The sequence below is a fragment of the Bufo gargarizans genome, chromosome 3 (genome assembly GCF_014858855.1).
Source record: "Bufo gargarizans isolate SCDJY-AF-19 chromosome 3, ASM1485885v1, whole genome shotgun sequence".
NCBI lineage: Eukaryota > Metazoa > Chordata > Amphibia > Anura > Bufonidae > Bufo > Bufo gargarizans.
In genome coordinates, this window is record NC_058082.1 from 313,354,734 (window position 1) to 313,426,822 (window position 72,089).

A 72,089-nucleotide genomic window follows, 5' to 3' on the forward strand; every position below is an offset into this window, starting at 1 on the left:
CGACCCAAATCACATCTCAATCCGCCGTTAAATGACAACTCGCCATTGGATACATTCCTAACGGTGGTCACAGACCAGTTATCGACCCTGGAAGGGACGAGAGTTTGTCTGAACAATCCGCGGTCGGATGAAATGGAAGCTCTCCTGTCGCTTGAACAGGACACCTCCATAGTCATTAAGCCGTCTGATGGGCGGCAATATTCTGGTTATGGATGGTGACCAATACCTGGATATGTGTAACAGAATATTGGATGATCGAGCTTGCTATAGGGTGATCCAGTCTAATCCCCATCAGACCTTTTGTGCCAAGTTACAAGACATCCTGCGGGAAGGCCTTGAACAGCGTTTAATCAATCAGAATGAGTTCAACTTTATGTGCCCACGCTTTCCACAACATGCTTGCTTCTATAGCTTGCCCAAGGTGCACAAGGGCCTAGACCTGCTAAAGGGCTGGCCCATTGTGTCAGGCACAGGTTGTTTCACACATCCATCTAGTGTGTATGTGGACTTTATTCTAAGGCCCTTCGTCTCGGCATTGCCATCATACGTCCGCAACTCTATGGACATCCTCAAAAAGGTTGATGGTCTACAGGTGGACGCGGGCATACTATTGGCAAGCCTTGACGTCTAGGTCCTATATAGCTCTATACCTCACCAACAGGGCTGTCATGCTGTGGGTCAATTCCTGCAGGAACGGGGGATCCAGCTTCATGCACATAATGCATTTACTGTCCGACTCCTACGTTTTATTCTTGAGCAGAACATCATCTTCGAGCACCGGGTGTACCATCAGATGAGGGGCGTGGCGATGGGGAGCCCCTGTGCCCCGTCCTATGCCAACCTCTACCTAGGTTGGTCAGAGAGTGATGTTGTCTTTGAGGAAGGAATGGCGATGTGGGCATCACACATCCTGCTCTGGGCCTGTTTCATTTATGATGTTCTCATCTTATGGAATGGGTCACAGGAGGACTTCCTCAATTTCGTGTCTGCCCTCAACCACAACACCATGGGGCTTTTCTTTACCTCGGAAATAGACCCCTTCTGCATCACCTTCTTGGACCTAAGCATCACACATCATGCGGATGGTAATATCAGTACCAACTTGTTTCGTAAGGAAACGGCCACAAAAAGTCTCCTGCATTGGGACAGTTGTCACCCCCATCCATTAAAGAGGGGAATACCGAAGGGTCAATACCTTTGCGTGCGCAGGAAGTGTTCTAATCTCTCGGCCTTCAAAAAGACAGCGGTAGATCTAAAGCAGAGGTTCCAGCGGCGTGGTTACCCTGAGGCAGTACTTAGGGATGCGTACCATCAGTCCCTGGGAGTGGATCGGGTATCCTTACTCAATCCACGAGTCAGGACCGATACGGATGACAACATCCGGATTGTGGCCAATTTTGAAATGGCACACTGGGAGGTCAGGGACATTTTGACCAGATACTGGGGTATTTTGAAACTGGACCCCGATGTTGGTCATTTAGTGAGGTCTACTCCCATTATTACATTCCGACGGGAGCGCAGTCTAAAGGATAGGTTGAATCAAAAAACGCAATCAGTGACGTGGCTTAAATCCAAGGCAAGGGGCAAAATTCCTTTGTGGGAATTGCATTGCCTGTGGAGTAATTAGAACGAGTAATTATTTCTCCAGTACGGTAACCAGTTGCTCATATACCATCAGAGCATTTATTAATTGCCGGACAGTGGGGGTCGTCTACTTGGCCACATGTCGTTGTGGCATGCAATATGTGGGCGAAACCAAGCGGGAGTTCTGTCGCCGTATAGGTGAACACTTGAACGACATCCGAAACAAATCTGACACTCCTATAGCTAGACATGTGGAGTTGAAACATCCGGGGGAACTCAAGCCTATGATGTTCCAGGGTATTGAATCAATCAGTTTGTCCCCGCGAGGTGGTGACATCAACACCAAATCAAATTACTGCAAAGGGAAGCGCAGTGGACATTCAGGCTTCAGACGCTCCGCCCGAAGGGATTGAACGAATATATATTGTTCACATCGTTCTTGTAATCTGCCCACATATTTCTAGCTTAGGTAAACCCCTTGGCCAACTTAATTACCACATGATCTAGGCATATTGTGGCGATCTTTGTATGAGTGGCATCTGGGTGCCGATTAATGTGGACAATAATCTGATTATCCACAGTGATTTCAGTGGTGAGGTTTCGCTGTGGGCTATGTGGTGTGTGACTCCTTTGATCTCTTATACACTGCTGCTGTCGTCTCCATATTCCAACAGCTGATATTGACCGCATTGTCTCCCTGACTGTGTCGACACCTTGGCAATCCGGCCAATGAGGTATGCGGGGGGATGTCCCCTCCGACCTTCTTCTTCCGATTGGATACCGGCCCGATCAGCCCTACCCTGTGTAGGCGGGGACTTGTTCTTTTAAGTCAGCTGTGCATGCAGCCGTGGACGGCCATACCAATGCCAGAGGCTCCACACCAACAGAGTGTGTGTAGCCAGTCCTCTTATTATTCTCTGTGTATGCTTCTGTTCGGCTCCTGATGATGCTAATATAAGCAGAAACGCGTAGAGCTAGGGAACAGGCAGGGGGATCATGCTGTGGACGGGCATGGGTAAAGCCTATAAGAGTAACTATCTGATAAGTGAGAGGGATACCGTTCCTGTCTTACAGTGTAGTATTAGTCAGCTCCAGCAAACAATGGCTGACCCCAGCCTATCCTCACATAGCTGTAGCTTTTAGGATTTAGGGGAACCACCTACTAATTGACCACTATTGGAGTTGAGGGAGTTAGACTGAGCCATATTTGGACGGGTGTGCTCCACGTGCGATTGACCTGCATGGTGGACTAGTGGGGGCTATTTTTGGTTCCCCATACCTCCTGTACCTCCTCACCAGGGTCACACCTACGTGTGGGGGCAGTCTTTACGCCTACTTCCCCGGTTGAGTGATATAGTTGATATCGGTGGTGGCAGCTCTCCTGCCGTTTACATCGGTACTTTTTCTTTTGTGTTTTTTTTGTACTTTTAATTACATTTCAATAAAGAATTATTATTTTGTTTTAAGCGTTACCCCACACTAACAGTGAATTTCTTTTTAAATCGATATAGCCATGAATTGCATATCCACATACCCCTTTCTTCTGATGCAACTTGGCCACATGTTGAATCAGCTTCAGTGTAGTGGTGGAGTCTGAGAGGGCTAATGGACATGACCGTAGCCTATTTTGCGGTCCGCAAAACATGTATACTGGCGTGTTCATTCCGTATTTTGCGGAACAGAACGTCCTGCCCTCTCAGAACAGTCCTATCCTTGTTCGTATTTTTTTGCAGTTGGAATGGTGTGCTGTCCACATCTTTTGCGGCCCCATCGAAGTGAATGTGTCCGCATCCGACCCACCAAAATTGTGGATCGGATGCGGAAAAAAAATACATTTGTGTGCATGAGACCTTCTAAAAATGGCCAAGCAAGCATCAGTTTTTCTGTTGGATAGTTACGACAAATGAGACTTAACAGGAAAGTTTTATGAAAAAGCCAGGGTGCACGCATAGTGGTAGTACGCTGGGTGGCCAATTACCAAAGGCAAAACTGCACGTTTTACCATGAACTGCTGCTGTTTTGCAGCGCTATTATTGCCTGTGTGGTTTTTCACAGGTGAGACATGTTACAAAACTGTGTTAAATGTAAAAACCATGGTTATTACCTGCATGGCATTAGTTATATGTGAATTCTGCCTGAAGGAAAAAATATCTTTGCAGGTCAAAGCACCAGACCTTCTCAAACAGCTGGTCAGCGGGGGTCCCGGTTGTCGGACGCCCACCAATTAGATGCTAATGACCTATACAGAGGATAGGTCATTATTACAAATAGCCGGATAACTCCTTTAATATCCATTTCTGTTAAGACTCTGACCCTAAAATTGTGCCTTTTTGGTAGCTTTGACATCAGCCCGTAGGGTTAGTGAGCTCCAGGCTATTTCCATTAATCCTCTTTATACTACTATCTTGGAGGACAAGGTTGTCATTCATCCAGACCCAGCCTTCGTTCCTAAGGTGGCTTCTAGTTTCCATAGATCTCAGGAATTTGTTATTCCTACCTTCTGTAGTAAACCTAGATCGCATGAAGAGGTTGAGCTGCATTCCCTAGATGTTAAGCTACTTTCACATCTGAGGCAGTGGTAGCCTTAAGGCTGTTCCTGCAGAGGAACAGCCTGCCGGACTTCACCATATCCAGCAAAGCCGGTTGGGACCTCATTGTCTATAATGGGATCTGGCATGGGTTTGTATGGTTTCTGGCAAGAGCATCGGGTTTTGGACTGTTTTTCTCCAGCTGAAACCCAGCACTCATATCGTAAATCAGCCGGATCCTTTTATAGTCAATGTGGTCTGGCGGTGAATGGCAGTATCCTGCTAGGCCGGATCAGGTGAACTCTGGCAGGCTGTTCATCTGCTAGAACAGTTTTCCAGACACCACCACCACCAAGGATTGGAGAAGATCATCTTCTCTGTTTGTCCATTTTTAGGGTACTAATTAAGGGAAAGTTGCCTCTAAAAATTCCATGGCTAGATGGAGCAAGTTAGAGATTTCTTTGGCCTACTTATCGGCTAACCCTGAGGGCCATTTGGCACATTCTACTTGTGCCCCGGCCACTTCTTGGACTGAGAGCTTTTGCCTCTATTGAGCAGATCTGTAAATCGCCATCATCCTTTTTCAAGCTCTATCAGGTGAATCTTAAAAGGGTTGTTCACATTTTATTTTCCCCTCCCCACGACAGCACCACAGAGAGGATCCGCCGCCAGGGACAGGAAACCTACAGAAATAAAAAGGTGGAGCCTCTCTACCCCTTCAGTGGTTTCCTGTCCCTGGAGTAGGAGACCTACAGTTTTTTTTGCAGGTACCTACCGTTGGTCTTTTTTATTCCTAGGGGATTCCTTGAGGGCTGATGGTTCACTGCCGGGGTCTATCGCGCTGCAGTTGCAGGCTGTCAGGACCCTAGGATCCGGGGGGGCTCCAGGGGCTCCCCTGTATCTCGCAGCAGTTAGTGTGGGCATCTTTTGGAGAAAAGCTTGCCACGTGGAGGCTTCCTATAGCCTCAGTAGGAACGCCGATACCTGGCGGTTGGCGCGTGGGCATCCTTGAGTTCAGGCTCTGCCACCCTGCTGTAAAAATACATCACTTCCGGCGGCGGGCGCAGAGGATGACGCACTTCCGGAAGCACGTGAACGCCCTTCGGTCCCGCGAGATTTGAAAAGGATCATCTTCTAACCGAACACTGAGGTCTTACAGGCGGCTTACCGCGAACGAGGAACGGCTCATCGGGTGAAGCAGTGCATACAGGATATAAAATAAAAATAAAACGTTTAGGCGGACTTCTTAAGCAGGTAACCTTTAAAACAAGGAGAGTGGTTCCTGAACGGTGCAGTTTTTTCCAAGATTACAAGTTTATAGGGGATTCCAGTTATAGATCTGTTTGCCTCACTCCAAAACAAGAAGGTAGACCAGTTTTGTTTCCTAAATCCGAGGGAATTCCCATATGGGGTGGATGCCCTTCTCATAAAATGGAACTTCTCACTAGCATATGCCTTCCCCCCACCTTTCCTGTTACTTCCAGTCGTTTTAAAAAAGATAAGGAGAGACAGAGCGAGGGTAATCTTGATTGCTCAGTTCTGGCCGAAAAGGGCATGGTTTTCTCTGCTCAGGATAATGTCACTTTCAGACCCGTGGATTCTCCCAGAGATTTCCGATCTGCTATCCCAGGGTTCAGTCTTCCATCCAGCAGTAGGGAGTTTACATTTAACTGCATGGAATTTGAGAGGAACATATTGATAAAAAAAAGGGGTTTTCACAGGATCTTATTTCTACACTTCTGAAGAAAACCGGTGACCGTTTCTATTTATGCTAGGACATGGAGAAAATGTATGGAATTTTGTATATTTAACCCTGATAATCTGCCCCATTCAGTTCCTATTTCCTACATTCTGGAATTTCTTCAGAAAGTACTATCCTTAGGATTAGCAAAAAGTACACTAATGGTGCAGGTTTCGGCCCTGTCGGTACTTTTTTTTAAAAAGAATTATGCCTCTGATCCATGGATTCTTAGATTCTTTAAGACAGTGGGTAGAATGACTCCGGTTTGTTTCCAAGAATTCCTTCTTGGGATCTAAAGCTAGTCCTGAAATCATTGTCCCAACAACCTTTCGAGCCTATTGAGTCATCCAATATAAAGCTTCTGTCCTATAAAATGGTTTTACTAATGGCTCTCACTACGGCCAGGAGAGTAAGTGAGTTACATGCCATTTCCAAAAATCCTCCTTTCACTTCAATTCTTCAGGATAGAGTCATTATTCAACCGTACCCAGCATTCTTACCTAAAGTCCCCTCAAAAGTTCATAGATCTCAGGAAATTGTACTTCCTTTCTTTTGTGCTCATCCTAAAAACTGTAAGGAAAGCGAATTTCAAACTCTTGACGTAAGACGATGCTTTGCATTATCTCAAAGCTACGGAAGGGTGGCAAAAGTCTTCCGCCTTGTTTGTTCTATTCTCAGGAGCAAACAAGGGTAAGAAGGCTACCAAAACTACCTTGTCTAGATGGATCAGACTTGGTATAGCTTAGGCTTACTTGGAGGCTGGTCTATCTCCTCCAATTTCGGTTAAGGCTCATTCCACTCGTTCTGTATTCACTTCTTGGGCTGAAGTATCAAACAAATCTGTAAAGCGGCCACTTGGTCGTCTCCCTGTACTTTTTTCCTGCACTATCGTTTGGACCTTCACTCTTCCTCTGACTTATCTTTTGGTAGAAAGGTCTTACAAGCAGTGGTCCCTCCCTAAGGAAGGCTGTTCTCTGTAATTCTCTCTGTGGTGCTGTTGTGGGGGAGGGGAAAAATTATGATTACACTTACCAGTAATTGGATTTTCCAGACCCCACAACAGCACCCTTCCTTATTCCCACCCTGGGTGCTTCTCACTTATTTAAATAAAATAAAAAATCCTCTCTCTGTGTATATCTATATATATAGATATACACACACACAAAACAAAAGAGAGTTGGGCAGCACTGCAATCTCTTAAAGGGAATCTGTCACCTCCTTTTACCATTTTAAGCTGGCACCATTGCTATGTTGACTAAAGTACCTTATGTCCAGGAGTCTTCTTTTTACTTTATTTCGTTTAGTAGTTTTGATGTGAAAGCGATTTTTATGTTATGCTAATTAGGGTCCAAGGTGCCCAGAGGGGCGTTTTTTTCACTCTCTGGTGCCCAGTGACGCCCCCCTGCAGTGCCCAGTGACGCCTCCTGATCATCAAATAACCTCCCACAGCCCGGCAAACTGTTCCGCCCCCTCCCCACGTCATAGTCTACCTTATAGAAATGCCCCGTCCTCCTTCCTGTCTGCAGCCAGAAAACTCGCGCAGGCGCAGTACCGCCTGCGGCCTGCGCGATCATCAACGTCCTGAGGGCAACAGCGCTCAGGTCACATTACTGGGGATGTCCATCACTGTGGTACTGCGCCTGCTCGAGTTTTCTGGCCGCAGACAGGAAGAAGGATGGGGCATTTCTATAAGGTACACTATGACGTGGGGAGGGGGTGGAACCGTTTGCCAGGCTGTGGGAGGTTATTTGATAATCAGGAGGCGTCACTAGGCACTGCAGGGGGGCGTCACTGGGCACCGGAGAGTGAAAAAAACGCCCCTCTGGGCACCTTGGACCCTAATTAGCATAACATAAAAATCGCTTTTACATCAAAACTACTAAACGAAATAAAGTAAAAAGAAGACTCCTGGACATAAGGTACTTTAGTCAACATAGCGATGGTGCCAGCTTAAAATGGTAAAAGGAGGTGACAGATTCCCTTTTAGGTGGAGAGCCAGCGGCTGAGGAGGCGATCCCACTCCAAACGAATAGACTGAAGAAATTCCACGGCACATCCAAGGCGTAAAAATAAATATAAAGGCTTTATTCACCAGAAACGCAACGTTTCGATCCGCTTCCTGGGATCTTTCTCAAGCAGTGACAAAATATGGTAGTGCAATGTGCATATTTATACAGGTTCACATAATCAGTCATTGATTGTCCTAATTAATCCAATAAATTACCCAAAATATTATATATAACATCATGTATCCACATTACATAATCCGTATTGCAATTTACCAAATCAAGTAACCTCAGTGCAGTGATTGGGCATTGTTTACAGGCCAACAGCAATCATAAATTCATATATTCATAAAATACTTAGCGTGATTATAATCTAATACATTTGTGCAATAATCATCTTCAAATACCTTAGTGCAGGTGTATATTAAAACAATCCTAAAGAGGACGGTCCTAGAGAAAGCGGGGGATGTGGTCCACATGGATGTCGGCGTGTTAGTTTCCTTAGTGCGCATGTCAAAGGACCTTTTGAAACTTCTCGATCACGTGATCGCGTATCCAATCATGTGATCGGGACTCTGGTATCGTGGCTTCATTGATGGTCCCGTGAGAATACAAACAGTGATCTGTATTGCGTTCCACCACACCCGAGGCATGAACCGCAAGCTTAACTATAGAGACCCAAGAGCCAATCACGTACTGTCCACATTGTATCCGTGAGTCACGAACTCAGGCTCAAGAAGTGCTCAAGGAAAATAACGTGTAAAATCCTGTGGGTAAAAGTAACTTATACATTCGGAGATCACAAGGGGTCGATATAGTGTATGTGATATCACAGTCCTCATCACAGATCCTATGTATAAAAGTAAATAAATGTTATGGCGGAAGTACCGCAATATAACTTCACATTATTTGTTGAAAGACTGTGTCCGGATTCGGCAGTCGGTATTTCTCCAAACAATGCAATGAATCTGTGCTGGATCAACCAAACAGTATGTTGGTATATTATATACATTATATATCAGTCCCGAGAGTGCTGTACATCACTCATGGCATCAAGACTCCAAAGTGTATGTCATGTGCTAGTAACACACGGTATCACGTCGGACCCCTCCACTGTCAATGGACAGCCATTCCTGGATGTCCAACCAGACAATGTGGAGTAACATCTCCCTGATTACGGGAGCAATGCCACTATATCTCATGTACTGTTAGTCTGGACATGTATCACCACTGTTCGATCCCTGGTTTACCACCGATGTTGTACAAACGTGACCTCTAAAGTTAAATTAGATAGTGTAAATACCCACAGGACATTGGGCGCTAAATTGAGGCCTGGGTCGCAAACTCATCTAGTTAATCTTATCCAGTTACTGTCTAAAACCACATATAGTTAATTCTACTAAAAGAAACAGATCATGATAAACAAACTGCTCAGTTTCATTAGGGCACTAAAATCGAGTGCCTCTCGCTCCACATAACTGATGTAATCATATTTAAATGGGAAAAATGAAATCCCAGATGACCAGCATTCCACCGCTTTCTCTTCACAACATAGCCATCTCCTCCCCATTATCTGCAAGAGATAAAGAGGCACTCGATTTTAGTGCCCTAATGAAAGCTTCTCTCTGCAATCTATATACCCCTGTGTGTGGCTTCTCTCTGCAATCTATATACCCCTGTGTGTGGCTTCTCTCTGCAATCTATATACCCCTGTGTGTGGCTTCTCTCTGCAATCTATATACCCCTGTGTGTTGACCCCTCAGCCTCCTCTAGGGTTGTTTTTTCCTCACTGAAGGTTTCCCCTTTCCTTGCTGCTGTTTTTACAAAGTATATTTTTATACATGTTAAATTAATGTATGTTGTTAAATAAAGACTCTTTCATGTTTATATATACTTGTGTTTGGTGCTAATTTTGGGTGTGTTTAGTACATTGAATTGTTTGGGCTGCTCTCAGCACTATATATTCGTTATAACCCGGTGATCAAATCTAGTGGGTACAAGCATGTGCACTGCCACGCCATTCAAACTCTGAAGGACTGACGAAGATAGCGGAGTGCTGTATTGGCCCCTCTTAGACAATGCCATAGAGAAGAAGGGAGCGGCAGTGTGCATGCTCGACTGCTACGCCATTCAGTGGGGCTCTTAGCAATCAGATCGCCACCAATCCTGTGGATAGCAGTCTGCAGAAAGAAGTGGGCACAACTAAGGGTGTAACATAGGTATGATTAAAGCAGGCAAGCCAGAGAAAGGAGAACAGATACATAATAAATCTGTTCACACCCACAAAAGTAATGGGAAAAATGGACAATCTTTATTGGGGGGTGACACCAAGTAATATTATAAAACCTGGACTATCCCACATCCAGTTCAGTCAAATATCGGTGCAAATTGCAAATACTATCAATACACAAATGAAAGCGGTAACACAAAAATATGACAAATAGAAAATATAGTATATTCCAAAAAAAGATGTATTGATTCCTAAAACGGAAGGAAAGAAAGAAACAACAATTTCTACAAGCTGGTATAGAAAAGCAATCTTGACCAAATGTTGAAATCTTGGGAAAATCACATTTAATTTTAATGGAAGAACATTTCCAACTCTGTTCAAAGGAGTCTGGGCACTAAAAAGTGAGTCATGGCCCTTTAGCTGGGAGCTTAGAGGGGCTCCATGTTCACAGACCACCACCAGCTACACCCTCTGGCATTAAAGAGGACCTGTCAGCACTTCCTTACTCAACACCTGTGTTCCCCGAAATCTAACAATTCTGAAACAACCTATCCCATTTCTTGTTATTCCTACTGAAAATGTATTTACTTATTCTGCTTGTCATGGGGATGTTCCCCTATACAGTTCTGTTCAGTCAGCGCTGCCAGTGTCAGGCTATGTGGAGACACACCCTTTGACAAAGGGAACGGTAACACTCAGTTGTGATTTAGTCATAAATTTCCAGTAGAAGTAACGGAGGAACGCAACACAACATAGCGTTCTAAATAAAGAAGCTCCCGAATTGTTACTTAATGTACGGTATTTACTGTAACATACATGGTTGGGTCGCAGACAGGTTCTCATCACATTACTCACAGCAAAGTGCTGATGCAACATTCACAAGATCTCTAGTGAAAAGCACGAGGATCTCTTCAAAGACATTTTTATCTACAGCTTCCTCATTTGGTTTCTCGTGTCAGACATTTCTTGTAGGGCAAGCAACTCTTTCTGGCCGTTAGTTTGTCCAAGTTAATTACAAATTTCCCCATGCCACCTAAAAATGTATACACTCTTCCCGGTGTTAGTACACAAGGCTACAGCTGTGACTGCTAAAGCCAATCTCTGTCCTCAGCATTCCGAGCTGTATACAGTAGAGGAAAGCGATTGGCTGCAGCGGTCAAGTGCCCTCATGAAAGCAGAAGTTGATGCGGGGAGACACAGGACCTGCATAGCTAGGGGGGAGGCGATGGGGCTGGAACCCCACAGCAGGGATCAGGTATGATCCCCACCACAGGGCCGGCCATGCTGTGGGGTCTGTAAAAAAACATCATCAAGATGATGGATCCCTGGAAGACGCCAGTTGTTACTAACGAAACGACGTCGGGAGGAGGCGGCTGAGGGTTCCACACGTACTCTTGGGTAGTTATTTGCTTATACTTTCCACACATAGGTCTGTTTATGCCTTACTTAGGATTTTTATGTCTGATGGCTTCTATTGCCTTATTGGCCTGCTTGTGTGTAGCTTCTCTCTGCAATCTATATACCCCTGTGTGTTGACCCCTCAGCCTCCTCTAGGGTTGTTTTTTCCTCACTGAAGGTTTCCCCCTTCCTTGCTGCTGTTTTTACAAAGTATATTTTTTATACATGTTAAATTAATGTATGTTAAATAAAGACTCTTTCATGTTTATATATACTTGTGTTTGGTGCACATGCTTGACAGAACCCCTTTTTCATGATCGGTTGGTGTCCAGTAGTCAGACCCACAGTGCTATCCCGTGGATAGGTTATCAGTATAAATCTTGAGGCAGCCCATTTAATGGTGTGTAGTGATGTCATTGTGTCACGTTGCTATGGTCAGTCTCAGACTCATGTATTGAGATATTAGATGACTTTGGCTACTTTCACACTGGCGTTTTGGCTTTCCGTTTGTGAGATCCGTTCAGGGCTCTCACAAGCGGTCCAAAATGGATCAGTTTTGCCCTAATGCATTCTGAATGGAAAATGTTCCGCTCAGAATGCATTAGTTTGCCTTCGTTCAGTCTCCATTCCGCTCTGGAGGCGGACACCAGACTGCTGCCTGCAGCGTTTTGCTGTCCGCTTGACGAAACTGAGCCAAACGGATCGGTTTTCTCTGACACAATAGTAAACAGATCAGTCCGCCATTGACTTTCAATGGAGTTCAAGACGGATCCGTCATGGCTATAGAAGACATAATAAAACCGGATCCGTTCATGATGGATGCATGCGGTTGTATTATTGTAATGGAAGCGTTTTTTCAGATCTATGACTGATCTGCAAAATACGCTAGTGTGAAAGTAGCCTAACTGGAGCTTTGGGGTGGGTTGGATAGTCAGTAGTTCCTTTGCCTGGCACACTATCTATCTATCTATCTATCTATGTCTTCTGTGAGCATAGAACCTCCGTACACACCTACTGTAGCCTCTCATCAGGCAGGACACCCTCCCGCAGAGGAATGAGAAGCCCCAATAGTATCTGCTGTTCTTACACAAGGGCTATCATTGTAATGTCATGTGCTCATCATTTGCATATGTAGCTGTCAATCAGTTGCATTGTATCCCCCCCGAACACCCTGAACCATCTGATACAGAAGGTCGTGGGTTCGAATCCCAGACAGATTTCTCCCTCCCCTGAGCACGGCAATACAGATGACTATTCCTGGGATTTGTCGGATTGGAATCTTGTAAATGAGAAGTGTGCAAGTTGTGACCCAGGCAGGGAAGCCCCTTCTGACAGCGCCGCGGGCGGCCACCCGGCCCTGGTCCTGCCTTTTGAATGGTAGAAAACCCCTTTAATTCCCGTCCAGACTTAAAACTTTCCACTTATTAGAGGAGATTAATCAAGACTGGTGTAAAAGAAAACTGGCTTAGTTTCCCATAGTAATCAGAATCCAACTTTCATTTTTCAGCGCTTATTTGGCAAATCGGGTTGCTATAGGCAACTGAGCCAGTTTTCCTTTTCATCAGTTTTGATGAATCTGCCCCATTGACTGTATAAACGAGGCCTGACTATGGGAATAAGGTATTCTTCTCACAGACCTTCGGAAAGCATCTGGAGCTGGTATTTGTCCTGCACGGCCGTGTGCATTCGGCTGTGGAAAACCACTTTATTTGCCTCCCAGACTGAAAACTCCCAACATATTTGATCCTGTGGACGCAGGCAAAATGGGGCCAAGATCAGCTACTAGATGGGCGCCTGTAATAAAGTGGTCATAGAGTGAACCTCATATCTATCTATTGTAGGACCGGCCCACCAGGAGGTGCCATGAAGTGACCACATTGCACCTGCTGGGCTACGTAAGAGAGTGCACAGTCTGGGGAATGATGACCCTGCCTGTGCGCACCCAGGGGTGATGATGTCACTGCATAGCGCCTGATGTGCTACATTCACCGGACAGGGAACAGGGCTAGGTGAGTGTTTTTTTTTTACCCATATTGCTTCCTTTGCTGGCTGGATTCATTTTTCCATCACATTATATACACTGCTTGTTTCCATGGTTACAGACCACCCTGCAATCCAGCAGTGGTGGTCATGCTTGCACACTGCGTGAGCTCCCACGGTCCCCGTCACCAATGACGATGGCACTTTCTCCTATAGTGTGCAAGTAGGACCACTGCTGATGGATTGCAGGGCGGTCTGTAACCATGGAAACAAGCAGTGTATGGAAAAATGAATCAAGCCAGCAAAGGAAGCAATATGGACAATCACAATACATTAGTAAGTGGCTTGTATTACCTTTCTCTACATTATACATGCCATTTACTGAAGTGACACAACCCTTTAAGCCACGCCCCCACAACAACCCCTTTGGGGTGTGGCTTAACTTGGCCTGTATTTTGTGTTGGGAAAGGTGGCGAACCGTACTGGCTACTACTATGAGGTGCAAAGTCTAGAACATGAGAACACTTATAGATCCGCATAAATTGATATAAAAAGTGCATTTTGAAGCATTTTCTTTCTGGCACAATATAGACTGCTTATCCGGCACTTCCAGCATCAGGGTAAAGGTCACGTGTGACACCCCTGTCCGCGGTCAGGTGATTGCCAGCCACATGATCCCGACACAACCTACTTTGCTGAGGGACTTTAGTGAATGACTAGACGTCGCAACCAATCAGAGAGCCGCAGTCCCCGAGCCAGTGACCAATGAGGAGGCGCTACGCAGGAAGCTGGGTGTGCACGGCTCCGAGGGTTTGGTAGCTCCAGGAAAAGGAAAGAGAGAGCGGTGTGATTGTCTCCCGGTGCGATCACAACAATCCCGGGCGACGGGGAGCGGACTCGCGGGTGCTGATCGCATCGCTCGCCGCTAGGTGGAGCAGGTCAGCTGAGACCGGGCTACCGGACCGCTGTGTCACGTGACCGTGCTGGCTGGATTATGGTGACCGGAACCCCGCGCCGGCGGCTTCTGTGAGCAGTCTATAAGTACACACCATGTCTATTCAGTACTCCGTGGAGGAGCCGCTGTCCGGCAGCTACGGGGTTGCCGACTCCTTCCCCAAGGACTTCGGCTATGGGGCTGATGAGTCCGAAATGGACGAGACTTCCACGGCGTCAGACAGCAAGCCCCGCATCCTGCTGATGGGTATGAGGCGCAGCGGCAAGTCCTCCATCCAGAAGGTGAGGCTCTAGGGCCCCCTGGTAGTGAAACTACTACTCCCAGCATGGCTTGGTAGGCAGAACAGAAGCTGTATCTTATTTGGGGTAAGGGGTTGGCATGGTGACGGTGATATCAGAGCTGTCAGTCTGTGGCATCTGTATATAGCTATGGCATTTAACAGGTAGATCTGTATGTGCTATGTTCTAAGTTCTGTAGAGCTGATCCCAATGTGCATGGACAGGAGAGCTTACACCAGCCGACCGATCCAGCAATTATCAGCATAATCCCGATAATTACCAGCTGGTCATGTACCTCTACTGCCACCACCGGTCCTCCTACAGAGTCATTGTTTGTGGGCAGCAGAGGACGGTTCACACAGAGTGACCTGCTGCACGAAACATCGTCACCCCGTGAATCGGCGGCGGCACAGGGCTATTATCGGGAATGGGCATTCCTAGTAACGCTCATTGCGGATCGGCCCGACATTTGTGCGGTGTATATCCACTGTAAACATATACAATGCTTTCCATGGAAGATCTGGCCACGACTATCGGATCTCCTAAAATAAGTGCGATTATACCCACCGATCTAGTAGAAGGGATTGTGCCTAAGGAATTCACCCAATGTCTGGAAAAGGTTGGCCACTTTCCTTGAGCCACCCTTGAAGAGCCAGTGGCACATGTCTGCATCCTCCTGAAGACTTCCTCATTGCACTCCACAGGCTAGACCTTCACTTCATCTAATTGGCTTGGGGCCCACACCCTGCTACTGCAGACCAGCTGATTGGGCCCCTGCCAGTAAGGCTACTTTCACACTCGCGTTAATGTTTTCCGGTATTAAGATCCATCATAGGGGATCAATACCAGAAAAAAACGCTTCCGTTTTGTCCCTATTCATTGTCAATGGAGACAAAATTGAACAGAGCGGAGTGCTCCAAAATGCATCCCGTTCTCATACCGGAGAGCAAACCGTAACATGCTGAGATTTTCTTTCTGTCCTGCGATACCGAGCAAGACGGATCCGTCATTACCCACAATGCAAGTCAATGGGGATGAATCCGTTTTCTCTGCCGCAATAGAAAACAGATCTGTCCTCCATTGACTTTCAATAGAGCTCATGACTGATCCGTCTTCGCAATGGATTTGAAAATACAACCGGATCCGTTCATAACGGATGCAGACGGTTGTATTATCAGTAACGGAAGCGTTTTTGCTGAACCCTGCTGGATCCAGTAAAAATGCTAGTAGCCTTAAATAGTGGCGCCCAATCCTGAGGTTAGGCCATCACTTGTAAAGGAGTGGACAAGCCCTTTAAGAAGGATCTTAGTTTTGTTATTTGGCCCCGTTCACATTCCTGTTGGAGGCCTGGTTTTCTATTCTTTCCTTTGAAATGACAGAAAACTGACTGTCTCGTTCCGAAGTTAACGGGGTCCGTCATAGGATGGATCCAGCGCTCGGATATTCCCTGACAGAGCGGAAAAGGGAATTGTAGCTGAAGTGTGAACAAAGCCCAAGTCAGAGGTGTAGTCGGGTCCAGCATCTCGATAACTTTAGGATCGGAGGTGTTTCCAGTTCATGGTATATGATCTTGTATACTGCCGGGTTCTGCAGATTACTAACATACTCAGTGGATCCGTTCCCCGCTGGTTTCCCGCTTGCAGTTGATAAATGGAAATGTTATTTCCTTTCAGAGGCCCAAACACTAAGAAATCATGGCAAAAACACATTGCCTGAGCCCATTTATGAAACCAGCGCATCCGGAGGTCCGAGAGGGTCCCATAGGTGTCTACAGCTCCCCACCGCTCGGGGTTATAAGGGTTGGGTCTTCCGGCACCCCTGCTGACATGAGCGCTGTATTCTCTTCATTGTTCATCTGCTCGCTGACACAACTTGAATTACAGCTATGGTGTCCACATTCGCTTCTATGGGACGGCTCTGTCCTACTCACTTAGTCTGTTCCTAGGCCAGTGACGTCATGTTCATGTGTGACCTAGAGGCAGCTCAGTCCAATTTAAGTGACTGGACCTGAGCTGCAGTACCAAGCACAGCCACTATACAACGGATGGTGCTGTGGTGAGCCTCTTTAAACAGCTGATCTGTAGGGGTACGGGGAGTTGGACCCTCACCGATCAAATAATGACCAATCCTGAGGATTAAACACTAGGACAACCCCTCTTAAAGTATTTCTGAAAAGCGGTGACATTTTTGATATTATATAGCCCTTAGGCTTTGTTTAAATCACGTTTTTGTCCCGTGTTTAATATATACAGCAATAAAAAAGGATGCAAAAACAAAGTACATTACACTGTCCCATCCTGCAGAGTCCAGCAGGAAAAGTACATGTTAAACGGATGCTAAAAAAAAACCTATAGTTAATGCATGTCATGTGTATATAAACCTCATGTGAACAGAGCCTTAAAGAGGTCGTGCCATGAAAAATATTTAACGTTTCAAACCAGCACTTAGATCTGAATACTTTTGTAATTTCATGTAATTAAAAATGTAGTATAGCCACTGAGTTATGCAATAAAATATATCTATAGCGCCACCTGCTGTTTGTCCTATTCCTTATTTCTTTGTCCATCTCACTGAGCTGGTGGCATGCACTTCAAGTGTCTTCTGTGGTAGTTACAGGGAGAGAGCTGCAGCAGAAAGCGCGCACACACACACACACCCTTGAGCTGTGATAGGGAGAGAGCTGCAGCAGAAAGGAACTGCCCCCCCCAAGAAAGATAAACACATAAAGTACGAAATCCCCTGTAATATATACAGTACAGACCAAAAGTTTGGACACACCTTCTCATTCAAAGAGTTTTCTTTATTTTCATGACTGTAAAAATTGTAGATTCACACTGAAGGCATCAAAACTGAATTAACACATGTGGAATTATATACATAACAAAAAAGTGTGAAACAACTGAAAATATGTCATATTCTAGGTTATTCAAAGTCGCCACCTTTTGCTTTGATTACTGCTTTGCACACTCTTGGCATTCTCTTGATGAGCTTCAAGAGGTAGTCACCTGAAATGGTCTTCCAACAGTCTTGAAGGAGTTCCCAGAGATGCTTAGCACTTGTTGGCCCTTTTGCCTTCATTCTGCGGTCCAGCTCACCCCAAACCATCTTGATTGGGTTCAGGTCCGGTGACTGTGGAGGCCAGGTCATCTGGCGCAGCACCCCATCACTCTCCTTCATGGTCAAATAGCCCTTACACAGCCTGGAGGTGTGTTTGGGGTCATTGTCCTGTTGACAAATAAATGATGGTCCAACTAAACGCAAACCGGATGGAATAGCATGCCGCTGCAAGATGCTGTGGTAACCATGCTGGTTCAGTATGCCTTCAATTTTGAATAACTCCCCAACAGTGTCACCAGCAAAGCACCCTCACACCATCACACCTCCTCCTCCATGCTTCACGGTGGGAACCAGGCATGTAGAGTCCATCCGTTCACCTTTTCTGCATCGCACAAAGACTCGGTGGTTGGAACCAAAGATCTCAAATTTGGACTCATCAGACCAAAGCACAGATTTCCACTGGTCTAATGTCCATTCATTGTGTTCTTTAGCCCAAACAAGTCTCTTCTGCTTGTTGCCTGTCCTTAGCAGTGGTTTCCTAGCAGATATTCTACCACGAAGGCCTGATTCACACAGTCTCCTCTTAACAGTTGTTCTAGAGATGTGTCTGCTGCTAGAACTCTGTGTGGCACTGACCTGGTCTCTAATCTGAGCTGCTGTTAACCTGCGATTTCTGAGGCTGGTGACTCGGATGAACTTATACTCCGCAGCAGAGGTGACTCTTGGTCTTCCTTTCCTGGGGCGGTCCGTATGTGAGCCAGTTTCTTTGTAGCGCTTGATGGTTTTTGTGACTGCACTTGGGGACACTTTCAAAGTTTTCTCCATTTTTCGGACTGACTGACCTTCATTTCTTAAAGTAATGATGGCCACTCGTTTTTCTTTACTTAGCTGCTTTTTTCTTGCCATAATACAAATTCTAACAGTCTATTCAGTAGGACTATCAGCTGTGTATCCACCTGACTTCTCCACAAGGCAACTGATGGTCCCAACCCCATTTATAAGGCAAGAATTCCCACTTATTAAACCTGACAGGGCACACCTGTGAAGTGAAAACCATTTCAGGTGACTACCTCTTGAAGCTCATCAAGAGAATGCCAAGAGTGTGCAAAGCAGTAATCAAAGCAAAAGGTGGCTACTTTGAAGAACCTAGAATATGACATATTTTCAGTTGTTTCACACTTTTTTGTTATGTATATAATTCCACATGTGTTAATTCAGTTTTGAGGCCTTCAGTGTGAATCTACAATTTTCATAGTCATGAAAATAAAGAAAACTCTTTGAATGAGAAGGTGTGTCCAAACTTTTGGTCTGTACTGTAGATATTTTTTTTTATAGAGCAGATACCGATAATCTGAACTGTCAGGCCGATAGCTGATAATTTATACCAATATTTTATATCTCATAATATATTAGTTGGTAGTCACTGATGTTGTGGAAATTTGCATTTGGCACTAGTATGTTATAACTGAATAAAGCCCTTAGTTGGTAGGTAATTTATAATTTACATTTATACTAGTGCCAAATGCCAATTTCCACACCATTCCCCCCCCCCTCCTCACTGACTTTATTAACCCCTATCAGACCTCAGATCAGACCATTATTAACCCCTATCAGACTTCAGATGAATAAAATAAAAAACTCCTGACTTCTCCTGCGCTGCGGCTCCTCTTCATCTCCGGGTCCGGCGTCTCGCTCCCCTGTGTTCTCCTCGCACTACGTCCTGACGCTGTACGGGGTCAGGACAGTACAGCGCGGGCCCCATCAAAGACTACCAGGGAGGGTGAGTATCAGAAGCACTTGCTGCGCTTCTTCCCCGCTCCCGGCACCCGATGCATACTAGTGCACGCTTCCATAATGGAAGCGCTCACTAGTATTCGCTTTATACGCATTATTGGTATATCGGCAAGGTTAGATGCTGATACCGATAATGTACAAAATCCTGAATATCGGCCGATAATATCGGTACTTCGGTTAATCGGTCGATCCCTATTCCAGTGTATCATGATTTTCACCATATTGACTGTCTCATAAAGTTATTACAATGGCATAAGAATTTTGGCACAACTCAGTAGGCTCTTTTATGCCCCCATGTGGCCAGTGGACATCCACACTAGGGGTTTGTGCCAAAAAATGGAGTTCCTCTTTAAAATAAATGCAGCCTACGTTAAGATATTCGTAGCCATGCCCCTTTTCGAGACATATTTTTTTTTTTTTTAGGGTACATTCACATTAGCAGCAGGGGACTCCGACAGGCTGTTCCGGTGGGTGAACAGCCTGTCGGATCCATCCTGCCGCTAGTTCGTGTGCCCCCGGACTGCCGCTCTGTCCCCATTGACTCTAATTGGGGTGGGGGTGGAGTATCGGCGGCACGGCAGCTGGACTAAAAGTACTGCATGCATTACTTATAGATGACCTATCCTCAGGATAGCTCCACTATTAGACTGGTGGGGGTCTGACCCCCGGCACTGGCACTACATGTCTCCATCCACTAGTGGCCGTGTTTGGTTACTGCAGCTAGCAGGATGGTGTCCACCTGTAGGAGAAGTTACATTGTCTGAAGGCTTGGCATATACTGGGCATTAGTTGGGGAGGTTTTATTATGTGGTGGCATAGCATACCCCCGTTATATTTGAATATGGCTGTGGTGGAAAGAGTGGTGGGGGCATTTGCAGAAGTATCATGCCTTATATGCTATTTCCTCTTTAGGTTTCAGTACGTTCTTTGATCTACATTTGATCATTTCTCTTTATGCAGAGGTCTTGAAATGTGGAATGGAAACCACCTCTGGTTCTGCCAGCAGTGTGTGCGTCCTACCCAGAAGGGGCTCGTATATTACAGTATATTCAGGGTTAAATCCACAGAAATGCTGTTCTGGTGCAGATTCCCCCCTGCATGAATGATTCATAGCTGGTAGCCGTCTCCCTTGCCAGGTACACCAGTAAGTGCCCATCCTCAGCAGGTGCTGGATAGGATAGAAGCTCTAGGATACGTCCACGCATGGGGTAAACGCTGGAGATTTTCCACATCTAGAAAATCTGTGGAATCTGTTTTCATGAGGTTTAGTTGCTGTCATTTGTGTGTGTGTAGACCATTCTAGTTTTGCAGACCTAGCCTGTAATTTCACGATCGGAAAATGAAAAAAGAACTTGGAAATTTTAAGGAGAACCTGTCGCCATGCAATGCAATATGAAAGCGCCGTGTTATAGAGCAGGAGGAGCTGAGCATAGTTTTCAGGGAAAAGATTCAGTAAAACCTGTCATTTATACACTTATATCTTTCTTTTTTACTCCTCCTGTGAACAGCTATTGGTACAAAGGGAATGTGTCACCGATATTTGGCGTATATAAGTACGCAAACGTGGTTTTGTTCAAAAATTTGCTGTGCAGTCTAGACAGTTCTAGATATACCACCGGGTTCTCTGAATAGGTGGGCTGGGAATGTTTTTAAGTTTGGAGACGTCCTGCTGGGCACTTTTGGGGTCATTTATCAAACTGGTGTAAAGTAGAGCTGGCTTAGCTGCCCATAGCAACCAAACAGATTCCACCTCCTTTGGAAAATGGAAGGTGGAATCTGGTTGCTGTGGGCACCTTAGGCTACTTTCACACTAGCGTTCGGGCGGATCCGTTCTGAACGGATCCGCTCATATTAATGCAGACGGAGGCTCCGTTCAGTACGGATCCGTCTGCATTAATAACTTTAAAAAAATTCGCAAGTGCGCAAGTAGCCTGCGCGGATCCGTTCAGACTTTCAATGTAAAGTCAATGGGGGACGGATCCGCTTGAAGATTGAGCCATATGGTGACATCTTCAAGCGGATCCGTTCCCATTGACTTACATTGTAAGTCTGAACGGATCCGCACGCCTCCGCACGGCCAGGCGGACACCCGAACGCTGCAAGCAGCGTTCAGCTGTCCGCCTGTCCGTGCGGAGGCGAGCGGAGCGGAGGCTGAACGCCGCCAGACTGATGCAGTCTGAGCGGATCCGCTCCATTCAGACTGCATCAGGGCTGGACGGCTGCGTTCGGGTCCGCTCGTGAGCTCCTTCAAACGGAGCTCACGAACGGACCAGCGAACGCTAGTGTGAAAGCAGCCTAAGCCAGCTCTACTTTACACCAGTTTGATAAATGACCCCCTTGTGCCTGTTTTGCATGTAGAACAAGCATCGTTTTCTGGAAATGGCAAATGCGCAAAAGAGTACCAAAGGTATGTTTTAAGCCATGTTTACAAGTTGTAAGAGTACACAACAGCACGGTAGCGTTACTTATATTGGCGGCACGTTCCCTTTAATGCTGTTTAGTTGAGAATGACAAAATATAAACTAGTGCTTGGTCAATGATCACATTTCCTATATTTTGGGTTCTGCAGCAGGGTATAAGTTGAGGCAGTGTCACATTATTACTGTGTGGCTTCGCCCCTAGCTGTGACATGGTCACGCTCATACAGATGCTGGGTATCCTCCTGTGGTATGTTATTCCCAGCTCTTACAACCTGGGCCTGTAGTTCTGTCAAGGTGGCTGTTGGCTGCTCTGCATGGGAGATCCATCCCCTCATCCGTTCCTTTTTTTTTTTTTTTTTTTTTTTTTATTATAAAAAAGCATCAGGACTGGTTCCATAATGTACGAGATATACCGAAGGCTGTCTGTGTACCCCTCCGCAGAACCCAAAATAAAGAAGCATCACCTTATACACTAGTGGGAAATAAAACGGATACAGTCGTGTGCATGGGGCCAAAGGAAGACCCCACCAGAGGAACTAATATGTATCATCAGCTCTACTGGACAGTCCAAAAATGGGTAGCTTCCTAAAATGCATAAAGGAGGCAGTCCAGGGACACCAGTCATTGCTGGTATAATGTGCCTTAACTGAAAATACTTCTGGCTGGATAGAGAATAATGTAAAACCCTTTTGTCCAAGACACCACAGATGTTGGGGCAGATTTATGAAACCGTCTAAAATAAGAATTGTCTTTTTTGCCCATAGCAACCAATCACAGTGTGGCTTTCAGTTGTCAAGAGTGGAATGCAGAGTGAAAGCTGCGCTGTGATTGGTTGCTATGGGCAGTGTAGATGGGTGCTTTTTCTTTTGGACAGTTCCATAAATCCTTGATGCCTTCACATGTGCATCCTCCAATGGGGTTTGAAAAAAGGCTCAGGCTTGAGCCGAAACTAGTCGCTGATGATGGGACTATGCCTTGAATAAGCATCTCTCCTTATCAAGGAAGTGAGTACCGGTCCTTCTTCGCTATAAGGCATCATGTCAGCGTCCTCTAATACATTCCGTACCTCCAAGGCCCCTTTCACACGGGCGAGTTTTCCACCCGTGTGAAAATCTGTGAGGTGAATGCATTGCACCCGCACTGAATCCTGACCCATTCATTTCAATGAGTCTGTGTACATGAGCGATGTTTTTCACGCATCACTTGTGCATTGTGTGAAAATCGCAGCATGCTCTATATTCTGCGTTTTTTTTACGCAACGCAGACCCCATAGAAATGAATGGGACTGCGTGAAAATCGCATTGCATCTGCAACTGATGGTTGCTAAGGAGATGATGTGAATAAATAGGGATAAGCCCCGGGACCCCATTAAAGTCCATTTACTTTATTATTTTCCATTATAACATGGTTATAATGGAAATAATAGCATTCTTTAATACAGAATGCTAAGTGAAATGACCATTGAGGGTTAAAAAAAATATGACTTGCCTCATCCACTTGATCGCGCAGCCGTTATCGTCTTCTTGCAAAAGGACCTGCGATGATGTCAGCGCAGGTCCTTTTGCAGGTCCTGAAGAAAGAAGACTATAACGGCTGCGCGATCAAGTGGATGAGACTATTCAAACAGTCCCAGAATATGGCACGCTCCATAAGCTGCTACTTTTATGCCACTGTTATGGTATAAAAACATTGATAAATCTCCCCAATTGATTTAACATGTTTCACCTGTAAAAAGAAAATAAAAATGTGTTTTTTGTAATATGTTTCTAAAAGGCAGCACAACAGCGACATGTAACCAGAAACCAATCCAGAATGAATTTATATAGACATACAATAAAGCACACGTGTAAGCACTTCTGTGGACCAGATCACAGTATGGTGGACATGATGCATGACGTAATAGTATGTCATGGCGGCAGGGGCCCGGCTGTAAAAGCCGATGCCGGCGGATTAACCCCTTCTATGCCGCGGTCAGCGCTGACTTCCCTATCCAATGGTTTGTACAGACGCGTAGCTGTGGGTCACCTGACTTTTGTTGATCTGAGGCTCCGTTCCAGAGTTGATACTTGTTCTTAATATGCAAATTAGGCCTTTGATGCAATGAAGGCGTCACCATTGCTCTTGTTGCACCGAAGCTCCATTCATTTCTGTTGCTAGCACCTGGCTGCTTTGATTGACAGGGCCGGACGGTGGCAAAGTGAAGGAGGGGCTGGCCACAGAAAGGGGTGGATCTTGTGTGCAACAAGAGCAGTGGTGACACCCTCATTGCACCAAAGGCATATTAAGAAAAAGTATCCTAATTTGGGAGTGGTAACGGCACCAAAAAGCACATGGAGTCATCCAGAACTGTTTTTCATGCTCCCCATTCATTTCAGTGTGAGATTCGGTGCAGATTCCGACCCAAGATATAGCATGCTGCTTCTTATTTCCAAGTGTTCCTTCCCATTGATGTTCTAGAGGGTGATTTTGTGGTGGAAACACTGTACCAGGAGCCTCAGGTTTATTGCTTTCGCTTAGGCCTTTTGCACACAAATGTATTTTCTTTCAGTGTCCGTTCCATTTTTTTATTTTATTTTTTTGCAGACCGTATGCGGATCCATTCACTTCAATGGGTCCGCAAAAAAAACAGAAGTTACTGTGTGCATTTCGTTTCCGTCTGTCGGTGTTTCCCTTCTGCCAAAAAATAGAACATGTCCTATTACTGTCCGCATTACGGACAAGGATAGGACTGTTATATTAGGGGCCAGCGGTTCCGTAAAATACGGAATGCTCACGAATGTCATCCGTATTTTTTGCGGATCTCTTTTTTGCAGTCTTCAAAATACATACAGTTGTGTGCAAGAGGCCTTATCCTGATGATGTATCACCCCATGTGTGATGTATTGGTTGCGCTCTTCTCTCAGGGTACTTTCACACTAGCGTTAGAGGAATCCGGCAGGCAGTTTGACAAATGCATTGAAATACCAGATCAGTCTCTCCGGTGTCATCCGTAAAAACGGATCCGGTATTTATTTATTTTTCCCATTTTTAAAGGGCTGTTCAGACAGGGAAACTGAATCCGTTTTTTCCAGGAACACTTGGTACCGGATCCGGCATTCTGGCAAGTGTTCCGGAGTTTTGACCGGAGAAAATACTGCAGCATGCTGCGGTATTTTCTACGGCCAAATACCATAAAAGGGACGGAACGGAAGACATCCTGATGCGTACTGAACGGATTGCTTTCCATTCAGAATGCATTAGGACAAAACTGAAGCATTTATTTTCTGGTATTGAGCCCCTAGGACGCAACTCAATACCGGAAAACTTTAACGCTAGCGTGAAAGTACCCTCAGTCATTCATTTGTTAACCTGCCTGATGGAGAAGCCTCTTCCAAAGGCTCAGGTTCTGTATCCTACAGTGATGGACATCACAAGGATCCTTTTAAAGCTGTCTTTTAAAGGGGCTGTCTTGACAACCCCTCTGGTTCGGACCTGAGCCCCTGTACATAAAAAAAAAAAAAACTCACAGCAGCAATGTACCGTTTAAGCCCCTCAGGCTGCAGCAGCCATGGGATCTAGCCTCTGCCTGTTCCTGTGCTGCAGTCACTTTTCATGTGCCGCTGGCACGGGATTGTTGGCTCTTATCTGTGGGGACAACCCGCCATAGGTGCAGACCTCTGCTTGAGGAGATTTATCGATTCGCTCATCTCTAGTCGGGACCAAAGTGGCCAGACGTCCCATTTTAATAAATGGAGCCCATGTATGTATTTACCTTAAACGGTTAGTATCACCTGTGTGACTGTTTCTTTTTTCCTCTGTTTGGCAGGTGGTGTTCCACAAGATGTCTCCTAATGAAACCTTATTCTTGGAAAGCACCAACAAGATCTACAAGGATGACATTTCAAATAGTTCTTTTGTCAATTTTCAAATCTGGGACTTTCCAGGACAAGTAGATTTCTTTGATCCGACGTTTGACTATGAAATGATATTCAGAGGGACGGGAGCATTAATTTATGTGATTGATGCCCAGGTGATTGTCTACACCGCGTATAGTGCATTTTCTAATGGTAGCTTTCTTGTTTGAACAACATATTCACACGCCCTTTTAGACAATATGGGGGTCATATGGGAAGATTGCAGGCTGCTCTGTTAGTGGAGAGCAGGTAATTAAAGGGGACCTGTCCTATCCTTTATGCTGCCCTAGCTGTGATAGAGTACTTACCGCTTGCATCCGAGAAGAGTCCCTGGTTGGTAAGAGAAGAATCCAGTTTAGTCATAAGTTCCCTCTCTCCTCGACTACTTGCTGATGAGTGCCACTTTCGTTCATGGTTTTCTCCCCAGGAGAAAGCGGTCAATCAGTGGGTGGGTGGGCAGAGAGGATTTTTTTAATAAGCCTCTGACCGCTCGTAACTACTTGGGTGCATGCTGTAAGTAGTCTGCAACCACCTCATATGAGCACGTGAGGACAGTGTAAGGGTACATTCACATGACCGTATGTGTTTTGCGGATCCGCAAAACACGGATACCGGCCGTGTGAATGTAGGCGGCCCCATGATAGAAATGCCTATTAAGAATAGGACATGCTCTATCTTTTTTGCGGGGCCGCGGAACGGATCTACGGATGCGGACAGCACATTGTGTGCTGTCCGCATCTTTTGCGGCCCCATTGAATTGAATGGGTCCTCACCTGTTCCGCAAAATTGCGGAACGTATACGCAGCCAAAAATATGGTTGTGTGAATGTACCCTAAAGGATGTGACTGCTTACCTTTGAGAATGGCTCCAGCAGAATTGTCCCAGCCATTCATTTGTATAGGCTCCTTGTAATACTGCATATGTCGTAGCAGTCAGTGTCCGGTCAGCAGAGGTCTGACCTCTTGGAACTGCCGCTGGTTGTAACCCTTTAAGTTCAGTCACCAATTTCCAGCTGAATGTTGAATTGCAATGTATATTGAATGTCATTTCGTGCAGTGCGGCAGAAAGCCACACCGTGTTTAGGGCTTACTGCAACCATCATTGAGGTTTGTAAAAGTGGTGCAATGTTTGTGGTTTTCCTTATGAAACTTTTGAGATTTCAAAGGGACATATTAAAAGTTTAGGTGGTGGTCACGATCCTCCTCACTGCGGGACAGGAAGCGAGATGGATTCAATAGAAACTCTATGGGCCCATCTCACTTCCATCTCGTACAGCAAGGAGCGAAAGCAGCTAAGCGAGCGCTTCTCTCCCCTCGTTTTCCAGATCAGTGCGGGTCTCAGCACTCGGAGCCCCACCCATCTAAACTTTTAATATGTTGCTATGGTATATGAAAAGTTTAATAAAATTACGGTGACCCTTTAAAAGTAATTAATTCCTGGAGCTGCTTCGGCTACATGGGGACTTTTTGTTGCGTGATTGTCAATGGTGTCTACGTGACAGTTGCAAGAAATCCAGATATGTTGTATTTTGTGTTGCAAGGCATACTCCGTTGACTTTAATGGGAATCGCACGTGACCTGCGACTTGCCTGTGTTTTCACAGTTCTAAAATGGTTGTGTGACGGCAAGTTGCAGACAAGTCTCACGTATTTTTGTGCCGTGTAACTTTTCTGCGACACATGTTGCGGTACCCTAAAACTTTTGTGCACCACGTACAAATGCATAACGAGCGGAAGGTTATTTACCCACAGTGCTGTACATGTACACCATAGAGAAGACCGCATATGTGCCACCACGGAGACCTGAATGTAGCATATGTCAAATAAGGGTTTACGCACGTTATACTTGTTAAGGGCTCTTTCACACAAGCGGATGCCGTGCGTGGAGTCCGCTGCGTGTAAGACAGCCAAGCCCCGTTCCGGACAGCAGAGACTCTGATCTATTTACTACAAAATCACAGTGAGATAAAGTTGTCACCGTGATTTTGTAGTAAAAAGATCAGAGGGGCACAGAGCATTATCAATCATGTTAATGCTCCATGTCTCTGCTGTCCAGTGTGGGGCTTGGCTGTCTTTCACGCGTCAGATTCCACGCATGGCATCCGCTCGTGTGAAAGAGCCCTAAGGGTAGAGTGTTGGAAGTATCCTCATGCACTCGACCGTATTTTGCATCCATGTTCGATCCTCATTTTTTTGTCGATTGTACATGGGTGGACCCATAGATATGAATGCATCCAAAAAAAAACACACATGGATGTTATCCATGTGCTGTATGTCCCTTCTGCAAGTTATAGAACAGGTCCTATTCTGGTCCAGCGTTGTGGACGAGAATAGCCATTTCTAGTGATGGGGAAAGAGTAAAATGCAGAAAGGACACAGAAGATATCTTAAATACAGACATGGTCGTGTGCCTGCGGCCTGATACTGTATGCTCTAGATGCAATGCTCACTATATATTACTGTTTCCTGACAGGATGATTACATGGAAGCCCTAGCACGACTCCATGTCACAGTCTCCAAGGCCTATAAAGCAAATCCTGACATGAATTTTGAAGTTTTCATTCACAAAGTAGATGGTTTGTCAGATGACCATAAGATAGAAACCCAGAGGGATATTCACCAGAGAGCCAATGATGACCTGGCCGATGTTGGACTGGAAAAGCTTCATTTAAGGTGAGCTAGTGGGGGTTTACTGCCCCTCATGTCGCCAAAACCCAGCAATGTACAGTGGAGGCATAAGAGTGGGCCACTTTATTTTGTTTTTGTTAATTGGGATTGAGTTTACATGGTCATACACATTCTATAACTTGGCCTGACATCTAAGTTGCCAGATATCTCTTGAACCTCATATCTCTTTCAGAGCAAAAGTTCAGATATGTTTAAATCCAACATGTCCAATTCTGGTTCTCCATGGCACCAGGATTCCGAGGACAGTCAGACGACCTCCATACACTGTAGGCTTAAAGAGGACCTGTCACCACTCCTGACATGCCTGGTTTAATAGCTTCATGAATTCCCCATGTAATAACAATTCTGGAGCATCTGTTCTTATGTCTGTATGTTGTCCCATTCCTGTATTATTTCTACTAGAAGTTATGATTGTATTGCTAGCAGTCTGCAGTAAGGGTACAGAGGGGCGGTAACCAGTTGGGGGGGTGTAGCTGCACAGTCTGACAATGGCAGCACTGATTGGATAGCGTAGGTCTGTGCAGGGAAACACCCCCAACTGCTTACCTCCTCTGCCTTCTTTCACTTGAGCTGTGATGTCATGTTTTGGCTGCAGCGGTGACGTGCCGTATACTGCACATGACCACTGCAGTCAATCACTCAGTATTAAGCCTCATTCACACATCAGTGTTTTGTTTGGTCAGTGATTTCCATCAGTGATTTTGAGCCAGAACCAGGTCCGGCTCTAAACACAGAACAGGTGCAGATCTTTCCCTTATACCTCATGTCTGTGGAGGTGCCAATCCTGGTTTTGGCTCACAATCACTGACCAAAACACTGACGTGTGAATGAGGCTTTATACTGCACAAGACTGCTGAAGCCAGTGATTGTGGTATTATTATTATTATTATTATTATTATTATTGCACCATTCATTCCATAGCGCTGTACTATAAGGGGTGCACATACATAATAGACAATTGCAATAAGCATGAGCAAGATGAGTTACAACCTGGTACAGAAGGAGAGAGGGCCCTGCCCGCGAGGCTTACAATCTACATGGTATGGGAGAAGGACACAGTAGGTGCGGGTGAGGTTGGTCATGGCGGTATAGAGGCAGCAGGGTAACTGGTTGTAGGCTTGTCTGAAGAGGTGGGTTTTCAGGTTTCTTTTGTGAAGGATTCCACTGTAGGTGAGAGTCTGATATGTTGGGGCAGCGAGTTCCAGAGTATGGGGGATGCACGGGAGAAATCTTGGAGGCGATGGTGGGAAGAGGCGATAAGAGGAGAGAATGAGGTCTTGTGAGGATCGGAGAGTGCGTGTGGGGGTGTATCGGGAAAGTAGCTCAGAGATGTAGGGAGGGGACTGGTTGTGGACGGCCTTGTATGTATTTTAGTATTTTGAACTGAATTCGCTGGTATACAGGTACGTCCCTACTGCAGCCAGGAAAACAAATGCTGGTAGGACAGAGCAGCTCTAATAAATGGAGAGAGCTTGGGGAGTAAGTTTAGGGCTACTTTCACACCTACGTTAGGTGCGGATCCATCTGGTATCTGCACAGATGGATCCGCACCTATAATGCAAATGATTGTATCCGTTCAGAACAGATCTGTTTGCATTACCATGTTTTTTTTGTTCATGATAATGCAAACTGATCCGTTTTGACTTACACTAAAAGTCAATGGGAGGCAGATCCATTTTCAATTGCACCGTATTGTGTCAGTGAAAACAGATCCATCCCCATTGACTTACATTGTAAGTCAGGACGGATCCGTTTGGCTGCAAGCAGTGTTTTGGTGTCCGCATCCTGAGAGGAATGGAGGCTGAACAGAGGCAAACTGATCCTTTTCCATTCCGAATGCATTGAGGCTGAACTGATCCGTTTTGGGCCGCTTGTGAGAGCCCTGAAACGAATCTCGCAGGCAGACCCTGAAACGCCAGTGTGAAAGTAGCATAAGCCTTTTAATGGCTTCCTTACTTTAGAAAGAAATTAATAAATAAATTGCAAAAACCCCTTTAAATGTTAGTTGCTTTTTACTACCCTATTATAGGCATGGCCAACAACTGCTACATTGACCTCTTTTCCTAAGGATATGCCATCAATACCGGATCAGCCTTTTGGCAGTAGCCCTGGCACTGGAAATACTCCGTCCATTGTATAGTGGGCAGAGATGGTTACTGCAGTGTGGAGGATGCTTTGTCAGACTCCTGATAGTATGGCTTATCCTGAGGATAGGCCATCAATATCAAAGTACTGGAAACCCCCTTTAGGGCTTTCTAAGAGAACTGCTGTTACAAGGTCGATGGCTTCTCTGTGCACAATCCTCGCGGTCTGTATAATTCATTGACATGCCTGTACGTGAATGGCTGGCGTGTTTCCAGGTGAAAGTGCGGCTGGCCTTGAGAGAAGCCGACCTTATGGTGCACGCTGACGGCTGCCCCTGATGGAATCATTTTGAAAAGATGTACAAATACCTTGGGACAGCTTTATTAAAGCCGGCATTTATACTTAAACTGAAGTGTGCGCGAGTACATATTATTATATAGGCATACACCTAGACCGTTCAGCAGGCATAGATTTGCACCATTTTCTGGCTTAAAACTTGAATCATTTGTTGGAAACTTGCTGGCCCCCACTCTCTAAACCCTTCCCACTTTTCACTGCCAATTAAAAAAATGGTCGAGAGGCGAGAAGAGTCGCAAGTTATTACAAAAATATGACGTGTCTAGTAATTTGCCCATTTATTTATGCCACAGAAATGGTGCTGTTGACTTGCTAAATTCCCCCTTTAATTTTCTTGTTGGCACGCCCCTCAAAAATGTCATCTTATGGATGTGTGTGTGTGTGTGTGTGTGTGTGTGTGTGTGTAATGATTTCAGGGTAAACATACGCCCTACGCCAGGGATGCGCAACCTGCGGCCCTCCAGCTGTTGCAAAACTACAATTCCCAGCATGCCCTAATAGCTGTAGGCTTTCCAAGAATACTGGGAGTTGTAGTTCTATAACAGCTGGAGGGCCGCAGGTTGGGCTTCCCTGCCCTACCCAATAAGATTTGCTTTTTCCGCATAGCTATTCTGCTGGCCTTGTGTGACATTACGGCGACTGCCGGCAGGTCCTGTCGCATCATGGATCCGCTTCTTGATCATCTGTGATTGTGCTGTGAACCCATATTTCCCTTTTCTTGCAGCTTCTACCTGACAAGTATTTATGACCACTCAATATTTGAAGCGTTCAGTAAAGTTGTGCAGAAACTGATTCCACAGTTGCCGACGCTAGAAAACCTGCTAAACATTTTTATATCTGTAAGTATATGGTGTTTTCTCGTGCTGCACATATGTGGTATTGCGGATGTGCAGGAAGTAGTTATTATAAACCCATTTAATAAAATATTAAAGACGGTGTAACCTCTAAGTGCCTCAGGAGATGCCCTATCCTAGAATCGATGCATCTTTATTGTTTCCTGATCTGCTGGTGTGGCTTAAAGGGGTTGTCTCGCTTCAGCAAACCGCATTTATGGCAAAGACCATAGACCGCAGCAGGGAACACCCCTTTTAATTTCATGGGGGCTCATGCACACAACCTTTGGGTGTTTTGCAGACCACAAATTGCAGATCTGCACAAAAAAGATACCACGGCTGTGTGCAATCCGTGTTTTGCAGAAGGGAAGAGTCGGTCCCATATAGACAGTCTTATCCTTGTCTAATGCGAACAATAATAGGACACGTTCTATTTTTTTGTGGGCACGGAATGCACGTCTCCAGACATGAGACATCAGCAGATCATGTGATGTCTGGCAGCTCTGTAATAGATCTTAAGACTCACGCCTGAGTAAACCTGAATGACCCTTGTCTGCTATGCCAGTGTTCATATCTTAAATACTGCTACAATCCCTGCATTTATGTAAGGCCTCCACGGCCTGGGAAACACGGTGTGTATGTCTGCTTCAAGAGATACGTAATCGGATATGAACTGACGCCATCCTAAAACACTTATGATACAGTCAGTTTGGTTCAGAGGAACCATGGTCACGGTTGTGTGCATGACCCCTGAAGGTAGTGTTTGGGTTGGGCAGTCCTTTCCCGATGGTCATTGCAGCAGCTCTCCATTTTGGATAATATAAAGAAAGGGGAGGGTTGCAAGTGTCAAATCAGCCTGGATATATCACGGGTTGGCAGATTTCTACATTCACAGATTCCTTGAAATGTGATACTGGAGCAGGGGAGATATTGCTGCATAACCTGGCCGATGTGTCAATCAGAAGTCTGGGAAGGATGGAAGAAACCCTCTTCACGAGCTGCAGTTGTTGGTTATTTGCCAACCAGAAATTCTGTTCAGCCGACCCTTGTCAGATGAAGGAACCTATACTGGATAATACTACGCTGATCTGATTTTCCTTATGTCTTTCAGAACTCTGGCATTGAAAAGGCTTTCTTATTTGACGTGGTCAGCAAGATCTATGTTGCAACCGACAGTTCTCCTGTAGACATGCAGTCCTATGAGCTGTGCTGTGATATGATAGACGTTGTAATAGATGTATCTTGTATATACAGGTAAGCATGTGCAGTTCTCCAGACAAAAAAAAATACCCAGTAGCCATTGGCTCCTGAACGGAAAAATTTAGGAGCCAAATAAAAAATTTTAGTCGCCAAATCGAAGCCGAATCAAAATTTTGGTATTGTGACAACGCTACGCTGATCAGATCGGCGTGGGGTTGTTTCGATACCAAAATTTTGATTCGCCTTCGTCACCATAAAAAAGTATTGTGATACTCAATACCAGGCAAAAATAAAAAATAAATACCAAAAAAAGCCGCGTGCATTTTGCATTTTATGAAACGTTAGGCCCATAATAGAACAGTCCTATCCTATATATTATTTTTTGGGTGAAAAGGTGATAAAAAAATGGCGAATCACATGTTTTTTATTTATTTCTGCTCACCACATAGGAGATATTTTTTAATAGTTTGGACTTTTCGGACGCAGCACTATGTAATATGTTTGTTTATTTATTGTTTATATATTTTATATGTAAAATTGGGAAAGGGGGGATTTAAACTTAATATTTTAGGTTACTTTCACACTAGCGTTTTCTTTTCTGGCATAGAGTTCCGTCACAGGGGCTCTATACCGGAAAAGAACTGATCAGGTATATCCCCATGCATTCTGAATGGAGAGTAATCCGTTCAGGATTGCATCAGGATGTCTTCAGTTCAGTCGTTTTGACTGATCAGGCAAAAGAGAAAACCGCAGCATGCTACAGTATTATCTCCGGCGAAAAAAACTGAAGACTTGCCTGAATGCCGGATGCAGCATTTTTCCCCATAGGAATGTATTAGTGCCGGATCTGGCATTCAAAATACCGGAATTCCGGATCCGTCCTTCTGGTCTGCGCATGCGCATTCCGGTAAAAATGTGTAAAAAGATACAAGACGGATCCGTCTGTCTGCATGACAAGCGGAGAGATGGATTCGTTCTTGCAATGCATTTGTGAGATGGATCCGCCGAATCACACTGCCGCAAGTGTGAAAGTAGTCTTAGTGTTTGTGTTTTTACTTACTATTAGCCCCCTTAGGGGCTGGAACCCTTTTCCTATTCGCCCTTAGGCCCCTTGCACATGGGCGAGATTTCTGCGCAGGTGCAATGTGTGAGGTGAACACATTGCACCCGCACTAAATCCGGACCCCTTCACTTCTATGGGGCTGTGCACATGAGCGGTGATTTTCACGCTTCACTTGTGCGTTGCATGAAAATCGCAGCATGCTCTTTGTTGTGTGTTTTTCACGCAACGCAGGCCCCATAAAAGTTGATGGGCCTGCGTGAAAATCGCAAGCAAGTGCGCATGCGGTGCGATTTTCACACATGTCAAGGTTGCTAGGATTAAAGTCTATTCACTGTGTTATTTTCCCTTATAACATGGTTATAAGGGAAAATAATAGCATCCTTTAATACAGAATGCTTTGTAGAAGGTCAATTGAGGGTTAAAAAATAAATAAAAATGAACTCGCCTCCTCCAATTGATCGCGTAGCTGCCGGTATCCTGTTCTTTCTTCAGGACCTGTCAAAGGACCTGTGGTGACATCACTGTACTCATCACATGATCCATCACCATGGTAATGGACCATGTGATGAGCTCAGCGACATCAACACAGGTCCTGAAGAAAGAACAGGATACCGGCAGCTGCGGGATCAATTGGAGGAGGTGAGTAAATTTTTTATTTTATTTTTTAACCCTCATTGGCACTGCGCCACCAATGTTTATTATACTGGGGCGGCGCGCACTGCGTCACCAATGTTTATTATGGGGGGGGGGGGGGGCGCACACTCCGTCACCAATGTTTATTATACTGTGGGGAAAGGGGGGGGGGGGGGGGGGTTGCACTGCGCCACCAATGTTTATTATACTGGGGTGTTGGGGGGGGGGGGGAAGAGGAAGGGGCTGTGTCCACTGTGCCACCAATGAAGATAACTGCTCTGTACAAATACAGGAGGCGGGTGCCGGAATCAAATAGCTGGCACCCGACCTCTATGACGGGGACCTGCGATCAGCTCGCTGTCATAGAGGTCGGGTGCCGGCTATTTGATTCCGGCACCCGCCTCCTGTATTTGTATTAACAGGTCAGTTATCTTCATTGGTGGCGCAGTGGACACAGCCCCTCCGCTCCTCCTCCCGTTTCTCTTCCTATTGGCGGCAGCAGTACAGGGGGAGGGATAAACTCCTTCTCCACTGTGCTGCTGTGAAGAACATTGGTGGCAGGGCAGAGAACTATCAGCTCCTGTGCCCCGCCGCTGTATTCAACTGCAAAGTCTTGTCGCCATTTGTAAATTCTGAGTCGCGTTGGCGACCATTTTAGTCACCATCTGGAGCCCTGATGTGTGCTGCAGTGTGATCATTGTACAAAATAGTAATATGTATACATATAAATATAATAGTACCTTTTTTTTTTTTTTTTTTTTTATACTGGTACGGACCAGCTTTGTGCCTTTGTCTAGCTAACCACTGCCGCTTTTTTATATTGATGACCTAGCCTCAAGATGGGTCGTCGGTATCGGATCGGTGTGGGTCTGACTCCCGACACCCCTGCCATCAGTTGTTTGAAGAGAACACAGCGCACATATGAGCGCTGCCTTTTCTTCTATGTTTACCTGCTCGCCGTTGCAACTGCAATCACAAACAGGTGTAATTACAACTATGCTGTCCCATTCCCATCAATGGGGCAGCTCGGTCCTCCACCGATTTGACATTAATGTCCTATCTATCCTGAAGGTAGGTCATCATTTTAAATATTATTATTTTTTTTTTTAAATGCACATTTAAAGCAACCAAACAAAATACAGCAAATGCACTGCAACTTGGGAGCTGAATGCTTATCCCGATAGAGGAGCCAAAATACAAATATTAGAAAGTTACTTTATGGTGTATGCAGAATATGTAAATGAGAAGACTTGACCCCGAATTTGCACCCCAGCAGAATTATTTCCAGCTTAGTCTCTCCATTCCCCTTTAGTAAACTTCTCCAGTCCTACAGAAAGGCCGCACATCTCCCTTTATTCAGCGGGCCTGCTTTCTGGAGTTGTTGCACATGGCGTGTGTCTGACAATGTGATGGATATAGAGTATCTTGGGATGATCCCTGTGGTGTTGATTTCTGCAGACAGGCAGATGTCTTGTCATGGGTCAGAGGGACATCTTCCCATCCACAGCCGCCCTTATTATGTTCCTAAGATTGCTTCAGTTTACTACTTGTGTCATGTAGACCTTTTTCTTTGCACAGTTTGCATGCTGAGTGTAATGGGACAGCGTATGACAAGGAGTCCATGGCCATTATCAAGCTCAACAACACGACCGTTCTCTACTTAAAAGAAGTCACAAAGTTTCTGTCGCTTGTTTGTATTCTTAGGGAAGAAAGCTTTGAGAGGAAAGGTAAGCATATGGCCGTACTGTAAAAATCCAGGCACAGCTAAACCTAACAAACTTGCTGACTGGCTGTAGATCTTGTAGAGGTGGTCTCATCTAAGACTTTGGTGGCATATCGCTAGAATGTCAGATAGGTGCGGGTCCCACCTATAGAAGTGAGCGGAGAGCAGCCGTGCACCATTTCTATGAGACTTCTGAAAATAGCTGAGCACTGTCTCCTTCGGCTATTTTCAGAACTCCCGTAGAAGTGAATGCAGCGCGCGCCACCCATGCGCAGTGCGCTCTCATTGACTTTTAGGGGCCATTTTTAGAGATGGAAGCGGGTCTCACTACTGATATGCCATCAAAGTCCCAGATGAAACAACCCCTTTAAATATAAGAATACGTTGTTGAGAATTCATTTTGGAGTGAGCATTGTACCTTTAGAACGTTATTTTACCTTTTGGATTCCAGAAAATTACAGCTGAAAAAGGAAATAAATCTTAATCGTGGAAGCAGAGGCCTCAATAACACCTCTCCAGGCTGTGATGCATGTTATGGCATCTGTCTGCCTATTTCAGTGTATAAGGGTCCATTCACACGCCAGTGCCCATATTGCGGACCTCAAATGCCAGTTCGCAATATACTGGAACCAGCCGTGTGAATCGTGGATGTGGACCAATTTGCTTGAATGGGTCCGCAATCCTCAAGATGTGTTGCAGAGGCACTGATCGGAAGCACTCTGAAGCTCTTCCGTGGGCTTTTTGGTCCATGCCTCCACACTGCAAAAGTTAGGACATGTCCTCTCTTTTGCCATATATTGAAGATCGTGGACCCAAGTGAATGGGTCTGCGCTACAGTACGGGATTCAGACGGCCTGTGCGTTGCGGTCCGCGTTGGACGAAGTTCTCAGAACCATTACAGGTTTTACTTTTCACACTGAGCCATCAGCATGTAGCTGTTTTAAAAATTAAAAATTTTAATTGTATTTTTACCCTGCTGAAAAATATTTAGTGTGACCTCTGCTTATAACATATTAGTAGAAGTTAGGCTACTTTCACACGCGTTTTGGCTTTCCGTTAGCGAGATCCGTTCAGGGCTCTCACAAGCGGTCCAAAGAGGATCAGTTTTACCCTAATGCATTCTGAATGGAAAAGGATCCCCTCAGAATGCATCAGTTTGCCTCCGATCCGTCTCTATTCCGCTTTGGAGGAGGACCCTAAAATGATGCCTGCAGCATTTTGGTGTCCGTCTGGCGAAACTGAGCCAAACGGATCCTTTCTGACACACAATGTAAGTCAATGGGGACGAATCTGTTTTCACTGACACAATAGAAAACTGATCCGTCCTCCATTGACTTTCAATGATGTTCGAGACGGATCCGTTCTGAACGGATGCAGACGGTTGTATTATCTGAACGGATCCGTCTGCAGATCCATGACTGATCCGCACCCAACGCGAGTGTGAAAGTAGCCTTAGCCACATCACCTTCCAAAGTTTTAACTGTATGGGATCTGCATAGGAAACTGTCTATTGCATCGGGGGCAGGTAAGAAAGATACAGAGATGATTGTAAAGATAAATTCTAGCAGGAATTGTAAAGGTACGTTCTTTGGTGGGAGAAAAATTTCAGTAGGGAAATAAGATTGTACATTTATTATACTTAGAAAAAGATAGCTGCCTTATTTTTCCACAAACTGCACCACATCCATCCACAGGTAGTAAGCGGTATTGCAGCTCATTCCCGTTCACTGCAGAGGAAAGGATCTGCAATACCAGGCACGATCCATGCTGTTTCTGGAATAAAGCAGTGATCGTTTTTCTTTAACGTTTAGGAAATCGATGAAATTGATCCTGGTTTCTTTTGCAGGATTAATAGACTACAATTTTCACTGCTTTCGAAAAGCCATCCATGAGGTGTTTGAGGTGGGGGCTTCCACCCACCGGACCTTCAGCCATCAAGCCAGCAGTCCGAATCTCAACGCAGTGACTCACAATGGCACACCCGCTAACGCCGTCTAGAGTAAAACCTTGTGGACGTTGCCACCAGTAGCCCAGGTGCACTGCCCGCCACATGGAGTGTGTCATTGGAGGGGAGGCCAGTGCAAGAAATACAGGGTACTACAGACAGAAGAAACCTTGTGGATCTCCTCCCTTTAAGTGTCTGCTCATAGTGACCTGTTTGCGTTCCTGCCACGATTCCACTTTTGAAATGGATCATTTTGGTTTGGATTTGTTTTCCTCTGGTAAATCTCAGAAGCAGTGTATGCATGTAAAAAGCCGCATGTCATCTTACCTGTGTGTTTTTTTTTTTTTTTTTTTTTTTTTTTTTTAAATAAATGCTGACTGCATTGCTAATCTTTTGCCATTACTGTCAAACTTGGGATCACAAAAATCCATACTTTCGAGGGGTTGTTTTTGTTCACAAAATACAACCTCCAGACCTGAAAACATTCCAGAAGGGGGCGCACTTCTGCTCGGACAGAGACTGGCATCAAGTGATTCCTTATGCCCGGGGATGTGCACATCCTACATAAGAAGGACCTTTGTGCTAGGAGCAGCTCCTTTGGCTTCTTACAGACTCTTGGAAATAATCCCTGGGAATAGATTTCAGTCGTTCTTCACTGTATTGCTCTTAGTCAAGCGCACGCCTCTCTACCCAGGATCAGATCATCTTCATACTCGCAGTTCTTCAGCTTAATTCCAAATGCCTTTTTGGGGCTTGTGCCTGTATCTGAAATGTGTTTTATTTTATTGGTTTTGAGGTTTGTTGTGAAATAAACTGCACAGTTAGCAGGGGGTGCCATATTGGTCCTGAGTGTGACCATTTCCTTCTTACTAGGGAGTGTAGCTTTCTGTGATTACATAGGGTGCAAGCGGATGATATGGTCGAGAGCTGCTACTAACCGCACTGATTCTTCAACTACATGAAGGCGTTTGGGTCCTGTTCTCCCACTTGAGACGCATAAATGTGGCTTGGGTACTGACCCCCCCCCACCCCACCTTCAGCCCAGTGCCACCTGAATAATGTACGACAGACTGGTTGGAGCTGTCTGGCGGCACCATTTAAAGGGGACCCATCGGTTCTTCCCACGTCTGCGTTAGTAAATCCTTGTATTTTTCAAAAAATAACATTTCTTTAGCATATTTTATTAGAACTCTGCCTTGTGCTGTTTCTCATAAAAATATGTAGATACATTATCAACTAGGTGTTTCTATCAAAGACGTGTGTCCCTACACAGGCTTCGGGCTCCGTGCCCACATTGCGTTCTGCCGTGTGAATCCTATATTGCGGTGCAGACCCATTGACTGGAAGGAGTCCGTGATCCGAAAAATACGGCCAATGATAGGACATGTACAGACCCGAAAGCCCACAGAAACACTTCAGAGTTTTACCGTGGGCTTCCAATCCCTGCCTCTGCTCCGGAAAAGACAGAACTTGTCCTCTCTTTTACCATATCTTGCGGATTGCGGACCACTTTCAGTCAATGTGTTTGCATCCGCAGCACAGAGTGAACATTGGCAAGTGCCCGTATGTTGTGGAGCCACCATTTGCAGTTCGCAATGTGGGCACTGAGCCCTTGCGTTTCTCGGAATGAGCCCTTATATTTTGAGCATGGACTGGACAGTGTCTAAGTGTAGGGACACACCCAGTGGTTTACTCATACATTTCTAGGAGTAATAACAGAGGGATGCTACAACACAGGGTTCAAAGAAAAGATGCTCTAGAATACTTGCACATGGTCAGTATTGTTCATTAGTATTTGTAAGCCAAGACCAGACCAGGAGGCCTCTGGGTCTAGTCCGCAGAGCCACACATCTTTCCTGTATACTTTTTTTTTTCTTTTTCTGTAGGTTCCACTCCTGCTTTTGGCTTGCAAATCCTGACTGTGTGAAAGTGTCCTGAGGGGAAAACAGGGGTGTCTGAGGTGGTGACAGGTCCTCTTTTTAAAAGGATGCTCAATCTGCGGCCCTCCAGCTGTTGTAAAACTGCAATTCCCACAATGCCCTGCTGTAGGCTGTTCGGGCATGCTCGGAGTTGTAGTTTTGTAACAGCTGGAGGGCTGCAGGCTGGCTGCTAGGGAAGTTGTCCAACACAAGCCTGCAGCCCTCCAGCTGTTGCAAAACTACAACTCCGAGCATGCCCGAACAGCCTACAGCAGGCCATTGTGGGAGTTGTAGTTTTACAACAGCTGGAGGGCCACAGGTCAGACGCAAGTCAGCATGGGAGGGGAAAAACCTCTTGGCAGCAGTCACGCGATGTCATTCCTCATGTCAAAATAAAATTTTATTCAGTTTTTTTTTTTAAACTATTTTAGATGGAGGAATAAACCAGTAGGGCAAACTGCTGATGGGGTCCACCATTATGGATTGCAGAGCGGAGGAGGTATTGGAGCACTAGTAGACTGTCCTGTATGCACTGATTGATGACTTCTGTTTTGTATATGGTGTAAATGTTTAAGCACACGCCTGTACCCTTGTAGTAAAGATTAACCCCCCCCCCCCCTCCTGTAACACTACTTTTCCACTAATCACGAAGCAGATCATTTCCACCGTACAGACTTTTGGCGCGGTGCTTTTCTTCTCCGCTTTCTTCAATCCACTGCTGTACTCTAGGCTGGTGCTTAGTCCATAATGTTGCACCTCTTGCTGTACCAAAGGCCCTCATGATGTAACTCGTTTGAATATGATCCTCCGTGTGGCCGATTAGAGTGTTCTGCAAATGATCAGTGATTTTGGTGAATTTTAATATGGACCAGGATGAAAGTCAATGGAAAAATGTGGGGGAAAAAAAAGCTTCTATATTTATATTTCCTTTCAATGAATGATGTATAACAAGGGTTCTCAATAAAGATATTTACTCACGGCACCGTTTCCTGCTCCCGGATCCCATCCAGCTTATATCCCTTTAAATGGGGCGAGGGCGACTACAGAAAGCGGTCTCTCTTTTGAAGACGTCAGGTATTCACATTGCCTTGTATTTCTACCACTCTGGACATTTGGCCCTCTTTAGAGGTTAAGTGCTCACTTAAAGGGACACTATCATATATATTTTTTTTCAAATCATGATCTGTAAATTGATGTTAAAGAAGTAAATAAAATCTGAAAAGTTTTTGGCTATATGTTTTTTTTATTAATGTTTAAATTGATGCATCCAGTTCAGCTAAGAGTCAATTTTCTGAGTTTGCGCAGTAGCTCGATTTCCCTCCAGCATCTTCACCTCTAAACTTTTAGGGGACGTCTACACTGCGAGTTTGACCATGACAAATGTTGCATGACCAAAGATCGCAGTACAGGGGGCTGCCATAGCAATGAATGGAGTTGCAGCACGTCTGGCACGTTGGCAGTCACAAAAAATTCCTACACTGCTGGATTGAGTTAGAGCAGGGATGGCCAACCTGCGGCCCTCCAGCTGTTGCAAAACTACAACTCCCAGCATGCCCAGTCTGCCTACAGCAGGGCATGGTGGGAGTTGTAGTTTTACAACAGCTGGAGAGCCACAGGTTGACCACCCCTGAGTTAGAGTATCGCGGCTGCAGCAAACTTGTGAGTCGTGAGTGACCCCATTCATTCCTATGGCAGCCTCGCTACCTAATGTAAAGTTTGTATGATGGTCAGTCTTGTTTCCTGAAAGAAATCCATTTGTTACTGCACGGTTCGTAATGGCCTACTCGGTGAGATTTATCCAAATTGGCGCTAAGGAAAACGGACCTAGTTGCCCAGTAGCAACCAAGCAGGGTGATCCGTAGAATCTGATTGGTTGCAATTGGCAACAAAGTCCGTTTTCCTTAGCACTACTTTTCATAAAACTCCCCCAAATATTGTATCGTGAACATATGCTTTTTCATGGTAGTGTCCCTTTAAGAGAAGTGTATGACTTAAAATCAGCATGCATATCAGTGTGAAGTTGATAAAAAGCACAATTTCAACCCAAACGAACGTTAGTTTGGTAAAATCTAACAAGGAATGATTGTTTCAGCCGACTAATGAGAGATCAGCATTTCCTGGGAAGAAATCGGTGTTTACATTTTTTTCCTGACAGTTGCCAGTCCTTTATGTTCCGCGGCCATTCTGTAACTTTGGGGACTATAATTTGCAGTCCGCAATGCATGGCCATCATCTGTGCAGCTGCTGCAGATGGATGCCGACCCATTCAACTTGAATGGGTCCGTGATTCGCCCTTGTAAAAAAATAAATAAAACATCTACTTTTTTAGTGGTGCGGAGGCACAGAGAGAAACCCCAGGTAAGCACGCTGTAGTGCTTCCATGGGGTTCCGTGAAGAACCATGTATCACTAATTGGCAGTGTAGTGGTTGAATCTTGGTTTTCCTGGAGTACACTACCTAACTCAGTGTAGGGTGCCTAAAAAACAAACAAAAAAAAACTCTGCTAATATATATATATATATATATATATATATATATATATATACTTTTTTTTAATCTCGTGCCATCTTTGACAAAAGCCATTGAAATACATTGAGTTAGTTAGCCTTTTTGTGCCTTTTTTTTTTTTTTTTTTTTTTTTTAAGCCTCATTCACACGTCTGTGCTCAAATCCGTGAGCAGGTGGTCAGTGATGCATCCGTGAAGCTGTCTGTTGGGTCCGTGTCCGTTTTTTGCAGTCTGTGTTTCACTGACACTGAACAGCTGAAAAATAATTTTCAAAGCATCTCTTCTTAATGAACGTAATGGATCCGTGAACACGGACAAAATAGAGCATGCATCCGTGCTAAAAACACTGACCCACGGACCGTGCTAAACTGATGGTTGAATGCACACATTAAAATGAATGGGGACGCATGCTGTCTGTGAAACACTGACGTGTGAATGAGGCTTTACTTAACACGTTAACCATCAAGTTTAGCAAAGCTGCATCTGTGTGTGTGTGTGTGTATATAATTTATATATATATATATATATATATATATATATATATATTATATACACACACACACACACCATTTCACTCTTGACAGGTCATGCAACTTTATAATGTTATATCTGCAAATGTCCACTAGATGGCAATATAATACTGTACTGTGAGTGAGATAGAGCCAGATAGATATACATATAACACTACTTTAAATAAGCCAACTGATTAAAAGCACATGGTTAAAAAAAAAAACTGGTAAGAATCACAGTTGAAATGTATTGGGTTTTGCCCTATCACAACTCTGAGCTGCTATTTGTTGGAAAAGGTAATTTGGTCTTGGGGAGATGGGCACCATGGACTATGCTACTAAATGCTTGTTCACACGGCCGTTGTGTTTCCGTGGCCGTATTGATTTTAATGGGTCCGCAATCACAGAGATGCAAAATGGAAGCACGGATGGGAACCCCACGGAAGCATTACGGAGTGCTTCCGCGGGGTTTGTCTAAAAAATAGAACTTGCAGACCCAGCTGAACGGCAACGGCCGTGTGAATAATCCCTAATTGTGTGTCCTGTGCGATTATATGCATGCCTTGAATGGCCATTTGAGGTTGAATACATTTGCACTGGATGCAAGCATGTTGAATATTTGGAAGCCCTTGGAGCAGCGTGCAACGCGCAGGGACATTGCAAACCTGGAGAGAGGCTTAGACCTCACTGTGCAGGCACTGGCTGGGGTCAGTGAAATAGAAGGGGGCAAGATCAGGACTAATTGGTCAGTAGTTGGTTTAATGTAGGAAGAAGGGGTAGAGGGAAAGTGCCAGGGAGGCTAGTCCTGAGCTGGACTGCCCTAGTAAATATGCCTGATTGGCTGATATTAGGGATGAAAGCCCAGGGCTGGCAACACTGCAGCAGGGCGTTTCTCCTAGCAACCAGGAGGATGACCGCTGTAGGACGGATGCTACTAGTAGGGGACTCTATTATTAGGAGGACAGACAGGGTCATCTGTCTCCAAGACCGTGAATGCCAAACAGTGTGTTGTCTTCCGGGTGCTTGGGTACGGCATATTGCGGATCGGATTAACAGATTGCTCGGTGGGGAAGACACGGGGGTCATGGTCCATTTTGGTACCAGTGACAAAGTCAGGGATGATGGAAGGTCCTTAAAAATGATTTTAGGGAACTAATGAGAGAAGCTCAAGTCCAGGACCTCCAAGGTAATGTTTTCACAAATACTACCAGTGTCACTAGAGAGACAGCGAGAACTTAGGGAGTTAAATAAGTGGAAACGAAGCTGTTGCAGGAAGGAACGGTTTGGGTTCTTGGAGAATTGGAACAATTTAACTGTTAGTTACCAGTTCTACAGTAGGGACCGGTTGCACCTTAATGGGGAGGGTGCAACTGCTCTGAGGGAAAGAATGGTTAGACATCTGGAGGAGCTTTTAAGCTAGGATCTTTGGGTATGGAGGGGGTCATACTAATAAGGGGATAGATAGAGAGTGGCATCTAGGAGGGGACTGGGAATTTAGTGGAGGCTGGGGTTAGTGAGGAAAGTAGGGAGGTGACTGGGTAGAACTGTACACTGATGAAAAATAGAGCCGCTGGTAACATGGACCTGTTGCATACAGTACCAGCAATATCAACCAAGGTACCAAAAAAAATCACAGGTATATAATAAACAGTGAAAAAAATAATACTTGGTGTCATCTATAGACCCCCTAACATCACAGTGGAGTTAGACGTTCAGCTGTATAACCAAATATAGCGGACTGGTACAGTGGACATAATGGGAGATTTTAACTTCCCAGACATTGACTGGGGTCATGGTTCTACCTCAACTGCAAAGGGGAGAAGATTCCTCACCTTGCTGCAGGGCCACTTTATAGGCCAGTTTGTAGAAGATCACACTATGGGTGATGCTCTGTTGGTTCTGGTAACTTCTAATGGGGAACTTTTTCTGCGTAGGGTATATTAGGGTCATTGCCCGAGTTTGGGGTCAGGTCTCCGGACGGGGTCGCCCCTTTCGGGGCGAGTGCTCTGTGTAGATAGACAGGGTATTCCTAGTCCCCTCCCCCGACCTTAGGGTGATTTAGGGCTAGTGGTTCCTGCTGCCATCTCTATCCAAAGTACAAGGTGCACCCGCTGGTTTACCTGTTCTACAGTCAACAATATCAGAATTGCCTGGCCGTGAGTTAGCATCCATTAAGTGAGCACATCAGGTCTCCACATCATTCCTGGGGTTCGTGAACTTCTACATCCAATTGAGGATTTGCTGCACTTCTTGGGTGAGATTGTTCCAATTGTTTTCTCGCCAGTATTACTGATGGGGCTTGTGAGAATTGTGCTCTGGACTAATATAGTCTAGGTATATCATGGTATGACAATTATGTTTTGTATGTCCCTTTGTGTAGTGTGGCGATTTTATCCTATCATTAAGTAAAAGTTAAGTTTTATCTCCTTATTACCTATAGAACTTCAGATGTTTTCTAGCTTCTAATGATGCAGAACTCGTTGGAAATGTTACTATTCGAGAAACACTAGATAATAGTGACCACAATATAATTATATTCCCCCTAAATTATGGGAAGCAAACCCTTGCAGGGAGAGCAAAGACACAATTTTAAAAACGGGATGCACACGTTCATGTGCATGAGCCCTATAGCTAAGGCCTCATACATACAATAGAATTTTCTGCGGATTGAATGCAGACCCATCCATTACAATTGGGCCGCGAAAGATGCAGCTGCAGGTCCGTTCCGCAGCTTTGTAAAAAAAAAAAAAAAAAATAGAACATGTTCTATTCTTGTCTGTTTTGTGGACAAGAATAGGTATTTCTATCATAGGACTGGACGTTCTGATCTGCAAAATGCAGAGCACACAAGGCCGGCATCTGTGTTTTGTGGATCTGCAAAAATGGAAAGGTGAGACCTAATAGTGGTCCTCTGGAATAGGGTTCTTGCTCCTTATGCTCGGGAGAGGATTATAGTCCATTCAAGAAATGACTGTCATGAAGTTTAAAAATAAATGTTTTTACTTTATTTATTTTTAAAAAAAAATTGTGATTTTTGATGCTGGTCTTAGTAAGAGCCTAAGGCTCCATTCACACGTCCGCAATGTGTTTTGCGGATACACGGAGCCACGGATCCGCAAAACACGGAAAGCGGCAATGTGCGTTCCGCATTTTGCGGACCACACATTGCCGGCACTAATAGAATATGCCTGTTCTTGTCCGCAATTGCGGACAAGAATAGGACATGTTCTATTTTTTTGCGGAAACGGAAGCACGGATACGGAAGTGCGGATCCGCAAATCTGGATGCGGACAGCACATTCCGGCCCCATTGAAAATGAATGGGTCTGCACCCGTTCCGCAAAATTGCGGAACAGATGCGGATCCATTTTGCGGACGTGTGAATGGACCCTAAGGGAGCATTCACACGCGGCAGGTTTTGTTGCAGAAATTTTTTGCGACAAAAAAATCTGTTCCATTCATCTGGAATTTGGCGGCAACCACATGGATTTCCGCAAGCCTCATCCAGATAAATGGAACTGATTTTCAGTCACAGAAATTTCTTAAATGAAATCTGCCACTTGTGAAGGCACCCTAAGGTGCAACGCTTATTGTGCCTTCAGGCTCCAGATATGTGAATCCCGTACTGCTTAGGCTGCTTTCACACTAGCGTTCGGGTTTCCGTTCGTGAGCTCCGTTTGAAGGAGCTCACGAGCGGACCCGAACGCAGCCGTCCAGCCCTGATGCAGTCTGAATGGAGCGGATCCGCTCAGACTGCATCAGTCTGGCGGCGTTCAGCCTCCGCTCCGCTCGCCTCCGCACGGACAGGCGGACAGCTGAACGCTGCTTGCAGCGTTCGGGTGTCCGCCTGGCCGTGCGGAGGCGTGCGGATCCGTCCAGACTTACAATGTAAGTCAATGGGGACGGATCCGTTTGAAGATGCCACAATGTGGCTCAATCTTCAAGCGGATCCGTCCCCCATTGACTTTACATTGAAAGTCTGGACGGATCCGTCCCAGGCTATTTTCACACTTAGCTTTTTTTAGCTAATATAATGCAGACGGATCCGTTCTGAACGGAGCCTCCGTCTGCATTATTATGGGCGGATCCGTTCAGAACGGATCCGCCCGAACGCTAGTGTGAAAGTAGCCTTATAGCGTATTAAACAATAAAAGTGTGAGTATACCTTTGTGGTATTGGACCCTCCCGATCTTTAGAACAAACTGGCTGGAGGGCACTTCCCATTATCGCATCTGTCTACATTTCCAAGCTGTTTAAATCTACCAGCTGTGAGCTGATGGTATCTTTTGATGTGTCTATGACATTTCAGAAGAAATATGCACATGCCCTATAAAGCAGCGCTTCTCTAATTGTTTGGCAGGCCTCACTAGAGAGATTCCCCCCAGTTTTTGTCTAGACATGGGAAGTATCATAGATTCAGCAGGACAATCCTTCAGTCCTGGCAGAAGGTTTTCTGGGACATTGTCCTGTGCTGGTCTACACAGGATGGTGGCTCATACAATGATAAGTGTGATGGACAGAAAGAACCTGGACTGAACGCCCTTTCTTTAAAATCAATGGTTATTGTCATATGCAAGATTTTTTTCTGTGGGCCATTGGTCTGTGGAGAGAAAATCTAAGCATGCTCTATATTCATCTATTTTTAATTCCCATTCAAGTCAATAGATCAGTAAAAAAAAAAGCTGACAGCACACCGACACCATCCATATACAGTCTTATGGGTGTGTAATTTTCATTCTGATATGTAAATTTTTTGGGCACAGAGGTCACCACTGCGAGGCCTAGGCATTGCTATGGTTTCCCTGGTGGGGATTCAGAGGAAATAGTTTAAAGGGGTTTTCCAGGAATACTATGTTAATTATCTATCTTCAGGATAGGTAATCCATATCAGATCGGTTCAGGTCTGACTCCCAGGCACCCTGGCTGATCAACTGTTTGAAAGGTTTGAGGGCTGCGGCCTCCTGACAGCATACCAAGCACAACACCGTACATTGTATAGCGGCTGTGCTTGATACTGCTTCCCGCGGCCATTAGCTTGAATGAAACGGAGCTGCATATAGGCCACGGGACCAGTGAACGTGACATCACTGGGCTAGGAAGGGTTTGTTGGCAGTTGGACCCCACCAATCAGGATAGGTCATCATCATTTTACTCCTGGAAAGACCCTAGTTGAGGGGGATAGGCCAGACTTATGCAAAAAAATATATATCCCAGTTTCAGTTACTAAAGCTTATCTATAGAGATGAGTGAATTTATCCATAATTCGATTTGTCCAGTTCGGCGAATTTTCCGAAAAGATTTGCTTCGATCTGATTTTTTTTGCGGCAAATCGCGTTAAAAAAAAGGCTATTTCTGGGCTGCAGAGAGCCTTTATAGGGATGTAGAACACTGTGCCTTGCAGTAACATTCATAGGGAGTCTGCTGTGGCAGTGAAATAATACTGTGAGTCAGTATGACATGCAGATGACAGGCGTCCCTCTTAGAATCACTGCACACTTCACTTAGGGTCCATTCACACATCCGTATGTGTTTTGTGGATCCGCAAAACACGGACACCAGCAATGTGCGTTCCGCATTTTGTGCGGACCACACATTGCCGTCACTAATAGAATATGCCTATTCCTGTCCGCAATTGCGGACAAGAGTAGGGCATGTTCAGTTTTTTTTTCGGGAACGGAAATGCGGACCCGGAAGTGCGGATGTGTGAATGGAGCCTTATTTGGGCAGTCATGGGCCAAAACTGACCAAATAACTCAAGTATGAACTCAGCCTTACAGGTCGATGTTAGTGCCAAGAAGAATCGCACCCCTTTTACACCGTCAACAGCTGATTCCACATAGATATTATCAGAACCTGTTCTATTAAATGCTTATACAAGTATAGCCCCCCGACGGAGCAGAGAGGGTGTCGGCAGTAAGTTTGTGGTTGAAGTCACTGATTCATTTTCCCACAAAAAACGGGTCCTGTCTGTGAAGCTTACACCTTCACTCAGTCAGCATTTGGTCAGTAATCTATCATTATTGCTAATGCCAATAAAAACCGGAATGGATCTAAAACAGAGATGACACGTGAACCGAATATTTGCATGCCTTCTGTGTTTTGTACCCTCTCTTGCTGTTGGCTACCAAATCATAAGCCATTTCTAATGGGACCATACAGGCCTTACAGCTGCTACATAGACAGGATCTGTTGTGCATCTAATTTTTCCTTTTCTGACAGATCAGAAGAAGGGTCAAACAAATGATGTCAGCGAGGCAAAAAGTGGCCGAGTCAAGAAGTGGGAAGGGTGGGAACAGCATAAGGAGACCACAAAGTGGCCCAGTGACAGGCTCTGGGGGTGGCAGCAGCAACAGGAGGTCACATAGTGGCACAATGACCGAGTGTGGAGGTGGCGGCACCATCACGAGACCACAGAGTGGCAAGGTGACATAGTGTGGAGGTGGTGGCAGCATGAGGAGGCCACAGAGTGGCACGACAACGAGAGATTGCAGAGGTGGCAGCAGCATGAGTAGGCCACAGAGTGGCCGCTTCGTCTATTCATTTATAGTGAATGTGGCGAAAGCCACTTCGCCACAGTGTTTTGCAGGGGGCCGTTTGCCCACCTCCTGCCCCTGGATTACGGGCCTTCTCATCAGCCAGGCCTCCTTTGTTCACAAATGACTTGTACTAACTTGAACCCCTGGTCTAATTCGTGCCATTTTGGGATGTTAAATGTCTATGTGTATTGTAAAGGGTGGGACATTGTATACGTTGAGTAGTGAGGTCTGTTCCATTGTCTCTCTGTGTGTATTGGCAATGTCCCTTTGTCCTGAGAGATAATTGATTTACGTCTCGTCTCCAGGACAGAAGACTATTGTGCATTCTCCTGTCTGTGATGTTTGCATTAACCCAGTGTGAGGTAATTGTATCACAGGCAGAGGGGAGGATTTTGTGTGGGAGTGTCTGAGTGTATTGTACGTGGTTATTGGCTGTTTTTACAAAACCCTGTGGGTGGTAACCTTGTTGGAAGATGTGTATAAATCAATGCTTGTGTGTCCAAATAAAGAGTTCCTGTTTTACCCTTTACCATGTTGAGGCTGGTATTTGGGTAACTGATCGACACTGGGGGATTGCTATACGCTGAAGATTTGCTATACTCCCCTGGCATAACTACTAGCTCTTGTAAGAGCTGTTCCTGCTCTCTGGTTTTAGGAGAGGTTCACCCACTGGAGCCTGGAGCATTGTCGTAGGTCCAGGGTGGGTAGGAGACGGTGAGACCTCAACCAAGCTTCGGCGGTTCGTGGGGTCTGCAGTGCGTACGGTGTCAAGTGGAGTGCTTGGAGTCCTCGGAAAGCACTAAGAGCATCTATCGACGGAGGTACCCGGTCGAGGGTGCTAGGAGATCCATTACATTGGTGGCAAGCAGTGGGATGGTGTCCTAGTGAGAGGAGAAGCAGCTCGGAGACACCGTTCGTGGATTTACAAAGTTGAGGGCAACGCTAGTATCCGTACAGCGCCCCTGGCTAGAGCAATATGGATGCCGTTGGTTCCTGCACAGCATTCCATGAGGAAGATCACCCGGATTACAGGGATGCCGAGCGGAAAGGTGTATGGCACCAGGCCCTGGAGGACGTGCAGCTACGGAGGGGTGAGAGTCTTCCCAGAGAGGAGCAGAGATTACGAATGTGATTGGCGCTGCGACTACCTCTACTGGGAGAGCAACCATTGATGGAGTGGGTGTCAGAGCTTGATACACTGGTATGGCAGGAAACCTGGTTGGATGACGCTTACCAAACACTATGGTGGGACACAGTACGACAGTCTCCATGGATGGAGGAGTACGCCAAGCCCCAGGGTGAGGAATATAATGGCCCTGGTTTATTGTGGGAGTCTTTTGAAGACATTGACTTTGGAAGCACAGAAGAGTCTAGATTTTGGGACATTACTGACTACAGGGGGACTTGCTCGCTTGTTTCGCTCCATTCAAGCCCAGCGCAAGATACAAGACAGTTGGATACCGGGCCCAGACCTGCAGCCCTACCCCTGGCAAGTCACAGCTGAGGTATCCCCTACTTCCTCACAAACTGTGGAGGTAGGGGACTTCATAAACTGGTACTGGGAGGAACTCCAGTCGGCAGGTGGAGATGGGACCGTAGTCACTCCACCTGCCCAACAGGGTGGCTGGGCAGGTGGCCCAGATCCCCAACTGCCACTGGGAGTACAGGGAGAGGAGATTGTCGGTCCCTCATCTCTGCAACAACCAGAATCACTGGTAGTGGAGACAGTCGGTCTCTCTTCCCAGCGGCAGATAGCATCCCAGGGGGAGGAAATGGTCGGTCCCTCACCCCTGCAACAAGCAGCTACAGAGGTAGGGGACCTCATAGACTGGTCCTGGGGGGAAACCCATATGGCAGGTGGAGATGGGACCGAGATCTCTCCACCGGCCCTACAGGGATGCTGGGCAATCGGCCCAGATCCACAACGGCAGCCGGAGTTTCAGGGAGTAGGGACAGTTGGTCCTGCTCCCCAGCCGCTGTGTACTTTGAAGGGAGAGGAGACAACCGGTCTCTCTCCCCAACCACAGGGGGACAGCACCCCTAACTCCAATGATACAGATGGGACCGCCGTCTCTGCACCAGGCCTACCGGGATGCTGGACGGCCGGTACAGAGTCCCCACCAACCCCGCAGGAAGGCCAGGAGGAGGAGGAGGTAAGCGATCCCTCCTCTCCCCAGCTGATCCACAACAAGGTCTTAGGGGCAGGATTCCCTGACCCCATCCCAGCGGAAGAGCTGGCATCTGGGCAGAGCGCAGTCGGCCTCTGCCCTCCCCTATCCTCTTCTCCAGAGCTGGACTTCCCACAGGCTACCCCAGCGGAAGAGCTGGCATCTGGGCAGAGCGCAGTCGGCCTCTGCCCTAACTTTCCCTTTGTCACCGGGCAGGACTATACCTCGGTTGCTCCAGCGGAAGAGCTGGCAACGGGGCAGAGCACAGTTGGCCTCTGCCCTCCCTTGTCCCAGGCTTGTCTAGCGCTGAAGCGCTGGCACCAGGGCAGAGTACCGCCGGTCTCTGCTCACTCAGCGACCCACAAAGCCAAGAGACCGGTGCCCATCACAGCCATGGTGAAGCCATGGGACCGAAACAAGCTATAAAATTGCCCGGGTGCAGTAACCAAGTGTTGAAGGGGTGGGGTGGGGGGGGGGGGTGGGCGACTGCACTGCGGATTGTATATTATTGTGGGGGGGCTGCCTTGTTGATGGTAATTTACTGTGGGTGAGTGACTCGACTAACTCAGGCACTGACCGACAGAAGGTCAGTGTCACGACTGTGACTGATCCAGACAGGTCTGGGAGGAGAAGGTCGCAGCGACTTGCTACTCGCGATAGCTTGTGAGTTTGCTCTGTGGTTCAGGGTATGTCATCAGGGTTTTGCCTTGTGAACCTTTTTGTCCTGACTGGGAGTTTGTAGGCATCCTTCTCAGGTGAGTCCTGTCTGCCACTCCCAGCTACTATATTAGTTTGTTTCACTTGCAGTCATTGCCAGATATAGTCCTTACTTCCAGTGTTATTCTGACCTTTGAAGGAGATCGTTTGATGGTATTGCTGTGGAGCTGTCGTTATTGGGATCACCTTCTCTGCTCGTGACTGGATAAGTCTATTCTCTGTTATAGATTGTTTGTTTGTTGCTGTCTTCCCCTGTTGTTCTCCTAGACATGAGTGATGGTGACTAGTGCTCCCATCTGCCTTTCCCCAGTCTAGTCTTGCTAGGGTGACTGAGGGTTTAGGCATCCTGCTCGCCGCACGGGTTCACACCCCGTCTAGGGTATCAGGGCAGACAGGTGCCAGCTTAGGGTTAGTCAGGGGTGGCCGTTCTATCTCCGATCCATAGATAAGGGTCCCCCTTCCCCTCCGTCTGGTACGACTGCTGCTGGGATAGCGGTCGTGACAGTATATCTGGCCATTTAAAAAAAAAAAAAAAAAAAAAAAAAAAAAAAAGTGACATTTCTTTTTTCTTTTTTTTTGCTTGCTGTTTTGCTTTGTATTTTTCTGTTCCACTATGGATCCGGTTACGGTTTTGGCAAAAGAATTACAGGGGTTATCCCTTGAAGTGGCAGGATTAAAAGCAACAGTGCTGCAGCAGCAGCAGCAATCCTTGGGTTCCACCGTTGCTACGGGAAACCAAGGTACTCCTGAGCCAAAAGTGGTTTTACCTGATAGGTTCTCAGGAGGGAGAGACCAATTTGTAACCTTCAGAGAAGCTTGTAAATTGTTCTTCAGGTTACGCCCTAGATCCTCTGGCGGCGAGGAACAACGGGTGGGCAATGTAATTTCTCTCCTGCAAGGAGATCCGCAGGCTTGGGCTTTCTCCCTACCATCAGACTCTCCAGCCTTACGATCAGTGGAGGAGTTTTTTGAAGCCCTGGGTCTCGTATATGATGACCCGGACAGGGTCTCACTGGCTGAGTCTAAGCTACGTGGACTTCGGCAAGAGAACCGGTCTGCTGAACTATATTGTTCCGAATTCCGTAGGTGGGCTACTGATACATTATGGAACGACTCGGCCCTTAGGAGTCAGTTCTGCCAGGGGTTGTCTGAAAAATTCAAAGACGCGCTGGCGGTATACGAAGTCCCTGGGTCTCTTGAGGCTGCTATGTCTCTGTCTATTAGAGTCGACAGACGACTCAAGGAGAGACTATTAAACTCTACAGAGGCCTCTATAGGGCAGGGATCGGTTTGTTATGATCCAGTCGAACCAATGCAAATAGGGGGCGTCACTAGACGGGTGAATCCTCCAAAGGTCCGCCATAGGTCAGAGGTTTGTTTTCGTTGTGGGGGGAGGGGTCATTTTGTAAAGGTATGTCCCTCAGAACCCAAGAGAACAAACAAAGCAGCCGCGGGAAAACTAGAGTCCCCAGATTGTGCGGAGGATAACAGTCTGGGCGTATTCGTTTCCTCCATACGCATGTCTCAGTTTTTGTTGTCCGCTACCGTTAAGGCTGTATTATTATGCAATAAGACTGAGATCTGTTCCGTCTTTTTGGACAGTGGGGCGGGGGTCAACTTGGTGGATTCACAGTTTGCTCAGGCTCTGGGTTTTACTCCAGAACCGGTACGCAGAACTATTCCTGTTTTTGCCATCGACTCCTCCCCTCTTACTCAGAGAGAGTTAACTCAGATCATCCATAACATCCATCTGCAGGTAGGGGACCTCCATAAAGAGCATATCTCTTGTTATGTCCTGGATGGTCTTCCGGCTCCTATGGTATTGGGGCTTCCCTGGCTGGTGACTCACAATCCAGTGGTGGATTGGCAGGCCGGGGAGATTGTGGAGTGGAGTGATCATTGTAAGGACAACTGCTTGAGTAGTAGGTGCTCTACACTCTCTGTAACATCTCTGCCTGCCTTTCTGTCAGATTTTATGGATGTGTTCTCTGAGAAGGGTTGTCAGGGGTTACCACCTCATCGTCCATATGATTGCCCAATTAACCTAGTACCTGGGGCAAAACGACCTAAAACCCAGTTATATAATCTTTCCGGCCCGGAGAGGAAGGCTATGCAAGATTATATCTCGGAGAGTTTGGCTAAGGGACACATCAGACCCTCTTCTTCACCTGTGGCTGCAGGGTTCTTTTTCGTTAAAAAGAAAGATGGGGGCCTGCGTCCTTGCCTGGATTTCCGGGAGTTAAACCGGATAACTATCCGAGATCCCTATCGTCTTCCTCTCATTCCCAACCTCTTTAATCAGGTTGCTGGTGCTAAATGGTTCTCCAAGATGGATCTCAGAGGAGCCTATAACCTGGTTCGCATCAAAGAGGGGGATGAGTGGAAGACGGCTTTTAATACTCCAGAAGGGCATTATGAAAATCTGGTTATGCCTTTTGGTCTTACTAATGCGCCTGCGGTGTTCCAACATTTTGTCAACGATATTTTTAGTCACCTTATCGGGAGATTTGTTGTGATATATCTTGATGACATCCTGGTCTATTCTCCAGATCTGGATACACATAAGATCCATGTGAGACAAGTGCTACAGATATTAAGGGCCAACAAATTGTTTGCTAAATTAGAGAAATGTGTGTTCGCCGTAAAAGAACTGCCATTTCTGGGGTATGTGTTGTCAGATTCAGGTTTCCGCATGGATCCAGAGAAAGTCCGGGCGATTATGGACTGGGATCTGCCTGAGAACCTGAAGGCATTGCAACGCTTCCTGGGGTTTGCCAATTTTTATAGAAAGTTTATAAAGAACTATTCTTTGGTGGTCAAACCACTGACGGACATGACCCGAAAGGGATCCGATTTTTCCAAATGGTCACATGCAGCCAAAACTGCCTTTACATCTCTGAAGGAGAGATTCACCTCAGCCCCTATTCTCGTACAGCCAGATGTCTCGCTTCCTTTTATTGTAGAGGTTGACGCATCAGAGGTGGGGGTGGGAGCGGTACTATCTCAGGGCCCGTCCCCTGGTGAATGGCGTCCGTGTGCTTTCTTTTCGAAGAAATTGTCTACTGCAGAAAGGAACTATGATATTGGCAACGGGGAACTTTTGGCTATTAAGTTGGCTTTTGAGGAGTGGCGTCATTTTTTGGAGGGGGCGGTTCATCCCGTCACGGTGATTACTGATCACAAAAACTTATTATATCTGGAGTCTGCTAAATGTCTCACCCCTAGACAGGCTCGGTGGTCGTTATTTTTTACTAGGTTTAATTTTGTGATAACCTATCGCCCGGGGGCAAAAAATACTAAGGCGGATGCATTGTCTCAAAGTTTTCCTGGAGGGGGTGATGTTGATGTACCAGAGCCTATTTTGCAAAAGGGGGTGGTGGTCTCTGCATTACACTCAGGTTTAGAGGGGAGGGTGTTGGAAGCTCAGGGGGACGCCCCGGCCTCCTGCCCCTCGGGTAAACTGTTTGTGCCAGAAAATTTACGCCTGGAGATACTAAAAGAACACCATAACTCCACACTGGCAGGACACCCAGGTAGTAGGGCAACCTCTGAATTAGTGTCTCGTCGGTTCTGGTGGCCTAAGTGGCGCCAGGAGGTGTTGAATTTTGTGTCTGCATGTGCTACCTGTGCTCATTCTAAGGTAGATCATACTCGTCCAGCAGGGTCTTTTACCTCTGGCCATCCCCAACAGGCCTTGGACGCACCTATCAATGGATTTCATTACGGATCTACCAGTATCAGCGGGGAAGACTGTTATTCTTGTAGTTGTTGACAGGTTCAGTAAAATGGTGCACTTTATTGCTCTTACCGCATTGCCTAATGCTAACACACTGGCTCAGGTTTTTATTGACCACATCGTGAAGCTTCACGGGGTCCCTTCCGATATTGTTTCGGATCGTGGTACCCAATTTGTTTCTAAATTTTGGAAAGCTTTTTGTTCTCGTTTAGGGGTTCATCTGTCGTTTTCTTCATCTTTCCATCCACAGTCCAACGGTCAGACTGAACGTACCAATCAAAACCTAGAGACATATTTGAGATGCTTTGTTTCAGAAAATCAGGAGGAGTGGTCATCTTATTTACCATTAGCCGAGTTTGCCATTAATAATCGTCGTCAAGAATCCACCGATAAGTCACCATTTTTTGGTGCGTATGGTTTCCATCCTCAGTTTTGTACGTTTAGTGAGGGGGGGCCGTCTGGGATTCCCGAGGAGGAACGATTTGCGTCTTCACTTTCATCAGTGTGGCAGAGTGTGCAAGAAAGTTTGAAGAGAATTGGTGGTAGATACAAACGTGTGGCTGATAAGAAGCGCTCTGAAGGTCCGGACCTTGGGGTGAATGACTTGGTGTGGTTGTCTACCAGAAATATCAAGTTGAAGGTTCCCTCGTGGAAATTAGGTCCGAGATTTATTGGTCCTTATAGGGTAATTAAGATCATTAACCCGGTGGCTTTTCGTCTGGAGCTACCTCAGACTCTAAGGATCCATAATGTCTTCCACAGATCTCTGCTTAAGAGATATGTAGAACCTCCTGAACCATTGCCATTACCGCCTCCACCGGTGGTTGTTGATGGCAGTCTGGAGTTTCAGGTAGAAAAGATTGTTGATTCATGATATGTTCGCCGCTCTCTTCAGTACCTGGTGCACTGGAAAGGTTATGGTTCTGAAGAGAGAATGTGGGTGCCAGCATCAGAGATAAAGGCGGACAGACTCATTCGGGCTTTTCATAGGTCCCATCCGGAGAGGCCTGGTCTTGAGGGTCCGGTGGCCCATCGTAGAAAGGGGGGTACTGTCACGACTGTGACTGATCCAGACAGGTCTGGGAGGAGAAGGTCGCAGCGACTTGCTACTCGCGATAGCTTGTGAGTTTGCTCCGTGGTTCAGGGTATGTCATCAGGGTTTTGCCTTGTGAACCTTTTTGTCCTGACTGGGAGTTTGTAGGCATCCTTCTCAGGTGAGTCCTGTCTGCCACTCCCAGCTACTATATTAGTTTCAGTTTCACTTGCAGTCATTGCCAGATATAGTCCTTACTTCCAGTGTTATTCTGACCTTTGAAGGAGATCGTTTGATGGTATTGCTGTGGAGCTCTTGTCTGGCGTGGACTGTCGTTATTGGGATCACCTTCTCTGCTCGTGACTGGATAAGTCTATTCTCTGTTATAGATTGTTTGTTTGTTGCTGTCTTCCCCTGTTGTTCTCCTAGACATGAGTGATGGTGACTAGTGCTCCCATCTGCCTTTCCCCAGTCTAGTCTTGCTAGGGTGACTGAGGGTTTAGGCATCCTGCTCGCCGCACGGGTTCACACCCCGTCTAGGGTATCAGGGCAGACAGGTGCCAGCTTAGGGTTAGTCAGGGGTGGCCATTCTATCTCCAATCCATAGATAAGGGTCCCCCTTCCCCTCCGTCTGGTACGACTGCTGCTGGGATAGCGGTCGTGACAGTCAGCTACCTGGTTAGTCTCCCCCGAATGGGAAGATATGTGGCGAAAGTCACTTCGCCACGGTGTTTTGGAGGGGGCCGTTTGCCCGCCTCCTGCCCCTGGATTACGGGCCCTCTCATCAGCCAGGCCTCCTTTGTTCACAAAAGACTTGTTCTAACTTGAACCCCTGGTCTAATTCGTGCTATTTTGGGATGTTAAATGTCTATGTGTATTGTAAAGGGTGGGACATTGTATACGTTGAGTAGTGAGGTCTGTTCCATTGTCTCTCTGTGTGTATTGGCAATGTCCCTTTGTCCTGAGAGATAATTGAATTACGTCTCGTTGTCTCCAGGACAGAAGACTATTGTGTATTCTCCTGCCTGTGATGATTGCATCAACCCAGTGTGAGGTAATTGTATCACAGGCAGAGGGGAGGATTTTGTGTGGGAGTGTCTGAGTGTATTGTACGTGGTTATTGGCTGTTTTTACAAAACCCTGTGGGTGGTAACCTTGTTGGAAGATGTGTATAAATCAATGCTTGTGTGTTCAAATAAAAAGTTCCTGTTTTACCCTTTACCATGTTGAGGCTGGTGTTCGACACTGGGGGATTGCTATACGCTGAAGATTTGCTATACTCCCCTGGCATAACTACTAGCTCTTGTAAGAGCTGTTCCTGCTCTCTGGTTTTAGGAGAGGTTCACCCACTGGAGCTTGGAGCCTTGTCGTAGGTCCAGGGTGGGTAGGAGACAGTGAGACCTCAACCAAATTTCGGCGGTTCACGGAGTCTGCAGTGCGTACGGTGTCAAGTAGAGTGCTTGGAGTCCTCAGAAAGCACTAGGAGCATATATCGACGGAGGTACCCGGTCGAGGGGGCTAGGAGATCAGTTACAGTGAATATGGGACAGAACAGAAGGTTAAAATTTCTCAACTTTATAAAATGCTGCTTAAAAGACGTTTTAATAATACACGTTCTCCGGCACAAAAGGCTTGGCAAATTGATTGTCCGGGAATTTCCCTTGAAGATCTGGGTAATTGATTGGCAAATTTAAGTTTACTTTCTTATAATTTTAATCAAGTTTTGGTTCAATTTAATAATAAAAATAAAGTGTTGCCTAAGACAAGAGAGAATCCGCGAGTCTTTTGTTTATTCGACGACGTGGTTGCGATGGAGCAAGCATTCCAAAAAAATATTTCTTTCCACCTGGAGACGAATCCTGTCAAGATCGATGCAAGTGCGGTATCGGCTGGTCATTTAGCTAGATACTTCTGGGGGAACCTGCCTGGCATGAACAGGCCTCTAGTAGCTACAGACAATGAGAAGACCAAGTGTAAAGATAGCTTGGAGCCCGGAAGACTCGTAAAGTTCATCAAGATTGAAACCATAACTATCAGCCCCTGGTCTCTTCATCAGGGAAAACCTCACAAGTTCCCAGTCATCATGGATGGGAGGGAGGACATCCTGTGGTGCACAGAGATAGAGAGAGTCTTCGGATTCCCCCCGCACCATACGGACGTCTCAGAAATGAACCGCTGCTCCCGACAGCAGCTCCTGGAAAGGTCATGGAGCGTCCTGGTCATCCGGCATTTATACACCCCGCTGAAGGATTATTTTGAAAGTGTGTAGAAGCCACACGGGGCCCCCCTGCTGCAGATTTATCATGGAGACATCATGGATATTTAACCGCATATCACTACAGCGCGGAACACTGAATGTTGTTTTTCGACCGAAATACTTCACTAAAGATTTTACCGCATATAACAACAGTGCTGAGTGCTTAATACATTTTGTTTTTCAACCGAAATACGTCACAAAAGATTTTACCACATATAACTACAGCTCTGAACACTGAATAAAAATAAATTTTCGATCAAAATACGTCCCAAAAGGTTTTGCCGCATATAACTGCAGTGCTGAACGCTGAATAAACTGTGTTTTTTTTCGACCGAAATACGTCAATAAAGAATTTACCACATATAACTGCAGCGCTGAACACTGAATAAATTTAGTTTTTTGACCGAAATACGCCAATAAAGATTTTACCACATACAACTGCAGCGCTGAACGCTGAATGCATTTTTTCTACCGAAATAGGTTACTAAAGACTTGGGACACTCTGCCTCGGCTCGCCACAAGCCATCAGTTCTCTGAAAGGTGTAGAGTCCACCACTTGGAAAGGGAGGGACTGCAGCAACTTGGACAGCAGCACATTCAGCTTCTGCGCCGCTGGATGCGTGCACGCATACTGTTGTCTCTTGGCAATCGCTTCGGTGATGGATTACTGACAGAATGACTGACGAGAAGTAGGAGGAGCAGGGGCATCAGGACCAGCAGACGATGGGAACGACAGACAACTCCCTTCACCTGAGGTGGTAGAGCCTTGGCTGCCTGAAATCTGGTGCGGCGTGCCAGCGGGTGATGCAGAGGTTATTGCAGCAGGCTGGACCCCCACATCGGAGCCACGGTTCTCCCAGGCCACTTTATGTTGCATATGTTGACGCAGGGCCGTGGTGCCAACATTGGCACACTGGCCACGCTTCACCTTCGGTCCACAGATTCTACATATGGCCATGTTCACCTCCTCCGGAGACTGTACAAAAAACTGCCACACTGCAGAGTAGGTGATTTTACCGACAACACTACGCACTGACTGACTGCTACCGCCGCTGCTTCCGTGAACCCGTGGACCCCTCCTTAATAAGGATACATTTTTATAAGAATACATTTTTTGTTTTCTACTGAAATACGTCACTAAAGGTTTTACCACAAATATTACTGCAGCACTTAACGCTAAATATATTTAGTTTTTCGACCGAAATACGTCACTAAAGGTTTTGCCACATATAACTGCAACAGTGAATGCTGAATATATTTAGTTTTTCTACCGAAATACATCACTAAAGGTTTTACCACATCTAACTGCAAAAGTGAACGCTTAATATATATTGTTTTTGTACTGAAATAATAACTGCAGAAGTGAAATGCGTATATACTTTTCATTTTGTACTAAAATAGGCCACTTAACTCTTTCACCACAAATAAATGCAACAGTGAAGTGCATATATTTTTTTCCTTTTTGTACTGAAATAGGCCACTAAACTCTTTCACCACAAATAACTGCAGAAGTGAAATGTGTATATTTTTTTCCTTTTTGTACTGAAATAAGCCACTAAACTCTTTCAACACATAACTGCAGAAGTAAAATGCGTATATATTTTTCCTTTTTGTACTGAAATAGGCCACCTAACTCTTTCACCACAAATAAATGCAACACTGAAGTGCGTATATTTTTTTCTTTTTTTTACTGAAATAAGCAACTAAACTCTTTTAACACAAATAACTGCAGAAGTGAAATGCGTATATATTTTTCTTTTTTCACAGATATAAGCCACTAAATGCTTTTCAACATAGCACTTGCACCCCAATAACAAGAACAAATTGCTGGAATGCCAGAGCTGTATAATGGCTATTTGGATCCCCAAATAATGTTCCCCTGCACATTATTTGGGGATCCTAACTGCAAAAGTGAACGCTTAATACAGGTCCTTCTCAAAAAATTAGCATATTGTGATAAAGTTCATTATTTTCTGTAATGTACTGATAAACATTAGACTTTCATATATTTTAGATTCATTACACACCAACTGAAGTAGTTCAAGCCTTTTATTGTTTTAATATTGATGATTTTGGCATACAGCTCATGAAAACCCAAAATTCCTATCTCAAAAAATTAGCATATCATGAAAAGGTTCTCTAAACGAGCTATTAACCTAATCATCTGAATCAACTAATTAACTCTAAACACCTGCAAAAGATTCCTGAGGCTTTTAAAAACTCCCAGCCTGGTTCATTACTCAAAACCGCAATCATGGGTAAGACTGCCGACCTGACTGCTGTCCAGAAGGCCATCATTGACACCCTCAAACAAGAGGGTAAGACACAGAAAGAAATTTCTGAACGAATAGGCTGTTCCCAGAGTGCTGTATCAAGGCACCTCAGTGGGAAGTCTGTGGGAAGGAAAAAGTGTGGCAGAAAACGCTGCACAACGAGAAGAGGTGAACGGACCCTGAGGAAGATTGTGGAGAAGGACCGATTCCAGACCTTGGGGGACCTGCGGAAGCAGTGGACTGAGTCTGGAGTAGAAACATCCACAGGCGTGTGCAGGAAATGGGCTACAGGTGCCGCATTCCCCAGGTCAAGCCACTTTTGAACCAGAAACAGCGGCAGAAGCGCCTGACCTGGCCTACAGAGAAGCAGCACTGGACTGTTGCTCAGTGGTCCAAAGTACTTTTTTCGGATGAAAGCAAATTTTGCATGTCATTCGGAAATCAGGGTGCCAGAGTCTGGAGGAAGACTGGGGAGAGGGAAATGCCAAAATGCCTGAAGTCCAGTGTCAAGTACCCACAGACAGTGATGGTCTGGGGTGCCATGTCAGCTGCTGGTGTTGGTCCACTGTGTTTTATCAAGGGCAGGGTCAATGCAGCTAGCTATAAGGAGATTTTGGAGCACTTCCTGCTGCCATCTGCTGAAAAGCTTTATGGAGATGAAGATTTCATTTTTCAGCACGACCTGGCACCTGCTCACAGTGCCAAAACCACTGGTAAATGGTTTACTGACCATGGTATCACTGTGCTCTATTGGCCTGCCAACTCTCCTGACCTAACCCCATAGAGAATCTGTGGGATATTGGGAAGAGAAAGTTGAGAGACGCAAAACCCAACACTCTGGATGAGCTTAAGGCCGCTATCGAAGCATCCTGGGCCTCCATAATACCTCAGCAGTGCCACAGGCTGATTGCCTCCATGCCACACCGCATTGAAGCAGTCATTTCTGCAAAAGGATTCCGGACCAAGTATTGAGTGCAGAACTGAACATAATTATTTGAAGGTTGACTTTTTTTGTATTAAAAACACTTTTCTTTTATTGGTCGGATGAAATATGCTAATTTTTTGAGATAGGAAATTTGGGTTTTCATGAGCTGTATGCCAAAATCATCAATATTAAAACAATAAAAGGCTTGAACTACTTTAGTTGGTGTGTAATGAATCTAAAATATATGAAAGTCTAATGTTTATCAGTACATTACAGAAAATAATGAATTTTATCACAATATGCTAATTATTTGAGAAGGACCTGTATATATTGTTTTTGTACTGAAATAATAACTGCAGAAGTGAAATGCGTATATACTTTTAATTTTGTACTAAAATAGGCCACTTAACTCTTTCACCACAAATAAATGCAACAGTGAAGTGCATATATTTTTTTCCTTTTTGTACTGAAATAGGCCACTAAACTCTTTCACCACAAATAACTGCAGAAGTGAAATGTGTATATTTTTTTCCTTTTTGTACTGAAATAAGCCACTAAACTCTTTCAACACATAACTGCAGAAGTAAAATGCGTATATATTTTTCCTTTTTGTACTGAAATAGGCCACTAAACTCTTTCACCACAAATAAATGCAACACTGAAGTGCGTATATTTTTTTCCTTTTTTTACTGAAATAAGCCACTAAACTCTTTTAACACAAATAACTGCAGAAGTGAAATGCGTATATATTTTTCTTTTTTCACAGATATAAGCCACTAAATGCTTTTCAACATAGCACTTGCACCCCAATAACAAGAACAAATTGCTGGAATGCCAGAGCTGTATAATGGCTATTTGGATTCCCTGCACTTGTAAATCGCTTTTTTTTTTTTTCACAATGAGGTTTTTCTAACAATGTCCCTAGTGACTTCAGACGTCTCTCCCTGCACTAAGATTCTGTGAAATGATTCCTTCCTACCGTTTCCCTGCAATTTTAATAATGTTTTCCTGCAATTATAAATCACTTTTTTTCACAATGAGGTTTTCAGAATAACTCCCTAGCGCCTGCAACGTCTGTCCCTGTACTCAGAATGCTGGAAAATGTCTAAATCCAAGATGTCTGTGGGTATTTATAGAGCTGTGACATCACAGGGCTGGCTAGCTGCTGATTGGCTGTATGCATGGTATTATGGGTCTTCCCAGAGTTCCTTGCACCATGTCCTCACACGTGTAGCAGCCATTGTAGCCACCATTTTAGGAAAAATTTAGGAAAAATTGCGTTTTGTTACCACGAAGTGCGAGGAAATTCGCATTCGTTGCGAAACGAATTTTTCCTGAAATTCGGATCGAATTCAACTTTGTCAGCTTCGATTTGCTCATCTCTAATGGTGTCAGCTACTGTTCAGTGTGTTTATAGCCCATGTAGCTGCTCTCAAAAGACAGGAAGTCTTAATATATACTAGGCATAGTAGGCATTTTATGATAAAAAAAATAAAAATATAAATAGATAGTAACATAGAAAATTAAAACAAAGTTCGCCCAAAAAGAAATAAAAAAGCGGAAAACATAATTTTTTTATTAAACAATAGTTAATTTGATGATTAAACATTTTCTTTAAATTTTATAGGCTGTTAACGTGAATTAAGTGACATGATTCTTCAAAAAAATAGAGAAAAGTGAACACTGCAGTGATAAAGTGATGAAGCAGGTGTCACCACTGGAGATTCATGATGGTATGGTGCAGACATTAGATGATAATGCCCCTGTATAGTCAATTGTAGTTAAGTGGCATAGGGAGTTTCCTTGTGTCAGTGAGTCCTGTGAAGATACAGAATGTTTAGGACGGCCTTCACAACATTTTTTTTCACAATGTAAGAAATGGAGTCATCTAGCACTGCACAATTGCAAACAGGGCCGGTGCAAGGATTTTTGCCAACACAAGCGAAGCTACATTTTAGCGCCCCCCCCATGTCAGATTTCTCCCCCTCCATGTCACATTTCTCTCCCTCCAAACCATTTTACATCACCCCCTTCATGTCACATCATGATCACATCATTACCCCCTATATCACATTTCAGCCCCCCTCCATGGCACATTCTCTCCCCCCCGGCCGGCCCTGGCCCCATTCCCATGTCACAGACTACAGACATTGTCCCCCCTCCCATCATGTCACGGTCACCATCCCCCCCTGCTCCATTTATGATTGTTGTTTGTGTTATAATTTTTTTTAAACACATTTATGCCGTGCACTCTGGCGCTAGTGCGCTCATCAGTGATCACCTACCCACCTGTCCTGCTGCTACAGCAATCTGGCTATGTGTGAGTCAGACTCAGTCCCTGCTGCTGTCCGCCGCCGCTGCGCCACTCTCCAGTCCCCTCCCCCTGGCCTGACCCCGTGACCGTTTTGCCGGGCCCAATGCCGCTCTGTGAGTGAGGGCCGGGGCCGTCGGCGCTGCGGCGCAACTCACAAGTGATTTTAAAACAATGAAGGTTCATTTTTCGTCTGATCCTCCTGGTACTTTGAAAATGGCTAGTTTCTGTATTCACCCTTCGCCTGCTGTTTGGGCTCTATCTGTCTCTCCTGGTTTTAGGCCTGCTTGTCCACCGCTCTTTGCACCCTGTCATTCTGGTAGGTCTGCTACTGTTAAGCTTGCATCCATTTTCTGCTACCTTACTCCACAAATGTAACCTGGGCCCCTAGCAACTAAATCAGGTGGGCTCAGGTAAAGAACCTTGGGGTAGCCTTAGCTTCCTTCCACCAGCAGAGGTTAAGGAAGACCGGTAGCAGTTTCTGAGTTTGCTGGTTTTGGTTCAGGATGGTAACGATGGTATTTCCCTACAATGCATTTGATTCTAAAGTGATAACAACTGCTGGTGCATGGTCGGAGGACCTGGAAGCAAACTGCATTTTCACAGATATGACCTAGATATGGATGTTAATACTGCATTACATTGGTTACAAATTCTGTCCCATCACATGACATCATCACCATCATTCTGAACATGTCTCAGTCATTGAACATGTATTAGTCTTTGACATGATTTCTGCTTAGATTGTAATTTCTTTAAAAAAATAAATACCTACCGGTATAACTTTCTTATACCGTATTTTTCGCCGTATAAGACGCACTTTTTCTTCCCCCAAAATGGGGGAGAAATGCCCCTGCGTCTTATACGGCGAATGCAGTCAGTTTTACATCGCTGGCAGCGATGTAAAGAGAGCGAGGACTCGGGGAGGGACTGGGAGGAGGAGCTGGGGCCGGCAATAGCGGCGGGGCGGTGCAGTCACTGTACTAAAGGCCCGCCCCGCCGCTCCGGTGTACTAATAAAATATGTCATATTCAATGAATGGTTATTAAATATGCCCCTTTATGCCTAATAGTACCTTAAATCCTAAGCTCATCCGTACAATGCAGGCCGGGCGGGCGGCAGCGTAACTCCCTGATGTCACGTGCCTGCGCCGCCTACTTTATGAATGAAGCAGGCGGCTGCAGGCAAGTGACGTCAGTGAGTGACGCGCCGCGCCGGCTGCCCGGCCTGCCGGCATTGTACTGAAGCGCTTAGGATTTAAGGTACTTTTAGGAATAAAGAGGCATATTTAATAACTATTAATTGAATAAGACATATTATATTAGTATACAGGAGCGGCGGGGGATCTGTGGATGGCACAGTTATGGGCTGGGAGGGTCTGTGGATGACACATGTATAACAGTGCCATCCACAGATCCCCCCCTGTAACAGTGCCAGCCACAGATCCCCCTGTAACAGTGAAAGCCACAGATCCCCCCATAACAGTGTCTGTCATCCACAGTTCCCCCCATAACAGTGTCCGTCATCCACAGATCCCCCCATAAGTGTCCGTCATCCACAGATCCCCCCATAAGTGTCCGTCATCCACAGATCCCCCCATAACAGTGTAAGTCATCCACAGATCCCCCATAACAGTGTCCGTCATCTACAGATCCCCCCATAACAGTGTCCGTCATCCACAGATCCCCAGTAATAGTGCCATCCACAGACCACCTAGTTCCAAACCCACCAAACCCACAGCACACCTTTTGGTTAAAAATATTTTTTTTCTTATTTTCCTCCCCAAAAACCTAGGTGCGTCTTATACGCCGGTGCGTCTTATACGGCGAAAAATACGGTATATAGTTTCTGCGAGATTCCATACATATCACAGAGCAATAGTTTACATCTTTCTCATTCTAAGAGATTTGCCCATGGCAATCTCCATTTCTTTGACTACACCATATAAACAGAGATGATTCACAGCCCTTCTGTATGAAAGCCATTTCATGGATCAGATGATCGGCACAACTCTAGTGACACAACAGATTTTTTTATTTATATTTATTTTTATTATAGCTGATGTTAGTGTTGATGTATGTTATATATTGGCGGATCAAGCCCACCAGAGTCAGAAATGCTGCTTGTTAGCATCTTTCCTTTCTGGCTCCATTTTCTGTAAAAGTCCTGATGCACACACAACATCATGTAAACTGCATGAGAGGGTGTATGAGAAATTGCATTAAGCTACAGATACAATACAGTAAGAAACAGCCATGAAAAACGGACGCTGTCTGTTTTTCATTGCCATTTTTCAACCGATTTTGCAGCCATTTTCTGGCCATCTGTTTTTAATGGGCGTCTTGCACCCGTTTTTGGCTGTTAAAATGGATGAATTTAATTTCCTTTTTTTTTTTTATCCCAACCGCTGCAGTGCTCTCTGTATACATAACGTACCCCATGGTGCTCCCTGGACATCAAATCCCCTACCCCATAGTGCCACCAGTATGATTCATACTCCATTAGTGCCTTCCAGTATTATTAGTGCCCCTAGTATTATTAATGCCCCATTAGTGGCCCCCAGTTATGAATGCCCGACTTCTTGGCCCTCCAGTATTGTGGATGCTACCCTCAGTGGTCCCCAGTATTAATAATGCCCCCCGTAGTGGCCTCCCCTATTATGAATGCTACCCTTAGTGGTCTATAGTATTATGAAGTCCCCCAGTATTATAAATACCCCCATTAGTGGACCCCAGTATTATGAATGTCCCCATTAGTGGCTCCCAGTATTATGAATGCCCCCCATTTGTGGACGCCAGTATTATGAATGACCCCATAAATCACTCTCAGTATTTTGCCCATTGGCCCCCATTCTGCTGTGTCAAAAAAGAAAAAAACCTCAATTCTGCAACTCCATTTGCATGCCTAAGGATTCTTGCTCTCAGCAGGAAAGGACCTGCGCTCCCAATATGGTGACATCATCATGCGGGGAATGTTAGGTCCTGCTGCGTCTAATGAAAAGTATGACATGCCCTATTTTTTTATGGCCACTATTCACTGGTCATTAAAAAAACAGCCATGTGAAAAGCAACATTGACTTCAGTTGGTTCTAAAAACGGCTTTCACATGCCTGTTTTTCACTAAATGTAGCCTTAATGATTGGTTGTTGCATATCTTCAAGCAGCTCTTATTATGGGCAGTGAAGTTGCCTATGTAAAAGGACCCTTAGTTTCATGCCATCGGCAGACTGATTTATTATAGAAACCATAGAAATCCAAGGTAACCTTTCTTATCCTTAATAAATATATGGATAATATCTGTATGATGATGATGATGATGATGTACGTCCTTTCTGCTCTTTGTTCAGCACTGTCTGTCACCTTTATCTCATCTACTTCTTAGGTTAATTATTGCAGAAATGAAGTAAAATAAAAACCCTTTCTTTTCCTTTTCTGTGAACGTTAAAGTTTCTTGGACCTTCACAGTGTAAGTTTCACAGATCAGATCGCACTCAGTGCCAAGCAAAGAACAATAACTTAAAAAGCGTCTTTCTTTAAATTCCAATTTCATCATTTCGCAGAAGTCGAGATCAATAAACCTGCTGTTAACGGCTTTGTTAAGAACTTAGCTGTAAAATGAAATAATGCTCCTTCTTCTGGCTGAAACTACAGAGATGTTAATTCGTTGGATCTCATGTCAGTTAAGGGCAAATTAGCCTTCCAGCTTCCAGTCATGACTCATTATACCATTACACTACCATGCAATTTAGATCCAATAAAAACTATGACAGCGGTTTTATCCACTTCATTAAGCTACTAATTTCTTTAAAAAAAAGTACATTAATCTTTTTACAGCTCTACACAGAATAACGTATCTTCAGTCTATAACATTGATCACAAGTCGTGGAAAATCATTTTTGTATTACTTCTTTTATGCAAATAAAGTTCTTATATGCTCTTTTTTAGGCCCATATGGACATTACTAATCTTCTAATCAAAAACAGAACGTGCCCTTTATAATTAAAGATCGGATAAAAGAAGAATAGGTTAAGAAGGTATATGACCACAGGCTTCAAGATGTTGGGGTTAATGAATAGCCAGAATTTTGGAAATGTGATGATTAAGGTAGGCCTAGGTGAGGGTGCTAGGAATGCTCATTCCTGGTAATTACTCTGTGATTGATCTTCTGGATAACATCACTAGCCCCCTACTGGGTGTGCTATACTGGATTTTGACCTCTGATTTGGACCCGAACCTTAAAGAGGACCTTTCACTTGTCTAAACTATGTGAACTGAGTATGCTGCCATATAGATCGGCGCCCGGGGATCTCACTGCACTTACTATTATCCCCGGGCGCCGCTCCGTTCTCCCGTTATGCCCTCCGGTACCTTTGCTCCTTAAGTGATAGTAGGCGGGTCTTCCCTTGTCCTGTGGGCGTCTCCTTCTCCTAGGCTGCAGCGCTGGCCAATAGCAGCACACAGCTCACAGCCTGGGAGTTTTTTTTCTCCCAGGCTGTGAGCTGTGTGCTGCGATTGGCCAGTGCTGCAGCCTAGGAGAAGGAGACGCCCACAGGACAAGGGAAGACCCGCCTACTATAACTTAAGGAGCAAAGGTACCGGAGCCTATAACGGGAGAACGGAGCGGCGCCCGGGGATAATAGTAAGTGCAGTGAGATCCCCGGGCGCCGATCTATATGGCAGCATACTCAGTTCACATAAATTATACAAGTGAAAGGTCCTCTTTAACTATTGCCTGATGATTCGGACCCTGACGTTTCTTCCTGATTTTGACTCTGGCTTGATATTGTATCTGATTTGTCTACTTCTGGTTTTAACCCTGTCCTCTCTCCTGGCATTGACTTTGGAATGTTTTTGACTGATTTATGGTTCCTGATTTGGTTTAGTCTTGTTCTTCCTGGTCTGACACAGCTTGTTGTTTCCACTGTATTCCGCTGTATGCTCCTATTTAGGAAGGAACTGTCGCCCAGTTGCGGGCTGCTGCTTAGGGTCGGGCAGATTGTGCAAGTAGGTAGGAACAATGGGACGGGTGTATTTAGATTTCAGTTCTCCTTATCATGACACATATGGCACAAATAGTTAGTCTGGTCACTGGGGTACCAGAGGACACTCTATGGGCACGGGTTCCTATACAATAATAGTCTTCAAAAGTCCAGTAGAACACAAACCCTATTTCATACTAATTTGCAGTGCATCTCTTGCTTCTTTGGATGGTTCTTATGGGTTGATTCACAAATAATTGTTAGAATTTATAAATGATATGTGTGTAATGATAAGAGTATTATTTAAGAGGTAATTAAAAATAGACCTATTCAGCAGTGGGATACCTTCAATGAAGGCAGACCATGCAACTGCTACGGGGCCTGGGAGGAAGACCATAATGCTGAACTCCTTCTCCTTATCCTGACCAGAAAACACTGCATTCTAATGCAACCACCATTAGGCAGAGCTCAGTGCAAAGAGGTTATTACAGGTTAAATTCCTAGTAAATGGTAACTGTATACATTTGTATGCACTGAACTCCTCCTAGTGGTGGCTGCAGGAAGCCAGCTTTGTAATAGAAGTTGTCTGGTGTAAATACATTGAGAAATGGAGTGTTCAGAACGAGTGTCATATTTATAAAACACCTATACCACTTTTTCTGGCATAGAAGTCAGATAAAGTGGGTGAGGTGGAGTAATTTTTTCACAAAATTTTTTGCTCTGCCTATTTAAATTAAGCAATTAAAAAATCCATACATTCACCATAAATGTCGGGCTTTGTGCTTGGTGTTGCCTTGGAGTGATTTCAGCATGTGTACTGGGAAACTGAGTGGGGCAGCAGGATCCATACTAAGTTTTGCCATCGGGCCAAATTACATCTGTGTACTGTATACCCCTGCTGTTCAGTATAGATTGACTTCAACCCCTTTCCATCTCTGCATTCCTACATTTTTTCTATCACCATAGCCTTATGCAGACTGTTTTCTTTTGACTAAACAACGTGTAGTTTATTGGTGCCAGTTGGTGGTAGATACAGCTTTATTACTATTTACCCAGAAAGCCCCTTTAAGCCTCCAGATTGCAATGGCTATGGCAACCCTCCCTTTGTAAAACCACTTGGTTGCTGCAGTATGTATTGACTGTAGTTACCCAGAACTACATCTTTATCAGCCCTGTAAATGTGTGGAACAGGGAAAGGTGGAGCCATCAGAATAATTTACTCTGATTGGTCCATGGCACGTCTGTCTGACACTGTAATCATGTGTAAATCAGATATAATTAGGTCAAGATTTGTGCTATGTAGGGAGATATCGAACACTTCTCAAAATCAGTTTGACTATGACCCAATTCTTCTCTCATTTGTGGCACATAGGTGATCACTGTACAGGCGGTTTCCTCCATTACAGTGAGACATCTGTCATGAACTGTTTGACCGATGCATCATGACCTATTGTGATTCTCATGGTTTTGTATTTCCAAATGACTTTTAACAGAACTTTCGGGTATACATTTTTTCTGTAAGGAATAGAATAGTAGAGCATGATATATTATTCAGACAGCAAATCACCTATATCAAATTCGAGACAGTCTGCACACATATAAGGATATATCAAAAGTGACTTTATTAATTCATAAAAATAGAGCTAAAAAACAATTACATGCATTGGCACACCTGTATAATAAGTTATTGAGTACTCTAATGGCCCATATTTATAGGTATGCTGTTATTCAGAGAGCAACAAACACTGAAAGGAAACGAGTGGCCTTTTATTGTGGGCAGTCTAAGGCACACCTGTGCAATATTCATGCTGTCTAATCAGCACCTCGATATA

The 72,089-nt window shown here is 45.3% G+C and overlaps 1 protein-coding gene across 1 annotated transcript; it reads left to right on the forward strand.

The window, feature by feature from the left end:
- The first annotated feature begins 14,254 nt into the window (after nucleotides 1-14,254).
- RRAGC (Ras related GTP binding C) lies at nucleotides 14,255-41,539 on the forward strand. Its single transcript, XM_044286983.1, has 7 exons — nucleotides 14,255-14,703; nucleotides 25,777-25,980; nucleotides 28,336-28,535; nucleotides 31,717-31,831; nucleotides 32,937-33,079; nucleotides 36,300-36,448; nucleotides 38,291-41,539. Exons 1-7 carry the CDS (start codon nucleotides 14,518-14,520, stop codon nucleotides 38,440-38,442), a joined length of 1,149 nt encoding a protein of 382 aa, XP_044142918.1. The 5' UTR covers nucleotides 14,255-14,517; the 3' UTR covers nucleotides 38,443-41,539.
- The last annotated feature ends 30,550 nt before the right edge of the window (nucleotides 41,540-72,089 follow it).

Coding starts and splice junctions, on each gene's coding strand:
- RRAGC (XM_044286983.1), top strand. CDS start 14,518: ATGTCTATTCAGTACTCCGTGGAGGAGCCGCTGTCCGGCAGCTACGGG. Junction 28,536..31,716: donor CTGGAAAAGCTTCATTTAAG/GTGAGCTAGTGG, acceptor CTTTTCTTGCAG/CTTCTACCTGACAAGTATTT. Junction 31,832..32,936: donor TGCTAAACATTTTTATATCT/GTAAGTATATGG, acceptor TATGTCTTTCAG/AACTCTGGCATTGAAAAGGC.